Here is a 72,089-nt window from a genome sequence, read left to right as displayed (position 1 = left end):
AGAAACACTTGTGACTGAACACGCGAGTCATTTGTCAAACAGGAAGTTGGCACCATTAGCGATCTGCGTGTTAACAACTCTCGCAAATCTCATTTGTTAAATGCTCCCCCGGGTGGTATTCTAGCATTCGAGTGCTGGTTGACCTCCAGGAAAATATAATGCAGATGCCACGTGGGGTCTGCTGGCGTGCATGAATGAGCACTTGTGTAAAGCAATGCACAGAAAATGGGAAAAACAGTGAGTCAACAGCTGATTTTTTTGCTCCAGGGCCACTGATAGTCAGTTAATCAGACCATAATGAATGAATATGTACTTAGTAGGAAGCTGGAGGGGGGCGTTATGACGACAAACTTCATGTTTTACAGTTATCAGTCATCATGGTTTTTTTTCCAGTTGATTCAGGGCAGCTCTGATGAATGAACACTGTATGACTGCAGCCGGCTGGAACGTGTCCAAAAAACCCTGCCTGTGACCTACAGCCGTCCTGCACGCCGACGCTGTACGTCTGAATGAAGTGTTTGTGTTCATGCTGATAACAGAGCGCAGCGGATCCGAGGGTGAATCCAGAGGAAGCTCAGACTGTGATCACTATCACTGCGAGTTTTTCCCCTTCTGCTAACACAAAACAAAACTGCAGCGATGCCAATAATGTCCTTTATCTGGTGACATGATGATGACTGAAGAGTTATTCTCAAACACAGGCGATGTGGAGATGTGGAGATTTTTGCAGGCCAAAGGTGGAGTTTTCAATGAATCTCGGAAAACAAGTAAAGCTGCGTTATAAAAATGATGATTACACTGCGTATGAGTGTTACTGTTTTACATAAATCATGACGAATTGTTCCTGTCTTGTACTGCAACATCAGCAGACTCATCAGCGAAGGTTAAAGAAAGTTCAGCATTATATTTGTAAATTCATTGGAGAAAGGGTGAGACATGTCATCTGGAGGTCAGTTGAGCAGGATGGTTCCTGGACGGGAGAACTGAAAACAAACATGACGTTATTGATAAGTCTGTATTTGAAGAAAAGAACTGTTAACGCCCACTTAAAGTGTATAAAACCCTGTTATAAGCACTTTTTCTTTGTAACCTCACCCTGTGTGTTGCATTGTGAAACGCTCCTTCTTGTACAAGAAAATAAATTCTGTTCAATTTTGATACTTTGGCTCTGGTCTCTATTGTTTAATGGTCATTACGAAGAAATTCTTTTAACAAGCTGTTTAGTTTTACTGTTTTACAGTGTTATTTGTATGTTTCAAAATCCTACTTTACAGTTTCAGTTTGTTAAACTTAAATCTCTCTGAGTGGACTCATCTGACTGTCTAGCTGTCTTTCTATTATCAGGACTTAACAACTCATAACCTGAACATTTGAGAACTTTTAGTGTAAAGCCGGTCAGTTCTACGGTGGCCCCTAAGGACAAAGCATGCACAGGATTGAAGCACAAACATTAAGAGAAACATGGTCCAAATCCTGAAACACTTCAAATACCAAAACACATGCTTTCACTTTTGTATGTGTTTTAGTATTTAGTATCTGTTGGACCAATCCCAAGCGACAGCCCTTCAAGCTCTTCCCGCTCCCCTTCAAATACCTGGAACTTGATTTATTCCCACCTACTGCAGGCTGCCAAAATTCAGCTGCAGAGCACGTGAAGGACAGTTGATACAGAAATAGAAAGCAGGACTTTCCCAGAGTGGATAAGACCTCTCTGATATGACAAAAATGTAGACACAGTTATCTTCAATCGCTGTAGAATTAAAAAAAGCTTCAGCAGCTGAGTCGTGATGGAGTTTGTTCGCTACACAGCAGCTGCCTTAACCTTCTAATTAGTTTAAGAAGTTAATTCACTCAAATCACAAAATGTTTCTTCTCTCCTCCCTCCAGCAGCATCTATCCAGGCATATGGTTTTAGCTTTTTATTGTCCAGGTTTTGAGATTTCATGTGTCTTTTCAGGCACAGTGTCCAGTTTTTTCAGGATAATCCACAGACCTCGATGTGAAATGTTTTTATTGGAGCAATTTTCTACCAAAACAGCTTCTTCTTCTTCTTCTCCTGCATGCAGATAAAACTAATGGAGAGAAAGATTTTTGTGTGTGTGATTTGGATGACTCTGTGTTTTGGGGAAGTACATTTGTTTATCTCCAACATGAATAGTGTCTTTGTGTGAGGAACAGAAATGGGGCCGCGGCTGCAGCCAGCTGGACTGAGTTCATCTGTTAAATAATCTGATGATTCACCAGGTCGACCTGCGTTTCTATTCCAAGCGAACGCCTCAGCGTATCTGTACACCGTTAATCAACTTCTTCTGTTATTGTTAAAGTCCATGTCGGCCTCATCCCTCTTTCTCCTGCTCACTGCCAGTTTTTTTTTCAATCAATCAATTAATTATTTGGCGTAAAATGTTAGGAATTAGTGTCATAATATCCCAGAGTCAAAGACAACAGTGTTATAAAACAGAGAAGAGAAGCAAATCTTCACACTGAAGAACCTGCAAACAGAGAATGATTGATTTTTTTTTTTTTTTGCTTGATAAATGACAATTAATTAAGGTCAGTTAATTTTCTCCACTAATCAATAAATCAACCAATTGTTTTGGCACGACTCATAAAGAAATTAAATCTGTAGACTCGAGTGGATCGTTTTAAATGTCATTTTCACTGCTAAAACTCATCATTTTCAAAATAAAAGCTAAAGATCTTTAGTTGCGCAGTTAAAAAGCTGACAGATGCAAATATATTCAGGAGGAAAACTGGTTGTGTGATCTGGTTGATTTGCATGAAGTGGAGAGTGAGTCCCATTTTCTTCTGTTACTGTACAAACTACGATGAGTTAAGAGAGATAATTTTCCGTGAAAAGGCTCCAAAAAAACATCCTGGTGTACAGATGTTCAAAGATTTAAATGTCTGTTTGATTTTAAAATGTTTAAGCTTGTCTCAAAAGCCTGGAAAAGAAGATAATTAGTATTTACTCCAGATCTGTAAAGTAAATGTTTGAGTCAATGATTTATGAATTTTGTTCACAATCTAACAACTTTAAAATAGAATCTTTTGACCTTCCTTGTCTACAACAAAATTCATTCATTAAAATCAAACAGCCATTGCAAATTTTGAACATCTGGAACATTTGAGGGTTTTTTTTTTTTTTTGAGTCATTTCATGGCAGATCATCTCTCTATACTCATCATTGCTCGTACAGTAATGAAGACATAAGACTCACTTTCCACTTTTCACACATCTGTTTTTCTCCTGAATATATTTGAATCTGGCAGCCGCAACACTCAGAGGAAGAACAGCAGCTCCCATCTTAATATCTTTAGCTTCTGGATAAGGTGCTGACCGAGTTTATAAAAGTTCAACATGTCACACAACTCTTCTCCGACATAACATGTTTCATTTCACAAAAATATGTCTATTGCTCATCATAAGAAATCGGAAACAACCTCAGACACAACGCTGATGAAGCCAAATGAGCAATTTTAGTGCAGTAAGAAGAAGAATTCCTGCTGCAGTCTGTCTGTGGAGGATGTGAGTGTGTTATGTGCGTGATCGGAGTGACTGGTAATAGACTATTAGCAGAGCGTCAGGAGGAGGCTGGATGAGAAGATGAGGAGGAGGAGGAGGAGGAAACTGATGATAAAAGGGGCGCCCGATGACGTTGGTGTTTACGGTCTGTGGGGGTCGGAGCTGCTCTCGCTGCCAGATTTGGGAAAGTTTACATGTGTGAGTCAGAGATGTAAATGTTTGGACGGTGAGATGAAGCCACTCTGGTTTCTGCTGGTTTCTGATGTTTGAGATCTATTATTAGACTTTCTCTTCTCTCTGTGGATGAGTTCTTCTCTCTTGGACTGATCTGTCATTGTGTCTGTGTTATATATCTCAACAACTACTGGATGGATTGTTATGAAATTTGGTTCACAGATTCCTGGTTCCCAGAGGACAACTACCTACTGACTGTTCTCATTTAGCACCACCATCTTTTCTCTTTTGTCCGATACTTTAAGAGTACTTTATGACCAAATACTACCTGCTAAACTGATGACATTCCCATCCGCCTCAGCTGTACTTGGCTACTGATGTGTTCAAACCAAATGCAAAGTGAATCTTTTGTGCAGTGCGATTACGTACAAAGTCAACGTAAAGACACGAGCGGACACGAATTTGCGCCAGGTGATGCGAATAGATGCGAATCCACATCCAGTGCATCCAGTTGAAAAGGTTTGAACTTGAAATGTCAAATTATGAATGTACTTCATGAACATACAGAGAGGAGAGGAGGACTGGAGGGAGATAACAGAAAGAACAAGAGAAAGAACTGAACACAAACACACAGAAACAACTCCTGTTGCTAGCTAGCTTACAGCTAATGTACAGCTAATGTGTTCTGGCTGTTTGGAGCGAATAATGTGACGGCCCCAGAGCCTGTTTGTTGCCTTTGCTGCCTTTGGTCCTGTGGTTTGTGTCTGTGTGTTTGCAGGTCCTTGGATGGGTGGAGCCGATGCCATTCGAGTTCTAACTGGGAACACCTGGCCAGTGCCCCAGAAAGCATTTAAACCCGCCTGCCCTGATTCCAGTCCCTCTCTGATCCCTTCTCCACTCACCACACTGTGGTTGTCCTTTGCGTTGCCTTTTTGGTTTTGTTCTGCACTGACAACACGCACCTCACATTATATAATACATCCACACACTTCCAAACACCACTGATACTGACTTCCACAACCCCTTACTTTAATAAATTTCAGTTTATTATTGCTGAGTTTGGGCGTGTGTCTCCCTCCTTTCTTGTGGCCTGCGAGCCGGTCGTAACAATAAACAGAAAACATCCAGCAGTCAAACTCACACGAGTAACACAAGGTGAAACATTTGCCTCCTCTCTGTACGTTTATGAAGTACATTCATAAAGTCCTGTGATACGCACAAAATTTTCACTCAAGTTGAAACATTTTCAACACGGATGCGTATTCGTGTCAGTTCACGTCGCCTGGGGCAAATTTGCATCTTCTCGAGTCTTTGCATTATTGACTTTGTATGTAATTGCACCGTGTGAACACACTGGGGGTCAACATAGAACACAAGACGTAAACACTGTTGAAGCCATTCAATCCACTCCGACTCTGACCTGCAGCGTCCTCAGAAGCAGCCGTCTGTCTTCACCAGACTGATAAACCAAATTAGTTTTCATGTCGGCTCCAGGAGAAGAAATCGACAGTATTTGTATTTATTGATTCATTGATTTTATTTGGCCGCCCACTGTAGCGAGTAAGGGGAATCTGCCTGTGTTGAAACAGGCAAATTCACAGGCTGCCGTTAATACGTTTAGAAGCATGAACAGTGATTTAAACAGCTGTCTGTGCAGGTTACAGTTCACTAAACACAACAGAGGGAAAAAAAATAGACTCAGAGCATGAAAAAAACCATGTTGAGTGTTTTTTTTTTTTGTGGGTTTTTTGTGTTTTTTTGTGACACATTTCTCGGATTCAGTGTAGATTGATGCATTTGATAAAATGGAAGCGTATCTGTTCTGTGAGACACTTGAGTGACGTCTTGTTTTTATAACATGATGACATAAAATGAGTTATTGGACTAACTTTGTAAACTAATTATCAGACAGCCACCCCCCTTTATTTACATTTATTTTCCAAATCTTCTGACCGTCTGAGCCTAATTTCTTTAAACTTACTTGAAGGAATAACACGCTCTTCATTTGCAAAAAAAAAAAAATGTTTTGAATAATAAACTTTTTTTCTGATAAAAAATCAAACATGAAATACTTCCATGAAAGCATAAATCATGACATGTGTAAAGCTTGTCTAAGAATGCTAATAATAATTCCTGCACTGTGTTCAGTCACACACTGACTTGACTCCTGTCAAGTTCCTGGAGGAGCTTCAAATATTTCTCCATTCTGGCTGTTTATAAACAGAACAGAAACCATTTTCCACTTGTCAGGAAGGTGTTTCCCCCCTCGTGATGCAGCGACAGGATTGTGTTTCCTCTTTGTTGAGTTTATTTGACATTGTGTCATTTCAAAGTAGCAGGTTGATTGATATCTCACTTCCTGTTCGTGTAAAACAGCGAGTAAAGTGTTGTGTTATTTACAGTCTGCAATAACTGTCACTCATCACTACGAGCCGCACACATCACATAACACGCTGACAGCTCCGACTGCGTTATTATTAAAAAAATATATCGATTAAAGCTGCTTTAATTATTCTGTAGTCCAAGAAAAGTTTGCTGAAGAATAAAAACCTAGATAGCAGCAGTGACATCACTTCCTCAGTTTAGTTTGATTAAATCAGTTAAATTAGTTTTGGGCAGAATTTGTAAAGATGATGATGATGATAAAAATGAAATATTTAACAAAACAGAAATGTATTTGACTTTTATACGTGTGTTTAGTTCAGTTTTCTTTTAATGATTTCAATAACGATAAAACGTCATTTATTCATTAAGTGATTTTCAGACATTTACAGGGAAAAAAAGCTGCGTTTTAAAAGAATCATTTTAAACATATTGACACATAAAGTTCTCAGTGATAATTAAAAAATAAAATTTGTGATGGTCAGTCATCACATAAACCACCACGACAGTCATTATTATGAACTTCTGTATTTGTTGTGTTTTCAGGATGTATTTTATAATGTTTATTTTCTTGTCATCCTTTATTTGTTTAATAAAACGTCGTTTTGTTGTAGTATTTGTGCCTTTACACTAAATTTAAATTTACTACACTTTTATACTTCACACTGTGACACATAGTGTGGCCTGGGGGAACTATTCTGAATTGTTATCTGCTGTTATTTTCCAGCAACTTTACACTCATGTTATGACGTTGGAGGAACTGTTTGTGTGTGTGTGTGTGTGTGTGTGTGTGTGGTGAATTGCCATCTTTGTTTTAGTGTACACAGCCTCTTACGTCATCACACACAGGGTGAAAGACGGGGACACTCCGGTCAACACAGGAGGAATGAGAGGAACTGCAGACAGGAAGTGATGTCGAGTGTGAAATGACGAAACGACTGTTTTGAGGGCGAAAGAACGAAAAGAAGAGAAACAGCTTCACCTGCTGGATGTTTAAAGGAGAGGATGGAGAGAGAGGTCGAGAAAATACAATAAAACACATTTAAAAGTCAAAAGACTGTTTTCTGAAAATGTTTTTTATCAGGATAAACCCCTTGAAATGTATCAGCTGGTTTTCAAAGGGTCCCGAACAAACACTCACAAAACAGATGGTACAAGACACAATAATACATAACACAACAATGTTAATAATGTAAGTAACAAAAACAGAAGAGTTACAACCTTAGACGAGACACAGTCGACAGAGATAGCATCACTGAAAACAGGAGATTTTTGTTTTAAGATTTTAAGATGAGAAAACAAACCAGAGCGGATGTTTACGGGTAATTTATTCCAACCAGATGGAGCCTGAAACAGAAAAGCTCAGTTTTACCAACTTCCTTCCTTAGATAGACAGAGTTTTGTCTGTGAGATGATGGACGAAGAGATAAAAACCAAACAAAAAGAAAGTAAAATATATAACTTTCATTATTTCACCGGTAGGAAAGACGCGTTGATGGATTTAGTGTCACACACTTGACAAACAGAGAAAAGGAAAAAGAGAAAAAGTCTCACTTAACTGCTGGAATATTTGATAGTTTAAAACATGTCGGTCTGTCTGACATTCATCAGATATACAGCGAATCTAAAAGGAACGAAGTCTAAACTCAGGATTTTTATTTATTTATTTATTTTAAACACATTTTATTAAATGTTTGGTCCATAACAGCAAAAGAAGGAGGCACAGCACTTATATAATAAGAGAAACAATATAGTGAAATAAAATCAGAATTATTGGTAGGTGGATTCATTTCACGCCCAGTGTTCCCAATTCAGTCAGAATTCCTCAGAAGTCCAAATTATATTTGACTCTCAGAGATTCCAACAGTTTCTTCCATTTCTGCAGAAAAAGGTGAGTCCTGCCATCGATACGGTGTCCTGTATTTTAGATAGAAGGAGGTCGGGATGTGCTGAAAGCCCAGTATTTGTATTTGTTGAGGCAGCAAAATTACTTGTATTTGTATTTGTATTCGAATAAAAGTGGAAAGGGGCTTAAAAATCCTGTTTTTGTATTTATACAAAAGTTACAATAAGTGTTCATGAATAAACTACCTTACGAAGGAGGTCCCCACACCGGGTCTCGAACTCGAGTCTCCCAGATCATAGACGACTGCGCTAACTACTGAGCTAAAACTTTACTCATCGACTCACTGCAGACAGACCTCTACCTATTTATACACCCATAACACACAGACAGCACAGTGTGTAAGATGTAGAAGAACTTCAAAGGTGATTCTTGCTTTGCACGTTTCATTTATTGCCTATTTTTTACAACCTAACTTTGTGGAAAGGAGAAGAGGAACAACAGGTTATGGAGAGTCCGTTGGGACTATCTTACCCCTGATAGACGTAACAGCGGAGCAGAGGAGAGACACTGAGATAACGATGTAATCAACCTACAAACTGATATTTCACGTTTTTTTTTCTTCCCTAAAACAAATAATTTTTAAAATATTCATATAAAACCCACTATTTGTGCTTTGCCGAATAACGTATTTGTATTCGCGCACACCCCTTGACGGAGGGTCATCCTCGACCCGCTTCACCCCGATGACTTTCCTCAACGACATTAAAAATGATTGAACAACTTGTTTGTATTGTTTGAGAGAATCGGGGACATTTCAGCAGATATAGAAGCAGATTTGCTGACACCTGTCACCTGTTGGTGCATGTTGCCCTCCAGAAGAACTGAACTTTGTTGCATTTCCACAAGCGATGCAGTCTATAGTACTTACATGAGTTTTACATTTGGGTCAATTTGGTGAAATTCCTGTTTTATACTTACTATTGATATACAGTGATAAATAGATATTATGTAGGAAAGTATATTGTAACTCTTGATATTTATTACAGATTGAAATTCTGGAAGGAAATTTACAAAGAATGCTCATCTAATCAATAGCCTCCATGTAGACTTACCTTAAAAATATTAGATCAGAGTAAATAGATTATAAAATTACATTAAATAAAAGTTCATCATTCGGTCCCCAAAAGGCCAAAAGGCATCTCTTCTTTTTAATGGAAGATCTCCTGATCTAAATGAATAACAGAGAAAATGTTTTTAATGTGAAACTCTGCTGCCACCTGCTGTCTAAAACACACACACACACACACACACACACACACACACACACACACACACACACACACATACACAGCTCTCTGTGTGTAGTTTCATAAAACACAACTTTACAAAAAAAAAAGAGCTCATAAAAACTAAAACTGTTAAAGTCTTCAAACTAGTTTTTGAGTCCCTCTTCAAGACCAGGACCACAAGATGGAGGATGGAGGACTTCATGCTGGACTTCACTGCTGCACATTTACGACTCATTTGCAATTTATCAGATCATGTAGACCCAAATGAGGTGGAGTTAATCTTTGTTATAACAAGAATGTTTTCTCAATAAAACAAGGTATTTTTGCATTATGACAATAAAAATGAAAGAAGTTCTGTGCTGCTGAAAGATGATACTCTTTTTATGTTGGATTTGAAACTTGAGCAAAAACTAAGTTAATGGACGTGAAGAATTTCAGTTTTGAGGTACTTGTACTTTACTTGAGTATTTCCATGTGATGCTACTTTCTACATCTCAGAGGGAAATATTGTACTTTCTACTCCACTACATTTATTTGACAGTTTTAGTTACTTTTCAGATGAAGATTTGACACAATGGATAATATAACAAGCTTTTAAAATACAACACATTGTTAAAGATGAAACCAGTGGTTTCCAACCTTTTTGGCTTTTGACGTCTTACAAAAAGCAGTGTGTAGTCGGGGTCACATTTCACATGTCTATGAGTTGTTAACAGCTCCACCAAATAGTGATTTTTCCCTCTAAACTTCTCACATGCTTTCATTTCAATAAATGTTCAAATGATCCAATATTTCAGCAAAAATCAAAGATTAGAGAAAAAGTCCAAAAGCTGAAAACAGATTTGTGTATCAGAACTTTGTTTTTTCTTCTTTCCTCTCCTGTTAATCATCTCACGACCCCTCAGATTTATCTGCTGACCCTTTGGAGGGGCCCGACCCCTAGGTTGGGAACCACTGGACTAAACTAGCTAACTGTATATAAAGTAGTGTAAACTAGCTCCACCTCCAGCAGCTACAACAGTAACATGCTGCTCTAACACTGATGCTTCACTATTAATAATCTAATGATGTCATATTGTGGTGTATTTTCATTAAAAGTCATTGGTGTGCTTGAAGACAATATTAAGCTATGCAGATTGATTTTATAAGTTTATAAGTAATAAGGGCTAGTGTGATACAATTTGTATTGGTGTAGTTATAATCTCATGAACCATATTTAATCACACTGTACGTATAGAGGCACGGTAGAAGAATCATAATCATACACTGGAGAAATTTGAGTGTGTTTGTATTACATGTCACTTTGCTGGGGTCTGCATTAAAGTCTTCACCTTTTAAAAAAAAAATACCCTCTGAAGGAGATCAAGAAATAAGGGTGTAAAATGACTAGAATAACTTATAAAAAATAAAAGGCCAGAAGACAACTTGGCAATAATGGTGTAAAATGATTCCCAATACTTATATATAAAAATTGGATATAATCAGGTAGAATTGAATATGCCAGTACATATCCTCAAACAGCTCAAAACCTGTTTTGAAGAGTTTTGACCAACAACGAGTGACGGAGATAAAAGATACATAATAATTGGTCAAAAATTAGGGAGGGTGGATGATAAGGTGTGACCTAAGCCGACCCAAGGGCATAAAAACAATGCCCCAAAGAAAAACCTTTGGAGTGATTTGGTTCTTTGTAAAAGTGCTGATTGCTCCCCTTTCATGCCGACATTAAAGAACACTTTGCTGCTTGGACCTCTGACTCCCTTTTTATTATCAAGAGAGAGTTTTTTGCTCTGGTACATTTTTCTGTAACAATTCGATACAACAATATATAATAATATATCAGTCAGAAGGACCAAACCACTACTTTTACTGCAATACTTTAACTACATCAAGCTCATAATACTTATGTACTTTTACTGCAATACTTTAACTACATCAAGCTCATAATACTTATGTACTTTTACTGCAATACTTTAACTACATCAAGCTCATAATACTTATGTACTTTTACTGTGGTAGGATTTTTCATGCAGGACTTTTACTTGTAATGGAGTATTTGTACGTTGCTGTATTGGTACTTTTACTGCATTAAAGTATCTGAATACTTCTTCAACCACTCTTGTACAGTCATCAAAAGACAGATAGGCTGACCTGAAAGAACAATTGTGTAGTCAAACTTATTATTAAGTACCACAGACAACCAATTTAAGTCCTTAAAGTTATACTTTAGAGATATTATCGAAATAAAACCACAGAAATCTTGTGTAAATGGTGTAAATGGAAGAAATCTCCATCTGTCCTCCGTAGTTCCCTTCGTAGGGCTCTTCTGCACATTTCCTACAACTTCCCACTTCTCAGATGTCAGACGGTCCGGGGGCTCATGTTGCCGTCCTCCTCCTCCTCCTCCTCCTCCTCCTCCTCCTCTGAAACGGGATGTGATGTAAATACACAGCAACTTCTCTTTTTTTCTCGTTCCTCTCTCTTTGGAGTGTGCGGATCTTCTTCTTCTTCCAAGACATTTGTTGAAGCAAAAGTAGGAGACGCAAAAGAAGACAGACGGCAGACAGGAAACCTTCAGGGAGTTAAAGTCACCGTTAGTTTTCTCCACCATGATCCTGTGAGATCCTCCGTCTCTCCCCCCTCCCTCCCTCCCCGCCACCGACAACACTCACACGAGCTGCCGCACCGGACTCAGAGAAAAACGGAGAAACCCGGAGAGAAGCTCGCAGCCGGACAGGTAACCAGCAGCTCATTAAACAGCGTATGTGTCTGTGTTATAACAGTGTGAAGGAGGGAAGAGAAGCCGGGTGAAGTGTTCAGACTGCTGGAAACTTTGACTGCATGACAACAGAGCTGAGATCAGTGTCGGTGCTGCAGATGAGGCCTAAATGTGACATCTGAGATCTCAGCTTTGTTATCTGGAGGAGAAGATTTTTACAAACTTTAGTGTCAGCTCATACAGATGGTTTTAAAATTACAAAGGTGCAGAAAATCATATAAAACAGCAGACAAAAGCACCAGAGAAAAGTCAGGAGCTGCTGCTGCTGTGACCCTGTTATTTTAGGAATGATATAGAAATATATATATAGAAGCGTTCATGAAGGGTTTAAGAAGCCTGCAGGTCACAATTATAACTATATTATAGGATAAACGTTCATAAACACTCAGATTATAAATGTTGGTGTGATAAAAATTAGAGCTGCAACAATTAGTCAATAATCAATTAATGGATGAACAGAAAATTAATCTACTTTTTTAATAATCAAATAATCGTTTTAGTCATTTATTAAGCAGAAATGTTGATATTTGGATGGTTGAAGATTGTGAAGCTCCTCTGTGTCGTACACGACAAACTGAACATTTCTGAGTGTTGATTGATCAGACAAAACAAGGCATCACTATGAGCTAGTTAAGACGAGTATTTTTCACTATTTTCTGACATTTTATAGACAAATCAATTTGATCGATCATTAGCTGCAGCCCTAAATAAAATAGATATAACAGTTTTTAAGTAGACCATGGTTAGTATAAATTAAACATGTAGGTGAAATAATATCAAGCACAATACAGCTGATATAAACTGAGCTGCAGCTAACATTTCATTTCATTATTGATTAATCTGCCAGTTGTTTTCTGAATTAATCGATTCATCTTTTAGTTTGTTTATTTCAGTCACAGTAGGGACTCTTCCTGGAGCCCACAACTAAAAAAAACACATCCCTTACATTTCAGGCTGCAACTGATGATAATTTTCATAATTTAATCTGTCAATTATATCCTTAATTAATCTATAAAATTAGAGAAAATGGTGAAAACTTGTCCACAAAGATATTCAGTTTACTGTCATAGAGGACCAAAGAAACCAGAAAATATTCACATTTAAGAAGCAGGAATCAGAGAATTTGAGCATTTTTTCTTAAAAAATGTCTCAAAACAATTAATCAATTATCAAAATCAAATTTCTGTCAATCAATTTATCGATTAATCCACCAATCCTTGCAGATTTAGTAACATTCATACTCACAGTCAGACTCAACAATACATAACACAAACAAAACAACAAACAACATGTTTAGTTTATAAAATGTTAAACTGAAAAAATGCCGTTCACCATTTCTCAGAGCGCTCAGTGATGTCTGCGGTTAGCGTGTTTTGTCCAACCAACAGTCCAAAACCTGAAGATATTCAATTTATTGTTAAGAAACGCATCAAACTGTCACATTTGAGAAGCTGGATTCTGTAAATTTTGGGCATTTTTGTTTGAAAAAGGACTGAAACAATGAATCCATTATCAAAATAGGTGCAGATTTATTTTCTTTCAATCAACTAATCGATTAATCGACTAATCATTGCGTCTCTAATGCTGATGTTAGCATTTAGTCAGCTGCTAGCGTGGCTGTAGACTCTTAGTCTGCAGTGTTTTCATAAGGTGTGTGTGTGTGTGTGTGTGTGTGTGTGTGTGTGTGTGTGTGTGTGTGTGTGTGTGTGTTTTCGACTTTATGAACTGTGCTGTGTATTAGGTGTCATGTTTGGGTTATTTTGATGCTCAGAGCTCAGTCAGCTCAGTTTACCGGGAGGAACTGATGACTGGAGCAGAGTTTCAAACCTTTAAACACTCCTCTTCACTTTGTATCACTCCCTCTCAGCACTCAGCTCATAAAGTCCAACGGAAATCACATTTAATCTGTCAAAAATGATGTCAACATCTTTTTTTAAAAATACATTGTTAATATTTTTTATTATGAAGAAAAAGGGTCTTTGGGAAAATATCAGAAATGCTCCTTTTTGTCTCAGCTGACTGGAGGGGTGTGTCTGTGTTTGATTGACATCAGCTGGGGGGGGGGGGGGGGGCATGTCAGTGTTAGAGCAAAGACCAAACCAGCATCTAATGCGTCCAAAGTGACATTTGCAGGTATGTTTACATGCTGTTTAATGTGCTGCCGCTGAGCAGCTAATTGGCTACCTAGCATACTAATTGACATTAGCGGTGTGCTTTTCCCTGGTGAATGTTTGTTTGGTGGCTTGTTCAACAAACTAAGCTGCAGGACAAGACGTGTGTTCATGTTTGTAAGTTAGATAAGAAGGAGACTTTAGCAGGAAAGCTAATGTGGGTTGTTGTTCAGTCTGTGTCTCTTGTGTTGTGTAGCAGGATGCAATCAGGCTCAGTGTGACCGTCTGCTCTGACTTTGATAGAACGCCACGTTATAGCTTTATGCAGAGATTTGATTTGCTGTATCAAAATAAGGACTCCAGCTACATAAATAGATGATTGGACACTGTTGAATCATCAAATGAAAGCAAAACAAGGGGATGACATAATGAAACCAAAGAATTTTAAATATAAATTTCAAGTGTTTGTTCATAGAAAGTCTCTTGACTTCCTGGACTGATCGTTATTGTAAACGTGGCCCTGGTTGTTTTGGTCCCAAACAAAGAAGAAGTGAGTTCTGACAGCTGGTCATCAAGTCATTGATGAGTGATCATATCAGTCCCCTGGAGGTATATCTTAACAGCTTCACGTTTGTGATATGAGGCAGTAAAAATCTGATTTGGTGTCTTAAGAACAGACCGTGAGAGCTGCGTGGAGATGCAGAGAGTCCCAGTGTGATTTCACAACAACAGCAGCAGCTCAGTGTTTGGCTCAGACTGTGAGAGCTGACAACTCTGATCGCTTACAAAACAAACCCAAAACTACACAATGGAAGACATGTTGTTTCACACTCCTGCCAGTCAGCAAGATGGGATTCATTCAGGTGGATAGTAACACTTTTGTCTGTTCATGACTGGGATTGTATCTGTGTTGTGTTGTGACTGAGACTGAAAGAACATCCAGAATGAAACCAGGTCCAGGACTGTCCCGCTGCTGCCGGTTTATATTTCTTCACATGATGTTTTGTTCTGTTTAAAAAACAAGAAAAAAAAGTCAGTTTCACCTCTTTGTTTCAGTCTGTTTGTCTTTGACCATCAAACCTCCTCTGAGGTGAGCCACAGCAGGTTTGTCGTCATGTTTTCTCCCTCAGGGTAAAAAAGTCTCTGAAGTGAATTGATTTTCGAAACTTTCAAAATAATTTGTAATTTAAAACACAGATTTGCACTTAAGAGTTCCCAAACATTACCATTAGGAACAGAGTTTTATATCTTCAATATCTAAAACTCATTTTTATTCCTCTCATATGGTCAGTGTGTATGGACCAGAAGCAAGAAAGAGCTCCACAAAATTAACCAGATTGTAGTAGTTTTCAGGGCTGTCCTTCGCCTTCCTTCATTGTGATACAATTTAATCTACAATCTAGTATTATAATCTAGTGCTGCCATTAAACCACTGCAGAAGAAGAGGACACAAGATGACGTCATTAAAAGAGCGGCAGCCAAAGCTCAAACGATGGAAAACCATGTGGAAAACGTGATGGAAATATGACATTTCTGTTAGTTTCATGTATTCATTTGAGGAAGGTTACAGTCTCCTCATCGCTGCACACAGATCTGAAGTTTTCAGCTCTTCAGCGACGTTTAAGTCACATCAGAATCACAAACAGGTTTATTGCCAAGTTAGTTTTCACATACAAGGATTTAGCCTTGGTGTTGTGATGCATAACGGTCAAAATACAAGTACAGCAAAAGTCAAGCAATTATAAATATAAAATGAGAATTTAAAATAAAAAGATGAAAACATCTCTGCAATATTTAAAATGAAGATACAAAACATTGTCCTAGGAATGTGCCAGTGTTCATAGTATAAAGAATATACAGTACAAGTCAAAAGTTTGGACACACCTTCCCAATTCCTTGAATGAAATGGTCTTTCCAAACTTTTCACTGGTACTGTATGCGGTGTTCAAATAATAATAATAATACAAAATTTGCATTATAAAAAAGACACATGCTTAATATAGATCATGATTTATTCACTTAGTCTGTTTCCAATTCACTTTGTTGCATTTTTTTTTATCGATACGCACACTTTTCCATCTCAGCCAAGAGAAAAAACAATTTTGTGATATTTTCACGTCTTTATTTTTTGCATTTTCTTTAATGCACAAATTGAAAATGGCATAAAAACAAAAGATTGAAACACACTAAAACACACATACATATGTTGAAAGAAAGGAGGTCACAGTTGCATCTTTTCGGGGCGTCGGAAGCTGTGAGTCAGACTTAAACAACCGAAATTTAACAAGATGCTGTCTGTATTAGCATTATGTGTTAATGTGAGATATGTCTTTCTCATCAATGATCACAGGACCCACTGGATATTGAGATCACCAAAATTGAATCAACTCAACCTGAAGCCAACAAAGTGAGACCAGAAAACACAATCTCTTTCCAGCTAATTCCTTTGGCAGTTTAGATAAACTTTTCCAAAGACATGTAACAGGACATTATGTAACCATATAAAGTCTTTGACCCCCTTATCGGTCTCTGATGTGAGTGATGATGCGCTCATGATGCCGTTTCATACACACACCACACCAGCCACACTATGAAACACAAACACTTACAGGAATCAGTCAAAATGGCTTCTGGAGAAGTGGCAGCGGTTCCAGTGGATGCAGCAGATTACAGATGAGTGTAAATGAGCGTGTGAGTCGAGTTTCCATCTGCGAGTGGCTCATTAAACTATTAAGAAACCACACAGAGGATCTGAACATAGCTGCTGCTGCTGCTGAGGCGAGATGATGCAGACGGAAATCATTTGGTTTTAACAGGCAGGACTTTTAATGAGGCGATATAACATCCCATAGAAGCAAGATTATTTCCAGGATAAACTCACTGCAGGGACAATACGCTCTGATAGGTTATTTATCATCATAGCTCAGCCTTTTAGGTCAAGGGCATAACACTAAAGGCAGGGTCCAGAGTTGAAAGGGACATATTCTGATTTTTCTGGGTTTATATTATTTATATCCTGTTCTGATGTTAGATGTTCAGTAGTTCCAAAAACTTAGGGTGAACATATGTAGAAATGCTCCCTGCAAGTCAAAAGCCTGTTCTGAACGCTTTGTTTGCGACGCTTTTTTCCACTTTGCAGACAAGCTGACGTCAGCTCGTCAGACATGCCAATAAACGGCCATCTGTTCTGTAGCCTTGGTTGCTAAGGTTGTTGCTAAGGTTTTTTCCATGTGTTGTTCACGTTGTCCACACTCATATTTCAGATCAGATTCAGCTCCAACGTGTACAGATGGATTTGAGAAGTTGACATTTCGAGTAAAAAAACAAGAAAAAGTAGTGAAATCCTGCAACTATAGTTTGTTGCCACAACCTCCCGAATCACGAGAAGTCTCCTGAGAGGAAGCTTCCTGAAGCTGACCAATCAGAACAGAGTGGGTTCATCAGGAGGGGGGGGGGCAGGAGCTAAAACGTTTCAGACAGAGGCTGAACTGATGTTTTTAACTAGAAATCATGCAAAGATATTCCAGTAGAGCCCCGGAATATAAATATAGACCTGGAAATGGAGAATATGTCCCCTTAAGTTCTTGAATGCCAGTTCTTATCAGATCCTGGTTCTGGTTCTAGTCCTATTATTTACTTTGGAGAAAAAAAAAACATGTTAAAAACAAATGGCAGTTTTATTTTCCGCAGTTTTAGGCTGCCACAAACAGTCATTGGTCATAAAAAACAAGATCTTGTTTTGATTTTTATTGTAAATGTAAGCTGATTGCGGGACATTATGATTTTGACATTAATAGCAGGGTTGGTTCCTGTCTTTGAGTCAGACACTGAACGTAAAAAAAAAAAAGAAATTTGGCATCCGCACAGCAAAATACCCGGATTCAGGAAGCTCCAGCGCTAATGAATCACTTATCAAACATTCTATCTCTCAAACCCCGTCCTACTAATGTTAGACAAACACTCTGGCTATAAACCATGAGCTGGGTCGGCTTCTTTCTGCTCTGGATGTGTGGAGTTTATACATTCTGCCTGTTTCTCTGGGATTCCTGCAGGTGCTCCGTTTCCTCCCACAGTCCAGACATGCAGGTTCAAATAGTCCAGAGGTGTGAATGTGGTCGTCTGTTTATATTAGAGTTCTTCTACTTGACATGACTTTGGCAGTTTTGTTGTGTAACGTTTCAGGATGTAACGCTCACTATTTAATTAATTAAGAAATGTCTCTCTTTCTCTCTCAGACTGAAGTCATCTGTTCATCATGAAACAGATACAGCAGAGCTAATGCGCTCATTAATCTGGTGAATTTATGGTCATTAACTTTTTTTTTTTTTAGGTTTTGGGTCTCAAATTTGTCACGTCACAGTGATCTCATCTGGCTTTCTACTATGTTCAGTTTGTGCAAACAGTGAACTTGTTTTGAGGACATTTTTAAAGTCACAGAAGTCATTAATCTGAAGTAGAGCTGGAGCGATTTGTCAATTACTCATTAAGTTGCCAACTATTAAATTAATCACAAACTATTTTGATAATTAATTAATCATTTCTGAATATGTGAATATTTTCTGGTGTCTTTAGTCCTCTGTGACAGTAAACTGAATATCTTTAGATGGTCGACTGTTGGTCGGGACAAAACAAGACGTTTGGGGGTTGCATCTTTGGTTTTAGGAAACAGTGATCGACATTTTTCACCATTTTCTGACATTTTATAAACCAAACCACAAATCAAATAATAGACAGCAGCTTTAATCTAAAGCTTTTAATGCTGTTTGATGCCATAAATAAATGTTTATGGTCCTGCAGCTTCAGTTTGTCTCATCACTGATAATTCACAGAGTCTCCACAGAGACATGAGCTGCTGTTCTGTTCCCTCGACCTGCTGCTGACAGGATTATACCTGTGTGTGTGTGTGTGTGTGTGTGTGTGTGTGTGTGTGTGTGTGTGTGTGTACCATAAGCATGTAGGTGCATGTGCATCTGGAGTGCAGTATGGCTATACATGTGTGTTTTAAATGCCTCCAGGTGCATGCAGGTGTGTGTGTGTGTGTACATTCCTGTCTTCAGGGATTTCTAAGCAGCAGAGTCTCGAGTGACATGTTCACTATCAGAGTCATTACTGGAAAAATTCAAGGGCGTTGTCAAACCTGTGGTTGGTCTGAATCAGTGGATCAGTTGGTAAACTTGGTTTGGTTTCTTTTCACACAGAAAAAATCCAAGCGAACCAAATGCATCACTAAAAGACAGGTGAGAACGTTCTCTCCTCTCATTGGTCAGATGTGTCTGGGGCGGGAGCGAGAACGTAAACACAGGAAGAAGGTCCTGAAGAAGCTTCTATCTGCCCAAATATCAAGAAGACAACTTACTTGGTTGTTAGTTCAGGTCAGACCTCGACTCATTCTCCGGCTAGCTGCTAGCAACTGTTGATTTCACTCATCAACATCCCAGCGTGCAAAGCGCTCCTGGCTACAGCAGCCATTTAGCTCAAACTTGCAGCCTTGTAGTCGGTCTGATGGAGGTTGGATCACATTCCCACCACAAACGGACCAAGACCACTTCCTCTAAAGGGTCTTTGTGCGGTTGTTTTGGTACTAGTACAATTGTCACGTTGAAATCTGCCCAAACGAATCGTACCAACAAGGAAAATCAACTAGAGTCTCATTCAATACACTGAATATAGTCCATACAATCTGTACATCCTCTATAAGTCATAAAATTGGATGAAAAAAGACCCCACATTCAGGTGTGTTTGATTGTGTTCACCTTGGCTGCAGTGTTTTCTGACAGTTCAAAGCTCTGCATGTTAAATCAAGCGCTCCTCACATTCCTCAGATGCCAGCAGCTCTGTTTGAACCATCTGCTGCTCTGCTCCTCTTCAGACCTTGTAACCGTCACCTGCTCTAATGTTTCGTTTGCATTTTAGGCATTTTGCTGATGCACTTGTTTAATTTTACACAGAGTGCAAGAGCAGTGAAAGCTGAACCTGACAACCTGACTGAAACAAACACACACAGACTGCAGCCTGAAAGGAGGTTTAAAACCAACTCTGCAGATGTTTCTTAATGAATGACTGACCTGCGATGCATTCAGTGCAGTGGTGGATGTGTTTAGATGAAATTTAGTGAGTTTGTAGTAAAAACTAAAATATCATTAATATCTGAAATATATCACAAGTTGGAAACACTCAACTAAAGTACATGTACCTCAAAATGGTACTTGAAAGGGACATATTCTGCTTTTTGTGGTTTTCTGTTATTTATATTGTGTTCTGATGTCTGACGTTAAACATGGTCAAAGGTCCAAAACTGGAGGTCAACATATGCAGAAATGCTGCCTGCAAGTCAAAAGTCAGGGCTTCAATCTGCCTTGAACGCTTCGTTTACAGTGTTTTATTCTACCTTGCTGACGAGCTGACGCACATGCCCATAAACATCCATCCGGTCCATAGCCTTGGTTGCTAAGGTTGTTGCTAAGGATTTTCCGTGTGTTATTTATGTTGTCCACTCTCATATTTCAGATCTGACTCAGCTCCAATATGTGCTGTTGTATTTGGGAAGTTGACATTTGGAGTAAAGAAGAAGAAAAAGAAGTGAAATCCCACTAATATAGTTTGTCTACGTAGCCTCCGGAGTCGGAGGAAGCTTCCTGAAGCTGACCAATCAGAACAGAGTGGGCTCATCGGGAGGCGGGCCTTAAAGAGACAGGAGCTAAAACCGCCTGTTTCAGACAGAGGCTGAACTGAGGCTGTTATAATTTCTTAGAGCACAATGTGACGTCTTCAAATGTCTTGTTTTGTTTGACCAACAGTCCAAAATTTTCACTTTTCTATCATGTATGACATATAAAAACTCAAAATCCTCACATTTGAGAAGCCACGACCACAAAATATTTAGCGTTTTTCCTATGATTGAAATGATTATTTAATTATTAAAATAGTTGCTGATTAATTTTCTTTTGTTGCAGTTCCAGTTGGTTCACACATTTTGTGGTTGATTGGACATCATGTTGTAGAGAGTTGGTCTGAGTTTGTCCCGTTTCTACATCAGAGGCCGAAAGTGAAGATTTAAGTGGACGTTTAATGCGGCACGTTGTGTTTCACGGTGCTCTGGTGGTTGTTGTTGATTCACTGGTGTTTTATTCACCTTGAAAACATGTCTGAATGTAGCTTCTGGTAATCATGTGTTTGAAAAAAAATGTAAGTGGTACATGTCGGTTTTCATAAGAAACCTATTAGTGTGCACAAATCTTATGAATACACTATGAAGTAAAATTTCTGGTACAGTTTCCCGTTGATAATCATCAGGGAGTCTTTACTGTCTAACTGTGTGTCATTACAGACATCTGGACCTCATCTGGGCTGTGTGTACGTGTGTGAGTGTGTGTATGTTATATTGTTTTGTTGTGTTGCATAATCAGACAGACAGGCTGCAGCTACAGAAAAGCTGCATTCAGACTGAAAACAGCACCAAGTTTGTTTCAGGCAGAAGTGAAACTACAGCCAGAGGCGTCGTGTCCACTCAAATATATGAGATCGGATGGCTTCAGAAATTGTTAAATTCTATTTTCACAATAAGTGTTTTTAATTAGCTTTTATAATTTAGTGTATAAACAAAAGTCTCTATTCTGTATGTTTTTATTGGTATTTAACTGCCGGCTACACAAAGACGCCCCCTTCTCTGTTTAAGCTACTTGGTTCCCTCCAGCTAGAAAGCTCGTAGCATCAGTAGAGCTCGTAGAGACACTCAGATTTTTTTTTTTACCATGTGTCCCCTGAGGGTCTCTGTAATTTCACCATCATCAACAGTTAGTTGTTTTTTTCAGCAGTTCATTGCTTCTCCTTTTCTGTGTGCACTGTGTGAAAATTAAAAAAACTATATATTTCCTAAAAACATCTAAAAATCTAGCGGTTTGTAAGTATGCATGCTGATGTTTTTGAGTATACTTTTGTCACTTTTCCTGGAAGTGTTTTAAGTAATACATGTATCAGTCTGAAGGTTTATCAGACACCAGATCACTGCACAGAGGTTTATTATACTACCAAGTAATCACAGTCACCAGGTAACAGAATTAGAAGTCTTCCACCTGGAAGTTGTGCTTGCACCTATTTTATTGGCCATTATTGCATTGCTGGATGTTGCTATATTTCCCTAAATTTAGCCCGGCATGTTCGGTATCTGTTTAGGATCTGTCTCCACTGTTTGGTAAAGCCAAATAGAGTCACCAAAGAGTTTTGGATTTTGGTATTTCAGCTCTATTCTGTTGTCCTCTATTGTCTGTTCTGCTTTGCTCTCAGTGAACTCTGTCTCATTCACCCCTAAACCAGAGAGCGAGAGAGAGAGAGAGAGACATGCAGATTCCTGTGTGTAGCTGTAAGAGAGAGAGAGAGAGAGACTTGGAGAAAGGCATGTGGATTCCTGTGTGTTTGTGTGAGCGAGAGACGCAGAAACACACGGAGGAAGAGGGATAGAGAGAGAGCGCTGGGTTGCGTTGAATGTTTGGAATGTTGAGGCTTTTGGCTGCAGTATGTTCTGACAGAGGGAGGAGGGAGGAGATACAGAGGGAGGAGATAAACAGGGAGGAGGGAGAGGAAAAGGAGGATAGAGGGAGGGACGAGGGAGGAGATAAATAAGGAGAAGACAAAAGAGAGGAAGCAAAGATGGAGGAAAAGCAAAGCAGAGAAAGTGATGAAAAAAATGAAACAGTAATAACCATCAGGCTGCAAGTCCTTCTGTTGTTTATAGTTTTTATTCAGTGATTATTCAGGTATCAAATTAAAATAATTCATTACAAATACTCTTCATAAGTTATAATTATAAACGTGGTTTATCTAATGTGTAAATGCTACAAACAGCAGCTTCAGTGTTTGTCTTCACCAGAGAAGAAAGAGGAAAAGTGACCTTCTGGTTACGCGAGCAATGACCTCTCTCTCTGCAAAGGAGAAACTCAGATGAGATTGGCTTCCAAACCAGTTGTGATGTCACAAATCATGCTCGTAGATACACTTCTTGAGGTCAAAAACATGTTTTTCTTCTTGTTGAATGTATGATATGTATGTGCAGAGTTTGTTTTTACATTCATCTGCTGGAGGAGGAAAGTTTCTCTGAGCTTGAATCTCAGTCAAACATTTGTGACATCACAACTAGTTTGGAGCCAATGGTGGTCCAGTATGCGACTTATACAATTGTGAAGTGGAAACTTGAAGCCTCCAGTGCACAAACACTGAGGATGGACTTTACAGTGAAGGAGGAGACATCTGGTGTCCAGCAGGAAAACTTTAGAAATCAACAATATTTACATATTCAGAGATTCTGGATAAGGAGGAAATGATGTTTTAACTCCGTAGTTGCACTTTTTTATGGAAAAAACCAACAGCAGACACAAATTATTAATCATACCACAATGTTTCATTTTAAAACATGTCTTGAGGGGGTCTTTAGACTCGTATTTGAGGTGAGCACAGAAAAACACAAGGCAAGTATATTTATGTAGCACATTTCATACGCGAGGAAATTCAAAGTGGTTTATGTAATGCAAAAAGAACATAAGGTATTTTATAAGAACAGGAATACGAAGGAAAAAAATACAAACAAGACTTAAATAAGTAAGTAAAAGCAATTCAACAGTGAAATACATAAAATTTGATAAAAAGTAAAGAAGCATTAAAAAGCCAGCGTAAAGGATAAAAATGATAAGGTGCAGCTGTAAAATTTAATTAAAAGCCATGGTGACTGGATATGTCTCCAGTTTAGATTTAATAGTCAGCATTGTCTCTAGTCTGAGATCTTTGAGTAGTTTGTTCCAGATGTGAGCAGTGTAGAAGCTAAAAGCAGCTTCACCATGTTTAGTGCCTCTTTAAAGCAGCTATAATCGATATTTTTCACTTTCACTATTATTTATCACTGAATGAGCTGTCAGGGTGTAACGTGTGGCAACTTTACTGTTTTGATTCACTCTCAGCGCTGCCTCAGCAGGCAGCTGTTTTCAGAAAAAAAACTCTAAAAAGCCACTGTACACTACCTGCTCAGCACCAAACAGCAAACAGATACAGTTAGCTGTAGACTAGCTGGTGAACATAGTGGAGCATTTAGCAGCTAAAGAGCCAGATATTTCCCTCAGGAGTTGGTAGAGAGCAAAAACAGAAGTAAAAGAGAGTGAATATTGGACTTACATTCACCAGGTGGACATAAACACGACTCCAAATGAAGTCGATAATGTTAATGTTGCTCCATAACTGCTGGATGTGGAAATAAGCAACTGTTTGCTAACAAGTTCAACATGTCAGTCAGTGTTGTGTTCACTACTTGTTTCTGCTGAAAACTAGTGGACAAAACATCAGTTAACGCAGGTTTAAGGAGCCACAAGTAGACCAGAACCAGCTGAGCTAAGATGATCTGAGATTTATGAACAAATAGTAACACTTCTTTTGTTCCTCCTTCAGCAGATGAATGTGAAAAAAACAGATTTCTAGTGTCAGTCTGTGCACATACATCATTCTGCACAGTGACGCTCAAACATCACACTCAAGGAGTAATAAGCAAAACATGTTTTTGAGTGAAGGGGACTTTTAACCAAGTAGCTGCCTAAATGTAACCAAACCATAGACGTGGTAGAGGAGAAAACCCTCATATAAATAGCTTTTGTACAGTCAGTCGAGACACTGAAAAACAACCTGTTGTGTAGCTTAGTAACGAGGAAACTGTTTTTGTGTCTCATCAGGGTCAAAAAATCCCTGAAATACTCCAACAGGGAGCAGTTTATAGTGGAGCTGAATTTCCTTCTTGTAAAAACAGTTTGTTGGAGTTGATCTTCAGTAGGTCGTGTTCTCAGACTGGAACAGACGAGATGTCACACTGAATAAAAGAAGGACTTCAGCTGCCTTTTTCTTTCTCTATCTATGTCTTTCTCTCTCTTTCTCTGGTCATGTGATTTTGCTGTAGAGATGAGCAACAGTGCAGGAATCTGAGCTACAGCCAACACATTACATAAAGCTCTGTCTTTCTCTCTCTCTCTCTCGCTCTCTCTCTCTCTCTCTCTCTCTGTCTCTCTGTCTCCCTCGCTCTCTCTTTGCCAGAAAATAAAAAAGTGAGCCGCTGAGTTCTCGTCCAGCTCGGCTGCAGTGAATGAACTCACTTCCTGAAGGCAGAACAGAAACCTACGTCAGGACAAAAGGACACATCCAACAGAAAAGAAAAAAAAAACTGTGTTTCGAGAACTCTTCAGTATTTGAAAGTTTTTACAGTTCTGTTCTCAGCTGTGAGGATCAGTGTCGAACAATCTGTTAAAGCATCATGTGGAAATGTGCCGGCTGTAATCAGAGAACTGCTGCAGGTTGTTGTGTCTGTAAACTAATTCAGTAACGTTCAGTCACAGAGAACAGTCTGATTAGATCAATTTGTTTCCAAAGATAAGTTGCTGTGGCTCTGTAAACTGGCTTCTGCCCACAATATTCTGAGCTTGACAGAAGTCAGCTAGGTTTGGTTGAATCAACCTCTAACCAGCAGAGTTTACCTCAGGAGACAGTAGGCGTGTTTCCATCTACCTGGTTTTATTTGCGTTTTGATTTTGTGCTTAAAAAAAACCTGAGTGGAAACACAGAAAATTCAACAAAATCTCAGCATACCACAAAAAAGTGTTTCCAAAAAAGTAGTTTGGTGGATAAATATCAAATGTAAACAGACTTAGTGAATAAATGATGACATACATAAAGCATGTGACTTAAATGTCACTGAAGAGCTGAAAACATCAGATTTGTGTGGAGCGATGAGGAGATTGTAACCTTCCTCGCATTAATACGTGAAACAAATATAAATGTCATATTTCCATCACGTTTCAACATGGTTTTCCATCGTTTGAGCTTTGACTGTTGCTCTTTTAATGGCATCATCTCTTCTTGTGTCCTCTTGCTCTGCAATGGTTTAATGGCACCAACTGGAGAATTAGTGCCAACAACTGTTTATCTCCAAATATTCACACAACAGCAGTGGATGGAAACAAACATTAATATACATTTTCTTTTGCTGATTTTTGGAAATTCGGTTAAAATTTGAACAACATTTAGATGGAAACCCGCTAAGGCTCCACTTCACTCAGCTGCTTGACAGACCCGCTGCTTCTTCCCACTTTAACCTGGATAACAAATCGTTAGGATCCACACGGAGAGCCTGGGCTAGCTTGGAGATTAGCCGAGCGTTAGCCGCTGCATTACCAGAGGGAAGCACAACCAGCTAGCCTCCACTAGCCTCGCAGATAACCCTGGCTCTCCATCTGGATCCAACTGGAGCACCAATCCTCAGTTTGTTATTCAGGTTAAAGTGGGAAGAAGCAGCGGGTCTGTCGGGCAGCTGAGTGAAGTGGAGCTTGCAGAGGAAGCACCAGAAACGTCAGGGTGAAACAGTCCATGAAGGGAAGCACAGGCAGGCGGTGGAGGAGAAGGTGATGAATCGGCTTGTCATATCAGCAGAAATGTTCATTTCGGGCCAATGCCAATATTTCACTTTAAAGTCTTTATCAGCCGATACCGATGACGTGCTGATATTATTGTGCATTCCTAGTAAATTTCTCAAAGAACTTCAATACAAAGTCAAGAGGTTGTAATATGTAGCACACCAAGCTAGTGAAACTGTGAACAGAACTGTGTTCCTGCACATGTTCAGTAACGCCTGCATTACACAGAACTACTCTCCAGAGACTGAAAATTTGATCGCTGTTATTAGTCTTTGGAGCCGTTTCTAAACAAACTAACATGACCAAACTCTTCATAATGAAGGAACATGTCACCCAGTGCAGCGGTGTGACTCACTGACATGTTTTTGATTTAGTTTTTGGACAATAACGGAGCACAGAGGAATACGATAAATCAGGGTTTGATACACACACAATACTTGTTAGTAGATCAGTTCATTGTTGGTTTGGATCCAAACATGAGATTTGTTGACAAGAAGAAAAATACAGAAAATCACCAGAATTGTCCTTTAACTGAAGTTGCTGTACAAAAATGTTGCCAAAAGTATATTAGTTATAAGTTATAAGTTTCCTAAATTAGAAAGGGAAATATATCTATTTATTCTGATCAAATATTTTTGATCTAAATTGTGAAATCACTAAGAGATTGACTGTAACAACTTTGTCTTTTGGTCAGCAGGTGTTGATGTGGACACATTTCAGCTGGTGTTCAGAAAGTGTTGAGGTTTGATAGTTAGTAGATCAGTTCGTTGTTGGTTTGGATTTGTTGACAATAAGAAAATTACAGAAAATCACCAGACTTATTCGGCACATATTTTCAGACAGTCCCTTCTGCAATTCATTCATAGAGTTGCACTTTGTTGTCCATGCGGAAGGTGACAATAAAACAGAAGCATAAAAAAGTAACCTTAAAAAAATAGAATCATTAATATCCCTAATATTGTAGCTATAAGTCCATTTAGGACATAATTTAATGTAATAATATGATATTAATTTGGCTTCTTCTTCCATCCATTCATCTTTAAATTGACTAAAATAACTCGTCTCTTGAAATAAACTTTTGTTGATAGGAAGGAGAATTGCAGACATCTTTGGTAAAATGTTCATTCTCAAGCTGTTCCACTTTACATCAGGAAATATGATTCACTCGACTCTCTCTGGTCTCTCTGCTTCCGTCCATTGTTCACATCTCCTCTTTTTCCTCTCCCGCCTCAACTTTATCTGCCTCCTCCTCTTCCTCTCTCTTCTGTTTTCTCTCCTTTATTTCTTTATTTTTGTTTTTATCAGTCCTCAGCCTCTCCCTCGTCTCTCTCTCTCTCTCCCTCGTCTCTCTCTCTCTCTCTCTCTCTCTCTCTCTCTCTTGTCTGTGTTCAGCTGCTGTCTGCCTCCTCTTTGTCTCTCTCCTGTCCAGCTGTTTTCTCCAGTGAGTCAATCTTCGTCACGTTGACACAGAAACGACAGCAGAGAAAAGAAAATGTCCAGAGGAAGAGAGGATGAGCAAAAGAGCAAAACTCTGCTTTTAGTTTTAACATGAAATAAAAATGTGTGTGTGTGTTTGTGTGTGTGATTTCACAATGTTATTGCTGTTGGAGCAGTTTATAAATACCGGACACAAACAGCAGCCCACTCACAAAGGTTATGCAACACTGAAACATCAACACACACACATACACTCTCTCTTCTCTTTTAGTTGTCCGTCGTGTCCAATGATGACGCTTGCTCCAAGGGACACGGGGGAAGGAGGGTGGGTTCAGCGCCATTGACGTTGGTGCTATTTCATGTGGCTGTGGAGGCTTATACGTCAGCCACACACTTGTCCACAGGTGGAGCAAAGTGGCCCAGATGTTTGGGTAATGCTGGTAGCCCTCTGGTGTTGTTTGGCACGTCTTTCTGTCTTCCTCTCTTGGTTGGTGTAATGTATTTGTTTGGTCACCCTGGTGCAAGTGACCTGCCAGGCCGATCTATCGAGTGCCAGAGGTTGAAGATGGATGGGGTTTATGTTGCAGTGCTTCAGGAGGTCTTTGGTATAGTCCTTACAGTGCCTCTTGGTCCACTGGCAGCCTGTTTTACATCACTGAGTTGCCCATAGAGGGCTTGGTGGGGTAAGCGGTGGTCATGCATGTGGATAGTAAGCCCTATCCAGCTAAGATGTTTTTTAGCCACTGCTGCTTCCATGTAGATGGAGCTGGTCATGGAAAGAATCTTAGTATGGGGGATTTGATCTTCCCAAGACAGGCTTCTTCAGGATCTTTTGAAGGCATAGTGGAGACCCATACTGCATCTTATACAGCAACCTTGATGCGGCTGTTTATTTCAGTGTCAAGGTAGCAGTCTGAGGAATGTGTGGACCCAACATAGGTGAACTGGTCCACTACTTTGTGAATCATTGATTTGGAAGCTAGGAGTGAAGGAAGTTGGATAGTGCGTTGTGCCATGACTTCAGTTTTTTGAATGTTGACCTGGAGACCAAAGGACTGGTATAGGCCAGAAATTGTTTAGGGCATGTTGTATGGACTCTGGGCTTTGTTCCAGACAGCGCAGTCATCTGCATATTGAAACTCACAGATTTGGCAGGTCTTTGTCCTTGTATGGGCCTGGAGTTGTCAGATGCTGAATAGACCTCCATCTAGGCAGTACTCTAGGTGAACTCAGTCTCTTTGTCCCAGGGCATGGTGGAAGAGGTGGGTGATGGCTGAGAGGAGAAGACTGAACAAGATCGGTGCAAGGACACAGCCTCACTTCACCTTGAAGGACTCTGACTGGAGTCTTCCCGTGAGGGAAGAGCTATTGCTTCAGGACGGAGAGAAACTTAGGTGGTACCTCATTTTTGTAGAGCTGTTTGCAGAGCATCTCAGGATTTATAGTGTCAAAGGCTTTGCTGAGGTCGATGAAGGCTATGTAAGGGTCTTTGCGCTGCTCTGTGCTCTTCTCCAGCAGCTGCCATAAGACAAAGATCTTTTCAGTAGTGGATCTAGACTTCAGGAAACCACATTGTGTTTCTGGGAGAGCACTTTCCAAAATGTGCACAGGTCTATTGAGCATGATTTTTGCCAGCGCTTTCCCTGCAACGGAGAGGAGAGGATTCCACGGTTGTTCCCACAAACTGCTCTGTGCCCCTTCTGTTTGTAAATGACCACATTGTTGGTATCCTTCTAGTCCTGCGGGAGGATCTCAGATTTTCAGATGTTTGTGATCAGGAGGTGTAGGAGGCCTGTGAGGAGGTACCCCCCCCCCCCCATGCCGGGATGCCATCAAGTCCTACAGTTTTGTTGCTCTTCAAGCCCTTGATGGCATGGGTAGTGGGTTTCAAAGAACTGTGGCAGAGTATTGAGATGCGAGGATCTGGAAGTTTATTGAAGATATAAAGATCAACGGGGTTGGTATGGTCTCAAAGTGATCCGCCCAGCAGCCAAGGATTTTATGAAGGTCCTTGAGAAGAGTGTCTTATCTGCTGATCAGACAGGGGCAATAGTTTGCTTCCTGGAGCCGTATAGGGTTTTGATGGCATCATGGAAGCCCCCGCTGTAACTGCAGTCTGCAAGGTTTTGGATCTCTTGTGCCTTATGCTCCCACCAGGTGTCTTGTAAATGAAGTCAGGAGTGATTCATACTGAGTCTCATCCCTCCTGCTGTGGTTACAAAACAGCAGTGTCAGTTGGAGACAGTAGAAACACTTTCAGTCTGTGTATGAGAGGTGTATCTACATTTATGTTGGTTTGGTGTGTTCACAATTTGAAAGCAGATAATCAGTGAAATTTCTCAATATATGCAATGAAATGCAGTCTCAAAATTTGGCATAAACTCCTTGTAAAGAGGAACCCATTTTCCACCTCGATGTGTGTTTCCAGGGGCCAGATGCATAAAATTGTAGATTTATGACTAAAACTGTGTATGCACAAAGCCAGTAATATGCATAGACATTATTTTCATCAGATTTATAAAGTCGTGCGTATGCATGTTTCTGTTTTATACATCTCAGTCATTGTGAAACCAAGCGCATGTGCACAAGCCTCATTTCCACTCTCACAATTAACCATAAATGGATGAAGACGCCCTGAACCAGCTGTTTCCATATCAATACCCTCCCTGCTCCTCCAGTCTGTACACCTGACAATGAAACAAACAGGAAATAAGAAGTGCAGTTTCACAGATTGTGTTGCACCAGTGAGGTTCTCCAACAGCCAGAACAGCAAAATAAAATGTTGATGTTATGTAAATTTAAAGACTGATAAAAATGAATCACACAAAAGTAATCAATCAGTGTTACATTTATAAATGCACCTTTGATTGGCATTTTACAGATCGCTGTGTAAATGCAGAAAAAATCACACAATCAGTGCAGCTGGTTGTCAACCTAAACAAACAATGTTTTGCTAAAAGATTCTATCTCTCACCTTATATTTCATCTCATCACATCAACCTCAGATCGCTTTAGAAAAACGTGTGTAAACTGGTCTGAAGCGGTCAGCGTGAGGTGTTCACATTCTCTCTGCACATTCTGTGTTTATGATACCAGTTTATGTGCGAGAAATGGCTTATACATGGTTTATATGTGTATGCATCATTTATGCATCTGGCGTCAGGTGTTCTCTGTGTAAAAAGTAGTGTAAAGCCTTTTGTGTCTCCAGAGGGAGGTGAAGATGTCAACAGTGATGTCATTTGAGTGTCAGTTGGGGCTGAAGACTACAAGTTTGAAAAGTAAAACGATCTGGGGGTGTGAAGTTAGAAAGAAGTGAGGTTAGCAGACCTCTGTAGCTCCTCATCTCTGCTGGAGGATAACAGTTCCAGGCTACATTAGCCGTTACTAGCATCGCACATTATGTGGGTAATGTAGGTGACAGTGTGTAATATAAAACTGACTGCAAACACTTTAAAACATGTGGGAGGGTTGAAACACAGCATATCTGCGTTATATGAGTGGGAGGGGAAGTGGGCATGATGTTACTGGATAATACACTCTAAGGTGTTCTGATATAGACGATAATGCACTCTGACAACCTCAAAGCCACCTTTATCTGTTGTGTTTCTGTTTCAGTTTGGTTCGCTTTTTATACTTTACTCTCTTTATGTTGCTCAATCATATTGTCTCGCTCTCACATCTAAATGGACAATATATTAAGTAAACAAGTTAAACTTTACTACAATCTGTCTCCAGATTAACATCGTCCTCTGTCGTTGTTTTGACCCCTCTGTTTCTCTGTTTCGCTGTTTCTCAGAGATGTAGCGTGTGTGTTGGTGAGATTGGCGGACCATCATGCACCTCTTCCTGCTGCTGATCCTTCAAGCCACAGCAGCCTTCGGACAGATCGACCCAGGTACACCTCCCCCCACACACACACACACACACACATACATTTGTTCTTATATACTTGTGAGGACTATGAAAGATATTATACATTCCTAAAGGTGATTTCAGACAGCGAGTTGTTGCCTTCACAGCTGCCGCCTGGCAACATCGATGTTTTGTCATTTCAACCAGCGGCAGCAGGGCACAACCACAACCACACCCAGCTACCTCTGCTCCTACCAGCCAGTACACTACAGGCTGCTGCGGTCCACCTAGTACAATCTCATTACACTGCTAGATAGAGCGGGTTGTGACTTAAAATAGAAGAAAAGGTGTTCAATACATAGTAAATTTTGCTAACTAGTATAATAAATGTTGCATTGACTGCATATAAATATGGATGACGCATCTTCACTACCTGCTGCTATGCAGAAGTGAAGCCAAAATATCTCTTTTCCTGGAGTTGCCATCTTGCTTGTGTGACGTCATTTGGAGTGTAAGTCTGTGCATAATCAGACTTTAAATACTGTTACTCTTCACTGATCTGTCTGTTTTCTGCTAGTAAATAGGTAGCCTACGTATATCATTCAGGAAAAAGCCTACAAGTTAAATCAGCTCCAGCAGCCGCCTGTCTGAAAACACCTTTAGCCCCTAACATAAACCTAAATCTAACATTAACATAAACCTAAATTTAACATTAACATGAACCTAAATCTAACATTAACATAAACCTAAATCTAACATTAATATAAACCTAAATCTAACATTAACCCTAAAATGAAGTCTCAACCCCCAAAGTCTAAAAATTGTGCTCACAAGGTTAGATGTACAGGTGCACACACACACACACACATATACACTGAGTAAATGGCTGTGTTTAAATGGTTGTGATTGTGTGTGTGTGTGTGTGTGTGTGTGTGTGTGTGTGTGTTAACAGCACACTGTCGCTATGCCTTGGGCATGGAGGATGGACGGATTAGAGACGCTGACATCACAGCATCCAGCCAATGGTACGAGACCACAGGACCACAGTACGCCAGGTCAGTGCAAGTCAACAAGCGACATGATTGATCAGACACATATAATATAAATAATATAAATAATAAATAGTAATAACAACTATTTTATGAATAAATCATAGTTTCATCATAAGTTTTGTCCTTCATTTTCTATTCATTTTTAAACTGTTAATGTTTATCTGTTTTATTCTGCTGTTTTCATGTTGTTGTTGTCTCAGTCTGGTTTCTTTTACAGACAGAATTTTAGTCTCATTGAGAAAAACTTAAAAATAAATGTTTTTAAATTATTGTTTCTATTTTAAATTATTATTATATTATTATATTTATATTGCTTTTTTTCATTTATGCTTTTACGTAGTTTTTGCAAATAATTATTGAATTTTAATTGTTTCCTTTTAAAGGCATTTTCACCCAAACATTTATTTATCAAATAGTTCTTTATTTAAGGGCTCACAGATTTACATCAGATGTTTGAAAAGCTTTTAGTAAGTGCACTGCAGACTGTTTGACAGTTTGAAGTGTGTGTGTGTGTGTGTGTGTTTGCAGGTTGAACCGTGAGGAGGGAGACGGCGCCTGGTGTCCTGAGGGACAGCTGGAGCCTTCAGACAGCCAATACCTGCAGGTTTGTGCTCTTCAGTGTTTAAAAAAAGAAAAGAAAAAAACAATCTGAAACATGTTGAATCACGTCCAGGTACCCGCATGAGTTTAACAGTCTCAAAGTCTGTCAGTGTTTGAGATTCTCAGTCATGCAGGTCAAAGGAAACTGGACCCAGATTTTTGATGAAGATGTTTTGCCCCTAATATGAAAGTCTTCCTCAGTCCTAAACTGAAGACTTCAGAACTTAGGCTGAAAGTGAAATCTGAAAGTGTTTGTTTTATTGATTATATAGGGAAATTGAGGTATTATTTAGGTTATTAATTAATAAAATACAAAAACAAAATACATTATTTGCACAAAGTAAATTTTGTGAGTTTTAAAGTCACAGTGAAACAGAAGTTAGAGCGTATTGAGCTTCGGTACTGTCACATATTTCCCAGTGAAAAGGAATATTTGAGCAAGAGGGACTTAAATCAAGTCCTCACGTTTGATTGGACTGCTTAAAACTTTACTGTAGAAAGACATTTTTTGACATCTAACTTCATGTCAAAGTGTTTCCTTTTCATCTCTGTCAGAGTGCAGCGCTGCTCTGATGGATTCATATTTTCTATTTGTTTCAGCTCCTTTAATACGACTGGTGACACTGATAAATGTGTCTGCTGGTTTCTGACAGCAGACACAAATTTGTCTTTTCACTCTTTGTTTGGGAACATTTTTGTGAATGAAACTCGCCCACAAATAGAGCAGAACAGGTCGCCTTATATGGACATTTTAGGGGCGTCAATGATGCTAATGATGAAATCTCAGAAACAGCTCCTCATGATCAGGTGACATTCATCAGTCTGAAACAAGAGATTTAATACAAGTGTGTGACATCAAGAGATTTTGTTGAATCCAACTCAAATGAACAAACCTCACAGAGAATTTTGAGATCATGAAAAGTGAAAAGAAAACTGTGTTTTGGCTGCACTACTGTACATATATAGACTTTTTGTGTTTGACAGAAACCTGTTGATGTGTTTCTCAGGTGAACCTGGGTAAGCTCACCTTCCTGACAGTGGTCGGGACTCAGGGACGATACGCCAGAAACTCCGGAAACGAGTTTGCCCGAGCTTACCGCCTCAACTACAGCAGGGATGGCGTGCTGTGGAGGTCGTGGAAAAACCGGCTGGGAAACACGGTGAGTGACTGAAATGTTTCACTTCAGATTTTAAACAAAGCAGTGTGGGTCACAACTGGCTGAGAGGGGGGTTGGAGGTGAAAAATGAGGCAGGAAAGCAGCAGCAGAAAGAATAGAACAAAATCTGAAGAGGAAACATGTGACAGAGTGATAGAAGGGAGCGATGGAGGAAAGAATGGAGAGACGGGAAGGAAAATAAAATAAAAAAGATGCTTTTTTCACTCTGAGCTGCTTCTGGTCATTCACACTCGTATCAGAGGAAATGACATTTACATACCAGCTTCCTGTTGGCACCGACGGCTTCGGCAACACCAGCAGGACACAATTTAAACAGCAGAATCACGTTTTCTCCTTCACATTCATTCAGGGAACTTCCCAGAACCCAAATCTCTCAGTCATTCCTCATTACTGATTATGATTACTATCATTATTATTAATCCAGAAACGTCCACTGAGAAACATATGACTTTTGAAGCTGGAAGGTTAGTAGACTCAGGTTAGACTAACTTTTTCTGAAAATGTATTTCCTTTTTATTTATTTATGGTATTACTCAACAGGGACTGTGCACATAAATAAACTTTCCTCTAAATGCGCCAGAGTTAGAAAAAAGGCCATTTTTCATCTTAAGTCCCTGGACAGATGTTAGATAAGAATATAAGGTGGGGTGGGGTTCATATTTTAGTATTTGATTAATACAGGGACATGGTTAAAATATTTTGTATATCTTTTTGGCAGCTAAAGTCATAGATACTGTATATGCATGGGTAAAGTATAATTAATTATGTATAATTATTAAAGCAGAGAATGAAGCAGATAGATTGGTATAGATGATTTTCACTTTTACAACTAAGGATGAGCACGCAGCAGTGGTCGCCGCAATGTCATTACTGTTTAGTGAATTTGTATGCAACACTCATCCTTGCATTTCCAAAACCTTTTCTTTTAGAACGCGCCATGTCTGACAGCTTGGCATCTGTCAACTCTGGCGAGCTAACACGACACATATCCCAGTAAGAAACAGCAGCTAGTAGCAGTGATAACGCTAACACAGGATCATGACGTGAGACTCTGATGACCTGATTATTTTCTCTTAAAAATTATAAACGGAACAACACAATGCCAGCCAAAGCCATCGGTTTACACAGAAACATTGAAAGTACACATCAAACCGATCACCAAAGTATTGATTCCAGAGTATGACAAGCATTCTCTCTCTTTACTTAACAGCCTTAAACACACAGTAACAGAGTGAGCTGTGTTACCTTGTTGATCTTCTCATAAACTCTCAGTCATTCTGGTTTGTTATCTGCCCCCACCCACACACATCACACTGATAATGTTGCTCGGAAACCCGACTGTAGATCAGAATAAAGATACAAATAGAGATATTTTTGAACTAACGGATACAGTAATCTGTGCTCAGGGGTTTCTTGCAAAAGAGATCTTGATCTCAGTGACATTTCCTGAATAAATAAAGCTTAACTAACTAACTGGTGTATATGTATGGATGTACATGGATATTTCTGTGTCTATAGGTGTATGTACTGTATGGATGCATCTGTGAAAACAGGGACAGTTAAGTTTATATATATGTCTGTCTTATCCAGTTTCATCTGTGTGTGTGTGCGGCATTGTTGTGTACAGAGCTGACTGTTTGAACATTATGTCTCTCTAATACTGTATTTGTGCCCAGGTGATAGAGGGCAACAAAAACGCCTATGCCTCAGTCATCAACGATCTTCATCCACCAATCATCACCCGCTACGTCCGTTTGATTCCGATCACCATACTGTCCACCACTGTCTGCATGAGAGTGGAGCTGTACGGCTGTCCCTGGGACGGTAAGACACATAGACACACAGTCACACCGTACATGTGTGTATGTGTTTGTTGTCATCAGAGGTTGTTTATTCAGCAGATTTAGACTTCTCAGAAATGTTACCCCTCCGCCGAGACCTGTAAACTTCTGAGAAACCTCGTCACTTTAAAATGTCAACAGCAAAACAAAGAGAGTAGGACTGTTTTTAATCAGTTGTGCAATAAAACCAAATCAGGCCAACAACTTGAATTTGCCGTAAACTATTAATTTGACATTTTATCACTCTTTGCAACAGAAATTTTATTTTATTTCATCAGACAAAAACGTTTTACTCGGCTTTCAAAGAGGATCAGGCTGCTGCACTGAAATAAAAACTTGATTGCTATGAGCTGTCAGTAGTTTGACTTTCATCAGGCAACAATGAACAGTGGTGGAAGAAGTATTCAGACCCTTTACTTATGTAAAAGTACCAATACAGCAATTTAAAAATACTCCATTACAGTACAAGTAAAAGTCTAGCATGATTTCCTACTACAGTAAAAGTACATAAGTATTATGAGCTTGATGTAGTTAAAGTATTGCAGTAAAAGTAGTGGTTTGGTCCCTCTGACTGATATATTATTATATATGACATCATTAGATTATTAATAGTGAAGCATCAGTGTTAGAGCAGCATGTTACTGTTGTAGCTGCTGGAGGTGGAGCAGCTACAGATCCAACATGGACCCATCCGCAGCAATATTACACACTCAGAGCAACTGGTGTGGTTAGGTTTAGGCACAAAAAACATTTGGTTAGGTTTAGGGAAAGATAGTTAAAATGATCACTTGAAACGTTGTCATGGCAACAGTAAACACCATGTGAAAAAACTGTCCCATGTCGCTGTTTGAAATGTGACACTCGTGGTTGGAAGCGAACAGTGGTCTCCTGCAGCAAAGACCTAGCTAGCTAGCCATCCACCCAACCCACCTCCTCCTAAAAAGGAAAATGTCACCTTGTGTAGACGTCATTGGTGTCATGGCGTCTAATTATGGCGCAGATGGGTTTACATTGGAGTTAGTTGAAAGCCCAGTGCGTCTAAAGGCTGCCTTGTGCGTCGGTATCAGACGCTGATGGGTGTGACAAAGCTTTGGTATATGATGCCCTCGGAATGACAACAGGCTGGAAATTCAGCAAAAAAAATTGTGCTGGATTTGAATGGAAAGTAATATCTAATGTGTTTTTTATGGATCTGCCATTGTTGTTGTGACATGGGGGGAAAATCGACCTTGTATCAGTGTTTCATTCATTCGTTTTTAAATTACATGCCAATAAATTGTGCTAAAAATCACGTTTATAGTTGAAACAGTCATGCTATATGACAGTAAAACTTGTTGTATTAACCCTTTAACCTGTGCTCCCCTCCTCCCTGCAGAAGGTCTGATCTCCTACAGCGCTCCAGAGGGTCAGCTCATGATGCCACCTGGTTCTCCCATCGCCAACCTCAACGACTCCACGTATGATGGAGCACATGAGAGGAGGCGGGTCACACACTCATCACATTTCAGTGTAACTCACTCTGTTTATTTTCTGTGACTGACAGTCCTCTTGTCCAATAGGAGGCTGTTTGGCGGGCTGGGACAGCTGACGGACGGTGTGATCGGCCAGGACAACTTCCTGCGGACGCGTCAGTACCACGTGTGGCCGGGCTACGACTACCTGGGTTGGAGAAACGACTCGCTGGGAACTCAGGGATATGTGGAGATGGAGTTTGTATTCGACCATCAGAGGAACTTCACTTCCATGAAGGTTTACAGTCATCTTTACTTTACATCATCAGAGAGGCTCAAAAGCTCATAAAATATTTGCAAAACTGACAAAATCATTTTAAAATGACAATAATTTAGCAGTGGAACAGTTGGTACGATACAGGGAGAGACCAAGAGTATCTTTCCAGAAAAGAAAGAAAGAAAAGTTCATTTTTTCAGTTTGTGAATGCACAAACAATAATTTGGTTTCCATCTTTCATGCTCAGTGATCTTTGCTGTAGTGTTTTGTGAAGATATGTCATGATGAACCATGGAAGTATGAAAGGGCTGGTATTGTAGAAAATAATAAAACTGATCTTTGGGATGAGTCAGGGTGATGGTGGGGCCTCCTGTGCTGTAAAATTACTCAATTTTGTCTCTTCAGTCTTTTTAGGTTATTTGAAAATTTGAAATTCACAGCTGCAGAGCAAGCAGTGTTGAGGCGGTACTTGTTACTACATCACACCAGAAAGTCAAATCAAGTCTGCAGGAAGCTTTAACATGAGCCCACCACCGCCCAGTGCTACACTGAGTGTGTACGTAACTTCTGTAGTCACAGTTTGCATCACAGCCAGATGACAAGCAAGGCAGGACACTGGAAGTGTTGCTGGTTGCTCAGCAGCTAAAAAGTCTTTACAGCCTTCCAGAGGATGGAAATTTACGTCAGGAATGTCTGAAATTCATTTTTGGAGACAATCTTCCCTCCATTATTGGCAACATTTGAAAAAAAGGCTTTTACTTTGTGAGGAAACTCAGACATGATCCTCCCGTTCTTCCCCTTCATTCAGGATCAGACTCTGCTTCATATTCCGCTATATACTGTCTTACAGCTACAGACGTTCTTCCAGATAAAGATGCAGCAAAAGGAACTTGCATTATTCACTAGGTAGTATTCCAGTTGGCTGGTGGTGAAGGTGGAGGCCACACTTCCAGTCAGTTGGAGTAGGTGCTCATTGATAATGCAGATTTTATGTAAATAGCTTTGGAAACAGCCTGCTGGAGGTCAGAAAGGAATCTTGGCTGTAAGGAAAGATGGATTTAGAGAAATCTAAACAACTTTTGGTGAATAAAATGTCACAGATATGTTTAAAACAGACTCAGTATGCATAAAAACGTGCAAAAAAAGGCCATAATACCAGATCTTTAAGAGAAATGGATATCATTTTCCAAGATGGTTCTCCATTCCAATGAAAGTTGCTCACTTGGCGCATACGGCACAAAAAATGTCAAGCTTCCTTAGGTTTCCTTGTTTCTGGGTCCATAGAACATGAACATAAAAGGAGGTTCATAATGAATGTGAAGCAAAGTTTAGATGGTCCTGTTTGTATATAAAGACTAAATAAAGATGTAAGTGGATGTGAATTAATTCTGGGTAGCATTAAAGTTAAAACTTATGCAAGAGTTGAAACTTGATGTTTCAAATTTAGTGAAAATTTTGGGCTTAAGGCTGATGTATACTCCATCAGAACTGCCTATTGGACAGTTAGCTTTACACTAACAAATCATCAGAACTACTTCTCTTCGAGCCCTTATCCCAAGCCTTGATCACTTCAATTCACAAAAATATGGAGACAAGAAAAAAAAGGAGGGTTGTCTAGAGGACAATAAAAGTTTATTTTAAAGTTAAAAGACAAATTATTTTGCTCGTAAAAAATAATTACATTTCCCATGAAGCTTTGACTGTGCTTCTGTGGTTAAGAGTCTTTGGATATATTGTTGTTAAATGCCAACAAAATGATTGATTTACTTTTGAGTGATGAGGTGCTTAAAATGCACAGTCCAGATCAGGAGTAATTTAATTTATCTTAAAATTTGCACAGTAAACCTCAGGAACATGTTTCAGCTTCCCAAACCTGCTATGAGGAAATATATTGTCTGGCTGAGTTTAGTTGACAAGAAGTGATTTCAAAACAGCAACTGAGTGTAGTTGGGAGTTATTTTTTGAAAAAACTGAAAACACATAAAATTAAGATTAACTTACATTATATTTTAAATATCAGTATCCTTCCTCTGTCCATCTGTCCAGGTTCACAGTAACAACATGTTCTCCAGCGGTGTGAAGATCTTCTCCTCCGTCTCCTGTTTGTTTAAACCCCACATCAATGCTGACTGGGAGGCGGAGCCTGTGGCATTCAAGACGGTGCTGGACGACAGAAACCCGAGTGCCCGGTACGTCACTGTACCGCTGAACCGCCGCACTGCCAGATCCCTCCGCTGCCACTTTTACTTCGCCGACGTCTGGATGATGTTCAGCGAGATCTCCTTTCAGTCAGGTAACAGTCACACACAAATACAGGCTCACGTTGCTTTTAAAATATCCATCCATCCATTTTCCGCAACTTATCTGGGGCCAAATCGCGATGGCATCAGACTGAGTAAGAAAACACAGACATACTTCACCCTGACAACACCCTCCAGCTCCTCCTGGAGGATTCCAAGGCGTTCCCAGGCCAAGAGAGATATGTAATCCCTCCAGCATGTTCTGGATCTGCCCTTGGGTCTCCAAAGAGTTGGTTGTGCCTGGAACACCTCCAGAGGGAGGCGTCCAGGAGGCATCCTAACCAGGTGCCCAAACCACCTCATCTGGTTCCTTTTGACACAAAGGAGCAGCAGCTCTACTCCGAGCTCCCCTCAGAGCTCCTCACCTTATCTCTAAGGCTGAGCTCAGACACCCTCTGGAGGAAACTAATTTTGGCTGCTTGTATCTGCAATCTCGCTCTGTCAGTCACTACCCAGACCTCCTGACCACAGGTGAGGGTGGGAATGTAGACCAACTGGCAAATTGAGAGCTTTGCCTTCTGGCTCAGCTCTTTCTTCACCACAATGGTCCAGTACAACGCCCGCATAACTGCTGATGCTGACCGATCTGTCAACCTGACGTTCCATCTTATCCTCACTCATGAACAAGACCCCAAGATACTTGAACACCTTCACTTGGGGCAGCAACTCACTCCCAACAGACAAATAAAATGCATTAATTAATATTATTTGTCTTTCAGAGGACACCATACTCCTGCCTCAGGAGACGTCATCTACAACCAGTGAGGACAGCACCACGACACCCACACCAAAGACAGGTATGAACTTTAACCTCACTTAATATGGGAAGGAAAAAGTTTGAATTTCTAAAATTAAAATACCGTAACGTTAACATAATGACCATAAATAAATCCATTGTCAGGCTTTCACTTGAAACTGAATAACTTGTAGGAAACAGTACGTAATCTAAATCTTAATTTTCAACTCCTCCACAGAAACCAGTCCATCAACCAGCTACCCACCAGACGACGGGAACACACCCATTCTGATCGGCTGCCTGGTGACCATCATCCTGCTGTTAGTCATTATCATCTTCCTCATCCTCTGGTGCCAGTATGTCTGCAAAGTGCTGGAGAAGGTGAGGAGATGAACCAGAGAGAGAAACAGAGCACTGAGCCGTGAAGAGATTCTGCATGAATAAAAAATGACTAGTTGTTTCTTGCAATGAAACAAAAATGCAGAAACTCACTGAGTGGAGTTTCATTCGATTAAGTTTTTGGTCTGAATTGAGTTCAGCTCATCATCAGTAATTGTTGAGTGTAGTCGGAGATAAAAAGGGAGGTATTTCTGTCGAGCCTTCTCTGTGTCGTGGGTCCAAGTCAACCAAACAGCAGTTATTGAGAGGGTGCCCAGCTGATAACTAATGTTAGAGACTATAGGCTTGTCTGCACTCTTACACTCACACAACTTCACACTGTACCATTTTCCTTCCTTTGATAAGACAAGTCAAGGAACATAATTCAAGAAAAGTTTTTAGTACCACAAGGGTTGCTAATTAGTGGCTATTTGTAAGACTAGTGGAACCAGATAAACAGTGATGATGGCTGGACTACTAGGTAGGCCTTGTCTCTCAGATGAAGCTGAAGCAAATACAATGAAGATATAAGGACGGTTAGAGCTGCTGGGTATCTGCTCGTGTCTTGGTTTAGAGTAGGATTCAAAGACACTTTAAAGGTACATTAGGTCAGAGAATGGTGTGGAATAGTTTTCTGAGATAACTAGTAGTTAATTGTTAGACAAGTGGAACCAGATATGCAGGAATGGTGGCTGGACTACCAAGCAGGCCATGGCAATCAGATGAAGTCGACTATCATGCCAGTGGTGCCAATGTAGGTTAGCTCGGGCAGATTAGCAGGTTAAACAGTTAAGTATCCTCTGACTAGGTTGGTGTCTTAGGTGAGATTTTAAACTGAAGCCCCAAAAGATTTAGATCAGAGCCCCCAAAAAGTGCAAACTCCAGTCCAAGAACTTCAGATATGAATTTGCATTAAAGTAAATTGCCACAATAGTACCTCCAGCCCAGACAAAGTCCTCCCAGTCCTCCAGACAAAAAGGCAAGTTGGGGTCTAGGTGCCATTCAATGAGTGTTTGGTGGCATTGCCTGAGGTAGCAGATGAAGTTTGGTGGCTGTCGTGCAAAAACTGAACAGTAAGGCTTTGGAAAATCAAATCAGAAGAAAATCCATGCAAGTTAATGGGGCAAAACGCAGAAAAAACATTAAGAAGGGAGAACTTTTAGACTACATATTTCCAAAAAACCCATTTCCCACTCATTTGGCGTCCTATGTGACCGCCTACGTGGCTTATGCCACGGGCCGGCCCTGCAAGTATCTGCTCTTTGCTTTGGTGAGAGTAGGATTCAAAGGTACTGTAGGTAAGTAAAGGGTAAGTTAGGTCAGGGCTAGAGGATGGTGTCGTCTGTCATGGGCCCCAGAAAATTTCTGATGGCACAGCCACTACAGGACCTGGTGGTAAGTCAAAACATTTAAGATAATCGCAGGGCATCCATAGGTATGCTTACCTAACTTTTAATACATTTCACTGTTTACTGATAAGAATAAGTTTCAGAAGTTTCAGTGATGGGTTCAACAAATAGGACAAATACAATGGCAATCAAGATTTTGTTGAATTCATTGGCAATTAATGTTTTTTTCTTTTTGTCTGTTAAAGTCTATTATTTTGGATGGTTTCAATTTCCTGCTCCCCTGGGTACTGAAGTCATCAAAATGTAATTATTCTTGGGAAGGCTTTAATTTAAATGTTGGAACACACTTGTTTGACGCACATCACATTTATTCTTCTCTCTGGAATCATTTTAAGGAGCTTCAAGCCACCTGTCAAATCTGAAAATGTTTATATATCTAAAAGCAGCAGATGTGAGCAGCTGTTCAGTATAAAACAGTCACAAACCAAAGAAAGAATAAGAAGCAGCCATTAATAATAAGGATAAAGAAGACGTTTTTTCATTAAAGTTAAAAGAAATGATTTCCTCTTCCTCTCTCCTCTCCCAGGCTCCTCGTCGGATCTTAGACGAGGAGGTGACGGTTCGACTGTCGTCCTGCAGTGACACCATTATCCTCCAGACCCCCCCTGTGCCCCCCCGGTCTGGACACGCCTCTGCAGGTAGACAGCAACAGATACTTTTTCTTATATTAGAAATATTAGCGCAGACTAGAAAAGGCTATGGCTAAGGAACTATGGCTTTGATTACCAATATTTGTGGATCGCTTGTTTATACATACAGTAAGTTTGTTGTGTTGACTTTATTCTGTTGCGTTTCCCGACAGACAGAAAACAGTAAAGAATGCCTATTACTATTACCTAAAGCCCAATGTAACATATTGAAATGTCTTGTTTTGTCCGACCAACAAACCAAAACCCAAAATTATCAATTTACTGCAATGCAAGAACAAGAAATGCAGCAAATCCCTATATTTGTGTACATGTGAGAAACGGGAGCAATCAAATATTTAGCATTTTTGCTTAAAAATGACTGAAACGATTACTCAGTTATCAAAGTAGATGTTCATTAATTTTCTGTCCATCAACCAATCAATTATTCTACTAATCGTTGCAACCCTAAAATGCTGCTCAGTGAAAGTGGAGATGAGAGACGACAATTTCTTGGATTCTTCAATCCGAAGTGAATGTTGTCTAGAGCTGCAACAATTAGACAATTAATTGATTGATTGATTCATCAGCATAAAATTAATAGCCAACTAATTTGATGATAGAGTCTTTGTTTTGAGTAATTTTTAAAGAACAAATGCAAATATTTTCTGTTTTCTGTTGCCTTCTATGATAGTAAACTGAATATCTTCAGGTGCAGGAACAGCTTGGACCCCTGGACATCAGATCAGATCAGGAAACTGTTTTTTTGATTCTCTCCTGTTGTATTTCCCTCAGGCCCTGCTCACACGGACCCTCACTACGAGAGAGTTTTCCTGTTGGACCCACAGTACCAGAACCCAGCGGTGCTGAGAAACAAGCTGCCAGAGCTGTCACAGAGCGCCGAGGCATCAGGTAAACACACAGGAACACACATGGAGGGACAGGTAGCGAGGAGGTAAAACATCATCATGACTGGTTGTCGCGTCAGTCAGTAGACAAAAGTGTAAGAATACTTTTCCAGTACATATTCATGTTTTATAAAAGAGATTTGGTGACCTGTCTCATTGTTGGAATCATAAACATATCAAAATGTTGATACAACTACCATGGATCACTCCTCACCTCACCAGTTTATGACAATTCTTTACCAGCATATGCCGCTGCTGATTCTGGTATGTTGCTGCTATGTGCCACATGGTGTCAGCGTTATTCCATCATGAGCAGATATGAACTGTGTAAAACTCGTAGCTAGTGCCATAACATTATACTGGAAGATAACCACTTACTGTAGGCAACAGTTACTGATGTGATGAGACTGTTCTGATGCCTAAGCTAGTGGAGCATTGAGCATTGAGCGACTTGCAAAGGGTTTGACCATTAACGCTAGCTATAACATTTGACTTATAAAGTGGGAGGAGCTATTTCAAGCACCACTGGGTATGGAAGTAAAAATCCCATTCATTTTTCTCATAGACAGCTTCAGTGGCACACAGTTCTCTGTCTTCGAATCAACATGAAACTCTCCTGGTTAAATCATTAGTACAATCAATTAACAACTGTGTTAGAAAATATCTGGTTCTTTGATAAAAAGCTGAAGATACAAGACTGTGTACATAAAAACTTAAGGGTAGAAGTTAACTACTACACCCAAGGTGCATTTCAGCAATAAATCTCCAGTCATTGAGCTTAAAACTCGGTTGTGTGCGCTGCTAACGGCGGGTGAAAAGTAAAGATTTCAGTGTTGAGAAAAATCTGTAAATCAGTTCACTGTTAATTTCTGAGTCACTTCTGAGTAAATTCGGCAACTAGGGTGCTGAGTTTTGTTTACAATGAAGAGTCTTGAATTCATTACTGCTCTGATTCACACCTATGACTGGCTTCTTTTCCATAGCAACAGTGGCAGAGGCTTATGTAATACTTGTAGCCATCCGCCAAAATGACGGACAAAACATGAAACACAGAAAACATCTGAAATCATTGAAATTGGTTGTGACAACATAAACCTGTATGATCGTTACATTATGGAGGAGAGTCTTGAGTCTCTATGTTCAGTCATATTGAGGAGATGGTTTAAAGAAAAAAATGATATGAGAATACAGAATACATCTGGAACCAGTAGCCCCTCACATGCAACTCTATCGGCTTGATATCTAAATGTCATTTTTATTTAATGTAAGAAGCGGAATATGTCAGTGAAACATAAAGTTGGTGAATAGTTGCATATCTGCATAATAATAGAACAACGAGTAGAAGAACAAAAATCTCTCTCTAAATGTAGCAGATTACATGAAAGACTGTAACATGTTTGCCTACAGACATATATCAGTGGTTATTTTTAGGTAGGTATACAGTAAATCTACCTGCCCATCCTTGTATACCTGCACTATTATACCTGTGTGTCAGAGAGAGCAGAGGTCTCCAGTAAAACATATTGAACTGCTGCAGTGTGCCCCCTGCTGGACTACTCAACAACTCCACACATCTACAGGAACCAGGAAATCACTTCCAACCTCCTGTCAATCATCTGGTCTCCTGTCACACATTAATAACTCTTGAATGAGTTTCTCTGCAGTTAATTTCCTGTCTTTCACTCTTACTTTCCTTTCTCTCTTTTTAATATTTTCATGATGATATTGTGAAACTGAATCTGCATGCTAATTTTTCTCATGCTCGAGTTTTTTCTCTTCCTAAGCTCTCAGCCCTCTCTGTCTCTGTCTGTTCTTCGTTTCCTTTCCCTCTTCCTCCTCCTCCTCCAGCTCTCCTCCTCGATAACCCTCTCTATGACCTCCTCCTGCTGACTTCCTGTCACATGACATCAGGCTGGCTGCGTGGTAAGAGCTGAAAGGTGTGACCTCAGACGTTTAAACATTTATCAGAAACAGAGACAGTTTGGGTTTTTGAATTATATTTTCATTCCATTTAACATTTTTTTTATACACAAACATGCCCCTCTTTCTCCCACAGCGTGTGGAGGAGGCTACGCCGAACCTGACATCACTCAGTGCACGCCACACCAGTGTTTCCATAGCAACGCGCCACACTATGCAGAGACGGATATCGTGCGGCTGCAGGGCGTCACCGGCAGCAACATGTACGCCGTCCCTGCCCTCACTGTGGACTCGCTCACCAGGAAGGACATCTCTGCTGCCGAGTTCCCACGACAACAGCTGATCTTCAGGGAGAAGCTGGGGGAGGGGCAGTTTGGAGAGGTGAGTGGGAGGAGGGTGGGGCGCCGGACAGTGAAAGATGAAAACTTAATCTGATCTCACGTTCACCTCCTGCAGACTTCATTGCAGGTTTCTGCTTCCATAGTTGTTTTTATACTTGCTCGTCTCCTACAGGTCCACCTGTGTGAGGCCGAGGGACTCCCAGAATTCCTTGGAGAGGGATCGCCCCTCCCCGATAGAGACGGCCGCTCAGTGCTGGTGGCTGTTAAACAGCTGAGAGCCGACGCTACCAGCCAAGCCAGGTACAGTTAGTGTGTGAAACAGTGTTTTATAGCAGTCTGTGACCCCGATTGTCTCTGTAAAACTCTCTGCTGCTGATGAATGAATGATGAATGAATAACTTACTGAAAGAAGGGTCATAAGATCATGAGAATCAAAAAGGTTCATCCTCTGGGAGCATGAATGTACTTAGTAAAAGTCATGGAAATTTGTTATATTTTGATATTTCATCTGTAGCTTTTAGGTTTAGTTGACTTAATATGACATTATGAGACATTTAATCACACACAACTATGAAAATGACAGTGATAACACAATAAAGTCCTATAGCATTTTTAGCGAGCAGTGTGTAGTCCGGATCACATTTCACATGTCTATGAGTTGTTAACAGCTCCACCAAGTAGTGATTTTTCCATCTAAACTTCTCACATGGCTTCATTTCAATAAATGTTCAAATGATCCAATATTTCACAAAAAATCAAACATTAGAGAAAAAGTCCAAAAACTGAAAACAGATTTGTGTATCAGAACTTTGTTTTTTCTTCTTTCCTCTCCCATTAATCATCTCACAACCCCTCAGATTTATCTGGTGACCCTCTGGAGGTTCCCGACCCCTAGGTTGGGAACCACTGGACTAAACTAGCTAGCTGTATATAAAGTAGTTCATATTAGGTGGTGGGTGATTCTGAAATCTTTTTGTTCATCTGGACTAAAATCTAAATGTGAGCATGCCTCCTCACCTCTGTCCATCAGGAACGACTTCCTGAAGGAAATAAAGATCATGTCTCGTCTGAACGACCCCAACATCATCCGGCTGCTGTGTGTGTGTGTATCATCCGACCCTCTGTGCATGGTGACCGAGTACATGGAGAATGGAGACCTCAACATGTTTCTGTCACAGCGGGAGATCGAGAGCACGCTGACACATGCCAACAACATACCTTCAGTCAGGTTAGTGTGGAATACATGCTGTTCGTACTGCTGATGAACCATATTTTATATTGTGTAACCTCCATCTTCTCTCCTTGTCATCTCTCTCCCCCTCCAGTCTGTCCGACCTCCTCCACATGTCGGTGCAGATCTCATCGGGGATGAAGTACCTGGCGTCTCTGAACTTCGTGCACCGCGACCTGGCCACCAGGAACTGCCTGCTGGACCGCCGCCTCACCATCAAGATCGCTGACTTTGGAATGAGCAGAAACCTGTACAGCAGCGACTACTACCGCATCCAGGGCCGGGCAGTGCTGCCCATACGATGGATGGCCTGGGAGAGCATCCTGCTGGTGAGGGAGGGAGGGAGGAAGACACTAACTAACTAAAAGTGACCCAAACCAGATCTCAAGTCCAGACTTTTTACTAAAATGACATTGTATTCCTAGACAAAGCAATGGCATGAAACATATAAAAGGCACTAGCAAACTAAAGTTTAACAACTTATATTTGACTCAGACATCTTTTGGAATCAGGTCCCAATTCTGCTGGGTCCATTTGAACCCCTTGCACGCGATGGACACAATTTGCATCGATAACAACTGAGTTATGACATAACTCATTTACTCACTCTATTTTTTGTGTCTATTTTTTTCATAAAAACTGTTCCAAACATGTAGTAGAACTCACAGGCAAAATGATGAATGTGTAGCCCAACTTATTCGGACAATAACAATGTATGGCAGCCCGGTTAAGGCATTCAGTGTCTCTGCCTTTAAATAAAGGGACTGAAAACAAAAAAAAAATTTGGTTCAAAGGGTTAACTTGCTCTCAGAAACATTCAGGTTCAGTTTTGTTTTAAATCAAACATGGATAAGTTTATCACAGTTTTAGATAAGATAGTCAAGACTTTCTCGTGTTGGATAAAACTTTCTGGAGTCTAATTTTGGAACAGCTCTATCAATTGTCTTCTGCCTCATCACGTTACTGTTATGTCGCCCGCTGTCTCCTCTCCAGGGTAAGTTCACCACAGCCAGCGATGTGTGGGCATTTGGTGTCACCCTGTGGGAGATCTTCACTCTGTGTAAGGAGCAGCCCTACAGCCTGCTGTCAGACGAACAGGTCATAGAGAACACTGGCGAGTTCTTCAGGAACCAGGGCAGACAGGTGAGACAAATCAAACACACTCAAAGTGGAAGATACAGTAGGTTAGTGGACAGTTATCCCTGTAAGAGCAACTGTACACAATAGCTCACCACCTCGGTCAACAAAGACACACTCAAGTAACTTTCCCAGCCAAAGTTTAGACTAGACAAGTGTACTTGGACCAATTCTGGTGTGTCATTAGGAGTCTGGCATCGTTCCTGTAACCAGATTTTCCCAAATTAGGCCATCATTGAGACAAACTGTTGTGGGAGCTTCAGTTCCTGTAAATCTTGGCAAATCTAGGGCTAGTCAGCTTTTTAGACATGATAAACATACTGGAACTAGCTTATTACTCAGTCTGTAACTCACACTATACCACTGAAAATTCTGGATTCTGACTGGTAGGAAGGTGTGAATTAACCTTTACATTAACCGGATACCTGACGATACATGACGTAGTGTTTGTTTGCCATTCTGAATGAATGTGACTTTATTAAAATATAGCTGGTAATGACAACAACAGTCATTACAAGCTAAAGAGCTTGGAGCTAGGTTATTTGTATAACCACCACCAACAACTGAAAAATAACTTCTCAGTGAGAGACATGCAAAATTTATTTTAAATGAATTTTATATTTAGGTGAATCTCAAAGTCTAAATCAACTAACAGTAGGAAAAGGACTTTAAGATAATGGCTGGCTGGATTTTTCTTATTGTCAACAAATCTCATGTTTGGATCCAAACCAAGAATGAACTGATCTACTAAGTATTGTGTGTGTATCTAAAGCCTGATATATCTCATTCCTCTGTGCCGTAGACCTCCGTTGTTGTCCAAAAACTATTAAAAACGTGTCAGTGAGCCACACCACTGCACTGGGTGACATGCTCCTTCATCATGAAGAGTTTGGTTTGATTAGATACAGCAAAAGACCAAAGACAAATAACAGTGATCATGTTTTCAGTCTCTGGAGAGTAGTTCTGTGTAAGGCAGACACCACTGAGCATGTGGGGTAACACAGTTTGTGCTACATATCCCAGCCTGAGAAATTTACCTGCACACATGTCAACCTGTGCAACCTACAGGACAGGAAAGTAATTGCAGCAGCAGTTTAGATCCTCAGCTGCTTTGCATTAATGACACCGCTGGTGGGAAGTCAGCCTTGCCCAACTTAATTATGTGATGAGATTATTTGCAGAAACATTTACATTCGCTTTCACTATATCTAGATCTCTAAAAGAGCTATCTTTCTTCTTCTTCATTAGATAATGTTTTTACTCCACTGTGTTACTCATTACTCATTAACTCTGCTGTATTTCCCTCCCAGATCTTCCTATATGCTCCCCCGCTCTGCCCTCCCTCTCTCTTCGAGCTGATGATGCGTTGTTGGAGACGCGACATCCCCGACCGACCCACGTTCGAGGGGCTTTACCAAGCTCTGAGGCCCCACGTCAACCAGTGAGCCAAGGCCGCTGGGATGTACCACTCGGGCTCTGCTCGGCAGCAGGTTTGTCCATCTCTGGACTCCTGTAAGACGAAAGACTGACATGAGAACACAGAAGGATTGAATTGCATTACGATAGCGAGTTGCTGTCAGAGGGAATGAGGTCTGTGGGCAGAAGGTTGGTAAGCTTCACAGAATTAGCAGCACGCTATTCTGAGAGACACGAAGGAGATGGATGGAAGAAAGGCTGGTCAACTTAGCGGAGAAACATTTTGCAAGATCCAAACCTTTGATTACTAAGCTTCTAAAGATTTCTGTTGTTGATGATTTCACAGTTTTATCCATCTGTTTTCATTTGAGCTGTTCAAAGACCAAAACTTCTTGTCGGACCTTTCGACTTATCTCATTTTCATGTTGTTATGGTACCAAAGGTGCCATAAACTTTATTTTCTTCCTCACTTTGGCCTTTAAAGATGCCAAAAACTGGACAGACTTCAGCTTCAGTCTTGGTAGTTTCTCCTGTCCCTGTGGTTTTTATTATTATTGTAAAGCACTGTGTCTGTGTCTCTCAGTTATTCGTGTTCATATATTAACCCACACTGGAGCTAGGGCTAGGGCCAAATTGTAGTGTAGGATTTTATTTTTAGATTTTTATTCTATTTTATTTTTCTTGGTTTACCATATTTCTGTTTTGTTGGTCTTTTTTGTGGATATGAATGTTTGAGGCTGCATTGAAACCTGTGTGGTTCACAGACTGAGGATCAGTCAGTGGGTAACTGTGGGCAAATATTGATTTGAGGCGCATTGAAACCAAATAAGAAAAAACTGAGTTGTGCTTTTTTGTTCCCAACGAGAAATAATGTGTTAGCGTTAAAACAATTACATGATTATGATGAAATTGTAAAACTCATCCTCCTACACATAACATCGACCAGTTGGTGGATGCTTTAACTCAAAGTGCCTTACATCTGTAGCATGAGTTGTACCAGTAGGAAAGAAGCCACCATTAGCGACACGGGTACTGCAAGTCAGAAGAGTAATCAACCAATTATCTTATGTCAAGGTATCACTTTACCTGTGTTTGTACTGAGGCCTCTAAAATGTATGTCAAGTGTGTATATGTCTGTGTTAGAGCCCATAAACCTGTAGGTCAATATAATATTCTCCATTAGCCCTGTTCCACTTTGATGAGGATGATCCCTCCAAAGACTAGCCAGATTAAAAGCGTCAACATTTCATAATTAGAAAGGCATTTTTCAATTGTCAAGTCAGAATAGTTTTAGGACTAGAATGAGAAAACAGTGAAACAATTGACAGACTTCAAATTAAGATTCATTGTCTTTCTCAAACAGAAACATGGCCTTTGCAACAACTCAGCGCTACTCTACCTTTCTGTTAAATAAAGAGCTATCATGTTGTTCAGTGTTGTAGATATACAGGTTTGGCTTAGTTCACAGTAAAGACACTGTAGCACCGCCGCAAGACTAGCACAAAAACTACAGGGCGAGCAACAGTTTGACCTCCTTTGGACATTTTCCCTGCAAAAACCTGATTAACCCCTCTCCTTTTGCCAAAATGAGACATGCTCAGGTTTGTCTGGGTTGTCTAAGTCAAAGAGGCTTGCTAAATCCTTTTCTACACATCTTAATTCCTCCTATCAGAAGCCAAATGCTGCAGTCTTGTCCTATAGTTACTGTTGTGGTAATCATACTAGTCTTGAAGCTCAGCAGTGGAGACACTAGCAAACTCTTGCAAACTAATTAGCTTGCTAGTTGTCAAGAACTAGATGAGGTTAACCTGGGTTTAAGATATGCTGCCTACCTTGCTTGATGATAAACCCCCAAGCTAACTAGTGCTACTACTAAAACTACTAGTAGTAGTATAATAATGTATTGATCAAATTTAGCTTGGTTCTGAACACTGTCATCACTGGTTAGCTACCTGTGTAGCTAGCTACATAACCACCTAGATGGTCAGTGGTACGGTTAGACCTGGTGCTTTTAAAAACAACCGCACATGTAGTCTACATTTGGGGCCATACATAGCAGAATTACTGTTAGAATGGGACCCTCTGAGCTCAGGGTCAATGAGCCAATAGAGACTGAGGAGAAGCTCATAGACCTGGACAGATGGAGACATTGGACAAGTGCCACCTCTTACTGCATTAACCAGCCAATCACTGCTGTACCTTTCCCAATGCCTTCAACAAGACTCATTAAAGAAAATAAAGATATAGGCACAAGTAAGGCCTGCAAACAAGATGTTTGGAAAAAGCAAGTTTCTTGAAATACATACTGATTCTTAACCATATGGCATTCAAAAGAGTTTAGTTTATAAAACCAATGTAGATAGATGCAGCACATAACAAAAGGAGCACAGGGCTGCACAGTATACTCTAGCAATCATAAGTAAATGTATGGAAAGGTGAAGTTGGAGGAAGCTCGCGATGATGATGTTGATTTCTACATACATTTACTGCAGCATTTCTAGCCATAATGTCAGGATGATAAGGAGAACTTTGAGCAAGTAAGCTGATTGGCAAATCTGTGTTGTTTTGCAACTGGAATACGGTCTGTTGGATCTCTAAAAGCCTGATCACACCAGCATTTAAACAGAAAATTTTCAGCTTGAAACCAGTTTTTTTCAATGGAATTGCTGTGATCAGTGGATACACTCAAATCTGTGGAAATCTTTCATGTCAAATTTAACTTTGGTGAACTTTGATATGCAAATTTGTACCACTGACCAATAACAAACCATCTTGTTAGTGCTGATCTTCAAGGGAACGGAGAGTCTGAATTAGGAATAGTAGTCATAGCTTGTTAGCTGTGACACACCATCCACTTTAACTCTACTTTGTAAAGTATAAAGTGCTTCTCAAAAGAGACATATGGTTTGTAGACGGTTGAGACAGGAGTGGATGGTACAAATACATCTTTTGAATAAACTGTGTGAACTTGTTATGCAGTAACTGACCAAACTAGTGTTATGCTGTGTTCATGTTATGTTGAATGAGAAGGAAGGCTTGGAGAGATTCCCTTGCACATCATCAGACAACTCAGGAAGGTTGTATGATAACTGATTTGGTGATATGAGGGTTCAAAACACTGTGCATTTACAATGTCACATCATATCCATTAAATTTACATTGAATGACATATTTTGGCTGGTGTTAGGCATTTCTGTATTATTAAATCAGATATATCAGAGCTTTCAGAAAAATCCCAGTTTCCCAGTCCTAATTACAGCTTGGAGGTTGACTTGAGCACTATTTACAAGTTGGAAACACTTAATTGGTAACTGATATCACACGAACAAGGCATTAGCCAGCTTGCTAAGTGACAGTTAGTAGGCTAGCTAACTTAGATAGTTATAAATGAATCCGGCGGCTGATTTATATGTTGCATTCTCAAGCATCACCGCCATTACTTCAGTAGCAGAGTGAAACTGAACACATTTAAACTGACAGTGAAAGCAGAGATGTTTGGGTTTATCATGGTCAGCAGTCGCCCCTTCCGACAGATGAAGATTGCCTGTGTAAATGTGGAGTTATTCAGTCTCTAAAAGTAGTCTGAAATTATGAATTATGAACAAAAACATGAACATGAACATAGCTTCTGTTCAATCAATACTACACAGTTGGGATGTTAAAGTGTTGTGTGGAGTAATTTATTAAACCCAGCAGGAATTACTTGCTAGCTCATGATTTAACTAATCAAACTCCATGATTTCTTGCATTTTAATCAGAATAATAGCATAATTAAGATAATAAAAAACTGGAAACACATGATACTGTAAAAGTAGAATTTCAGCAAGGTAACATAGTACCAATCTAACAGAGATCAGTGGGGTGGCAGCTCACCATCAGCCCCGTGTAGGCAGATCACTCGATCTTTAGCAGTACCTGGTCAGTCAGAATGCGACTGAAACATGAGGATTTAATGGAATTTTATGAAATTCGTGGAACAGAGGCTTGCGACTTAAATACTACCCATTTTTCCAAAGTCTCAGTTTCTTGTTAGAGCAGCTAATTGCATAACAGCTGCCAGTACAGTAAGGAGCAAAACTGGACTTCCGATTAAATTTCTCTGAAAAATTAAGTTATTAGTTTATAACCTGTATTTTAATGGCATATGATGACTATTTTTCATATATAACTGCTGTTACTGGATGACTTGGACATATTCATTGGCAAAAACATCTAAGCAGTGATATGTGGGTTTACAAGTGAGGTGCCACTGCAGTAATGATGACTGTGCTACTTCGCCTGCAGCCCAGATTCGTCTATATTGACTGACTGACTAGTCCCCGGCTGGCTAGCGTGTTAGCAGTTAGCTTGCCAGCTACAGTAGCTCACCAACTTGCCCTGCTAGTAGTCACTTTCTCACTAAGTTAGCACCACATATTTCACAATGATACGTGAACTTCACTGTATGTGCAACTTTCTGGCATGATCTAGGCTGAAGGATAAATTATCTTTATAGTCAACTTTAATATCTCATGCATAAGGGTGGTAAAGCATATTTTCATCATTTTATGTCCCATTCTTTTCATGTTAAAGTCAGTGTGCAGTATAAATACAAGCAGTATATGTGTTCAGTATTTTGAATCCTCCCTAAGAACAAAATGTAAAATGGTGTAAACCAACATTACCTTCACAGGAAAGAGGGAGAAAGACCAAATCTGTTTAGTTTGAGTGCATCTTTCAGTGTTTTTGGTGTTACAGTAGTGTTTTGTTATCTGTACTGTATCTTCTGTGAGTGTGTGTGCATGCGTGTGTGTTTAAGAGAAAATTAGTTTTGTGAATGAGTGTTTTCAACATTCCTTTGAGCACTGGGAGCTAGTTGGGATTAAAGTGGTTAACCGGAGTTGCTCAGTTGTGCCAAATGATGTGATTAAGGCAGGAGAGGGGGAGTTAAAGGACAGGAAGTAAGGAAACCACTAAACTCAATCTCCCAGAGTCCTTTGCTACAGTGAGCCTGTGTATTTTGTTCTGGTTCCATTAGAGAGACAGAGAGTCTTTTAGTTGGATAGTGTACAGTATACGTGATCTATAATATCTCAGTGTGTGAATGCAGATTAGGTGTGATAATTGTTATTGATAATTGATTATCTATCAGAATTTATAATAGCTATTTCTTTGGTTATTTCTATTCTGGGAAGGTGTTGGGTTTTTTTCTTTTTTTCCAACAGGAAATCAGCAGTTTTGAACATTTCTAGTTGAGATGTCATGTTTGTTTTCCTGTTGTGATATCTCTTAATTTCTCCTCCACACTGTTTGATCTTCAGTATTGTTTCAGACATTCAGTATATTGTACATAGGCTAGTAGCTGTGTATATTAATATATTGGGAGCTGGGAATTTTAGTGTTCTGTTGTCCCAAATCATTTTCACTCTGTACCCTCTCATGTCTTGGTTTGTTTTTCTTATAATAAACAGTAAAATTTGTTAAACAGAAAAGTTGAGATCGTGTCTGATTTTACAAAGGATGAACTTAATTTTCTATTTTTGTTTTCTGTTTGATTCGTATATTTAGGTGTTCTTTTAAAAATGTAATCATCAGCTCAGTGGATCATCACTGTTGGGCCGTGGCTACAAGTTTGGCTATCAGCAATAATTAATGATTATCAAAGATAATTGTTAATTATTAAAATCAATAAAATTATTAATAAGAATTAATAATAACGGGGCACCACCCTGGACTCAGGGAAAAAGATAGCCAATTCAGTCTCAAAGTGTACTAATCTATGAATTTGGGACTTTGATTAATAATTAATTTAATAACTATAAACAAAATCACCATATCAATAGCTAGTAAAGGTTGAAGGATTTGGAGTTCTTTACAGAGCAGAGGTTGGCAAAACTCATTCTTGTGCAACATTAAAACAGACAACAGGTATATCCAAAAGCATTTATTTAACAAAAGGGTAAAAGCAACACACAATACTAATCTAGCTAAGTGTACCTATATACAAGTGTGAATGTGTGAGTGTGTGTGTGTGTGTGTGTGTGTGTGTGTGTGTGTGTGTAGGGAAGACAATAGCAAGATGGCTGTAGTCACCTGGTGACTGAGCACATGGCATGCCGACACTTTGGCTGATAAAGGGAACTACAGAGACAAAAGGCCAGACCATGTGGTGTCTTGAACCACATGTGCTGCCTGAACCAAAGTTTGCCAAACTAGGTTTTAACCTCTTAACTGTGTGGTTCTCTATTCAAGGCCAATTGGTGTATGCTAAAGGTGCCAGGTTAAAACGAGGTTAGTTGCATGCAAGGCCTAGTTACTGGCTGTAACATGTGTTAAGCCTGCTAACATTAACCTAGCGGTGTGGCTATGCAATAACCTGACTATGAGCAACAAGGACATCACAACAACAGTTCAATGTCTAACCTTAACCAAATCAATACACGTACAGTACATTGTTTGAGTTAAAACATTCTTGCTTAGCCGTACTATGCTTCACTGTGTTGCTAGGCTATGCCCAGTTGTTACCAGTCCATGAAGGAAGAGATGCTTTGTGGTGTCCTGCTTTGTAGCCGGTGAATCTGTGGGTGAGTCAGGCTGAGAAGGCTTTGGCTCTGAAGCTGAAAGATGCAGGCGTTGCTGGGCAGACAGCACTCCAGTCGTGCAGAGGGCCCAGGTCACTCCTTGGTGTAGAGTTAGCGGCAAGCTAACTCCATTTCGCGGCTCCTGTACTTGTTAAACTGGCCAGCAGACTTGTGTATTAGCTGCTGGCACAAGGAAACTTAGTTTCTGAGTCTTAGGCAGGCTCTCGCGTCTTCTGCCGTAAAGAAGACTGTGTGTGTCTGCTGTGAGCAGGCCACACCAGAGAGCAGAGAGCTGCTCCAGCAGCCCTGGAGGTGTGAAAGAGCAAGGAGCTGCTCCTGCTGCAGCTCGTGGAGAAAAGAGAGGCAGCTGCTCCTGCAGCTGAAGGAGAAAAGAGAAAGATAAGAGGGGAATCTCTAGTTTTGATAACCTGGATCCATGGGTGGAGCTTCACACCTTGGGTGCGAACCCCCAGGGCTCAGGTTTCTTGGAGTCTTGAAACATGTGGTAAACTGTGGTCCACATGTGGTCCCAACATCCCCCCTTTGGTCCTAGGATTGCACCTGATGTGTGATCCTGGGAGCACAAACATACATGTACTGTATGGTCCACAGTTGAGTTCAAGAGTTCATTTGTCAGTTCATTCAAGTTTGTAACATCTGGGCACTGGTTAACACTATCTATCTTGGCTAAGCAAGAACAGTCAGAATTACAAAACAAAAGCATGATAGACAACAACAAAGGCATAGTCCTAAATAACATAACCTGGGTTTCTCATTACTCTTTGGGTTAGTGAGAACAGGAATGTTAGTGGTGTAACTTTGTTAAGGTGAGATGCAGAGAGAGTGGCACCTAAAATGATAAAGCCATTTCTGGAGTGTCCAAGAGTGTTTGTTGTTTCACTCATTGGATCTGATGACAATACTGACTACTCAATGTAGTACTCAGTCTGATCTTGGCAGACTTTACAATTTTGTCCTTCAGGCAAGTGTAGCTGCAGAAGGATGTCATCATATTTCCAAAAATCCCAAAGTCCTAATGGCTGTATCATTGTTTGTTTGGCACTATGTACTAAACTTGTGGTGGGTGAGGACATGTGTATGACTACTTCTGAAAGTACCTAATCAAGTGTCCTAAGCTAGTGTTTTGCAAAGTGATCCTATTGACAAAATACTACCAAGGAGTTGATCCAATTGTACTTGCAAAGTAGGTCGGTGGTGTCTGAGCTGAATCAGAATTTAGGCTTTCCTCAACTAATAGCAGGCTGTCTGGCTATTACTGAGTTTAGAATAACTGAGGTTGCTACTGTTGCTAACAAACCCAAGTGTATCTATGTAACTGCAGGAAAAGTAAGGCACTGGTATCTGTCTTACTGTCAGTACAGGGGTGGACTGTGTTGCTGTCTAGAATCGTGAGAAGCGAGCTCTAGAGCTCTTGTGCCTTAAGTTTCTAACTTGTGGCTCAGGGCTGTAACGCTCCGTGTAGCCAGAGGGAGAGAGACATTCAGAGGCACTGTCACTGTCTGATAGATGGTGACCAAGTACTGAACTGTGGTCAGAGATGCTGTGGTCATCATCTGATCTGTCCATTGTCTGGTCACACTTCTGGGCCAGAATCTCTGCGTATGGCCTTCTAAAGCTTCTACTGTGTGAATGCCTATCTCGACGCAGTTGGTGGACATGGCGCTTACGCTCAGTGTCCCTATGCTGCCTTTTGTCACCCCCCTTTGGACTGTTAAGAGGGTCTTTTGAGGCAGCAGACCTGTATGATGCTTCAGTGTTTGAGCTGGCAGGCTCAATTGTTTTCCCTCCTGCTTTGGAAGTGACAGCAGTTTCCCAAGCCACCTGTGTCATCTTTCTTATCTCACGCAGTGAGGGGTTACCTTGGTGCGTCATAAGTACAACGTGAGTGCGTACGCATGGATGAAGGTTCTGCAAGAATATGGACTTGAAGGTGGGGTTTTCTTCTAAGCCTGGTGCATTCTTGCCCTGGAAGTACGCATGCCTCAAACGTTGGTAATAATCCCTGGGATGTTCACGACGGGAATGTTTAACTTGGAGGGCTGCAACCATTGATGTGGTCTCGTCAGCAGTAAAAGAGAATTCTTCTACTAGTGCTTGACGGAGCTCTTGGTAGTCATTTCTGACTCTGGAAGGTTGTGATTGTATAAACTTGTGTACAGCTTTAGAGCTGGTTTTCCACACAAGTTTAACTTTCTCACTTTGGGTTGCATGGGGCAGGTCAACTAGATTGTATTCTAGTTCTCTAAAGTAATCTTCAATGTGGTGATTACAGCTGTCTGGGTCAAAATGATCAATGTCCTTAGCTATGAGCTCAAGCACTTTAAGGCGGGGACACTGTGAAGTCATTTCTGGTGAAGACAAGACTAAACTAGCACTATCATGGACATGTGCATCACGTACTACAGTTCTCTCTGGTTGAAGGGCAGGGGCTGAACAACTGTTATCACTTTCCTGATAGTGCTGAGGAGAGGCCGAACAGTTCTGGGATGATCTAGTCCCCCCTTCGGAAGGATGAGCACGGATGAATGTGTCATGTATCGGTGGCTGAGAAAAACACTGGGCAGAATATCTTCTAGAGGATAAACTACATGTCTCTTCAGTGTCTGTTTCAGAGAGATGGGAACTCAGGTAGCTGTTAGTTCTGTCTCTCAGTGGAGGTTGAGAAGCTGACTTCATTCCCAAGAACTTAGGGTCAGTTGGGAATTGTTCCAATCTTCTGAGTGGAGAGGGAGTTAACCTTTCATTATGGGAGGAGTGTGAATCGGAATAACCGGAATCACATTGGCTGAATGACTGTAGTGGGGCAGGACATTCTGACCTAAGCCTTAACAATTCCTCCCTGTGTGAGCAGAGATTTAACTCTGCTGAGTACAGGTCTTCTAAATAGCGCATGGTTTCTTATTGGCCATCTGAACCTCATGGAGGAGGCAAGCATTTTGCGCTCTAAGGAAATCTACCTCCTTTTCTAGGGCTGCTCTGCTCTGACAGGCAAGGCTGGTTTGCCTGTGGAAGTTCAGAAGCAAGCATAACAATGGATCTTTGGATGCGGTCTGTGCATCATTCCTGTCCTTGAGTAGTGAGTCTATCTCTTTCCTGCACTCACTGAAATTCAACCTGCTGATGAATTCTGGGTAGCCAGGTTCTAGGCTCTGTGCTAGGGAAGAAATAAACTGTTCTACACAAGGGTTCTCCATTGTTGTATCCGGAACGGAGGATTAGATTAACAGTTGACTAGTACAACAAAACAATGTGGTTGGCTATGGTGTTGCGTGGCAGACACTTTGTAGTGTAGTTTGGGCAGTACACTAGCCTAACCAAACAATGATGTGGCTTACACTATGGGGAGTAGCTTCCTGTGGAGGAGGGGTAGCTACGACACCGTCTAGTGGCTCTAGTGGGCACAACAGATTTCAACATGCACTAACTGAGATGCAGCGCAGTAACAGCTAGAGGATTGTTTCTTAAAGTTGACTCAGGCTGGGATGCATGGCAGTAACAGCTAGAGGATAACTTCTAAGTTTCACAGGGCTGGTAGCACACTGTGGCTCTATCTCACAGGCTCTATTTCTTACTCAGGCTGGAATGCATGGCAGTAACAGCCAGGTACAAACTCTCTATGTGTCACAGGGCCGGTGGCACACTGTGGTTTAATTAACAAGGGGAGCACTTGAATTAACAACTAATTCTGACAGCTTGACTGGATGGCATTGAATGTGTACTATTCGAATGCTGAACCAAAATTCTTACACTTCCTACAGAGTAGGTTTAACCTGAGTGGCTAGCAGCAACAGCAATCTCTTAGTTTAACACTACGAGGGCTTAAAGTGGTAGTTATCAACAACTCAAGATTTGGGTTACCAATTGCTTTAGCTAAAATTGATTTGAAAAAAAATCAATTCTCCCAACACTTCACTTGTTTGTAAGTACAGCTAGATATCTTCTCCTGTGGCAGACTGGTCGTGTTAAATATAAAGACTTTTGGATAGTCTAAAGGTTTTAGATTCCAGAATTTTGGTACTGGCCAAAATTATGCTGAAATTAATATTGCACAATTATGAATAATTGCCAACAATACTCTGCCTCACACGGGGCACCATTTTGTTGGGCCGTGGCTACAAGTTTGGCTATCAGCAATAATTAATGATTATCAAAGATAATTGTTAATTATTAAAATCAATAAAATTATTAATAAGAATTAATAATAACGGGGCACCACCCTGGACTCAGGGAAAAAGATAGCCAATTCAGTCTCAAAGTGTACTAATCTATGAATTTGGGACTTTGATTAATAATTAATTTAATAACTATAAACAAAATCACCATATCAATAGCTAGTAAAGGTTGAAGGATTTGGAGTTCTTTACAGAGCAGAGGTTGGCAAAACTCATTCTTGTGCAACATTAAAACAGACAACAGGTATATCCAAAAGCATTTATTTAACAAAAGGGTAAAAGCAACACACAATACTAATCTAGCTAAGTGTACCTATATACAAGTGTGAATGTGTGAGTGTGTGTGTGTGTGTGTGTGTGTGTGTGTGTGTGTGTGTAGGGAAGACAATAGCAAGATGGCTGTAGTCACCTGGTGACTGAGCACATGGCATGCCGACACTTTGGCTGATAAAGGGAACTACAGAGACAAAAGGCCAGACCATGTGGTGTCTTGAACCACATGTGCTGCCTGAACCAAAGTTTGCCAAACTAGGTTTTAACCTCTTAACTGTGTGGTTCTCTATTCAAGGCCAATTGGTGTATGCTAAAGGTGCCAGGTTAAAACGAGGTTAGTTGCATGCAAGGCCTAGTTACTGGCTGTAACATGTGTTAAGCCTGCTAACATTAACCTAGCGGTGTGGCTATGCAATAACCTGACTATGAGCAACAAGGACATCACAACAACAGTTCAATGTCTAACCTTAACCAAATCAATACACGTACAGTACATTGTTTGAGTTAAAACATTCTTGCTTAGCCGTACTATGCTTCACTGTGTTGCTAGGCTATGCCCAGTTGTTACCAGTCCATGAAGGAAGAGATGCTTTGTGGTGTCCTGCTTTGTAGCCGGTGAATCTGTGGGTGAGTCAGGCTGAGAAGGCTTTGGCTCTGAAGCTGAAAGATGCAGGCGTTGCTGGGCAGACAGCACTCCAGTCGTGCAGAGGGCCCAGGTCACTCCTTGGTGTAGAGTTAGCGGCAAGCTAACTCCATTTCGCGGCTCCTGTACTTGTTAAACTGGCCAGCAGACTTGTGTATTAGCTGCTGGCACAAGGAAACTTAGTTTCTGAGTCTTAGGCAGGCTCTCGCGTCTTCTGCCGTAAAGAAGACTGTGTGTGTCTGCTGTGAGCAGGCCACACCAGAGAGCAGAGAGCTGCTCCAGCAGCCCTGGAGGTGTGAAAGAGCAAGGAGCTGCTCCTGCTGCAGCTCGTGGAGAAAAGAGAGGCAGCTGCTCCTGCAGCTGAAGGAGAAAAGAGAAAGATAAGAGGGGAATCTCTAGTTTTGATAACCTGGATCCATGGGTGGAGCTTCACACCTTGGGTGCGAACCCCCAGGGCTCAGGTTTCTTGGAGTCTTGAAACATGTGGTAAACTGTGGTCCACATGTGGTCCCAACAATCACATACTCATGTTGTGAGGTCAGTCATTGCTTAAATCTACAAACTTTTTGTTTTAAACTCCCCAAGAGTTCTCAGAGAGATCCCAAGGTTTCTGGAGATACCAATTACTGTAAAATAATAATAATAACAATAATAATAATAATAATAATAATAATAATAATAATAATAATAATAATAATAATAAACTTTAGTGTATAGCACCATTCAGGTATGAAATGCAACTCAAGACACTTCACATAAATTACATAAAAAACACTTAAGGCACATAAGAAGTCAAAGGTTGCCAACAAGTAATAAAATCACGACTTCAACTAACGATTATTTTCATTATTAATTCATCTGTGGATTTTTTTTTTGGTTAATGGATTTATTATAAAATGTCAGAAAATGGTTACAAATGTCGATCATTGTTTCCAAAAGCCCAAGATGACGTCCTCAAATGTCTTGTTTTCTTCTGACCAACAGTCCACAACTCAAAGATATTCAGTTTACTGTCACAGAGGACTAAAGAAACAAGAAAATATTCACATTTAAGAAGTTATAGTCAAAAAAACATTTAGTTTCATCCATGGTAGCTTAACATCATTCATGGAAAAAGGCAAAGTGGACAACAAGTCAACATGGAGGAAGTGTTGAGTTTGAATTAACTGGGGAAGAGTTGACATTAGAAATAGAATTCAAACTAATGATTATTTTCATTACCTATTGATTATCTGTCGGTTAGTTCCTTAGTTGTTTGGTCCATAAAATGTCAGAAAATGGTTAAAAATATTGATCACTGATTCCCAAAGCTCAATATGCAGATTCAAATGTCCTGGCCAACAGTCCACAACTCAAAGATATTCAGTTTACTGTCACAGAAGACTAAAGAAACCAGAAAATATTCACCTTTGAGAAGCTGGAATAAGAAACTTTGGACATTTTTTTCTGAGAGAATGACTCCAAACAATGAATCGATAATCAAAATAGTTAATTTAATAGAAGGCAATTAATCGACTAATTGTTGCAGCTATAATTAGAAATGAAAAGCTGTCTCTACTGCAATATAAGCCTGTCCCAAATAAAGGCCCCGGACACTATTTGAGAATAAACAGTATGTTTTTATTGTGATTCATTACTTGTAGATCACTAAGCAATCAGAGGGAACGCTGGTCTGAATGTGAACTGTGTCAAAATGTAACACAAAAATGAGAACATCATGAGTAACTTCCTTCCACTCCAGCTGTTTTCTCTATCATAACTCACTACAATTCAGTCTAGATGAGAGAATAAGTGCAATGTCCTGAATACACCCTGTGTGCTTGGTATCAGAGGGGGGCAGCAGAGAGACATAAACCTTGCCACAAACTCTGGATCATGATGAGAACTTCTACCCTTCACAGTAGTTGACTGTGTGTGAGGTTATGAAATAAAAAAACACTGTCAACAGTTATTTTTTGGCATTCTGTATCTGCCAAACATCTGGGCAACCACACATTGGATTACAAGACATTGCAATTTTACAAAACATCTTCTAGTAATTTATATACAAAAACAAAAGTACAAAAAGGAACATTAATTATAACATTATAAGAACTTAAACATGCTCTCAAAAATCATCCTAAAATTCAAATGACCTGATAATGATGATCTCCCAGGTGTTTTCCAAGTAAGCGGCTAATTGAAATGTTTCATATGTGAACAGCCAAGTGCATCATCCATATTTACAAAATCAATTTCTGTGCAAATAGCTAAAAACCAACAGTACCACTGATATACTTGATATCTGTCTTGGGTTTTGCAGGGATATTGAACCCATTCTTCTATTACCAAATACATGATAATCTCTATTTTATAGAGTGATCGTTCTTTTAGGGCTAAAACTGAAGCAGCAGTTCCATGAACTTCAGGTCTCAGGAAACAAAACAGGGTGGATTTTTTCCTTTTTTTCCAGGATAAACAATGGTGTATTATGTGTTCAAGTTTAACAACAGGGATCATGGTGAGCAGGAATGTTTTTGTTCTCCATGACACTGGTAATAAAACTTTACAGCTAATAAAGAGGGACAAGATTCATAATTTGCATTAATTAAACCTGCATTAACCTTTTTTTTTTGGAGGGGGGGGGGCAGCTAGGGGGCAAAAGAACTCAACAACAAGCTGACAGACACACAAGTGTTAGCAAACAGCTGCCTACTTCCATATCCAGCAGACACAGAGCAACATGATCACCAACACCTGAGGGAAATATCTGCTCTTTAGCTACACTATCTCCACCAGATAGTCTCAAACTTTGTCTGTCTGCTGTTTACTGCTGGGCAGGTGCTCGTTGTCAGAGCTGTCATACAAGTCGAGAACAGACAGTCTGACTATCTCCATGGGGGAGAAACACTTTAATTTGAAGTATAACTATGATACTGAAATTAACTTAAATAAATTTAAAGCAAATTTAATATTCTGTTTATCATATCATCATCATCATGGCTGCCAGTGTCCTGATGCGCTGATGTTTATGTCAGTAGTAGTGAACATCTAGCTCAGGGTGTTTCTGCAGCTCTCTGTCCAGTATAATATTGTGTTGCAGCTGACAGTGTAACATCACCTACTGTGGGCTGTAAAATCCTCTCCTCTCATATTAGTCATGGTGCATTTTTTGTCCCAAATTACAAACATTTCAGGGCATCATTTTCAAAACTTTATCTGACATTTTAAAATTGGATCTGCAGCCATGTCCCTTGGTTGCCATTTTCGGGGCCCCTGTAGACATGCCAAACGTATATACCAGACAGGCAGATGTTATTGCATTTTCTTCCCTCCTGGCATGAACGAGGAGTCTATTCTCATGGAAATCAGCAACAACCTCAAATTTTTTCACTCTTTTTTTGGGAACTTTTTTGTGAAGGGAAACTCGCCCACAAATGGAACGGAACAGGTCACTTTATATGGATGTTTTAGGGACATTAATGATGCTGATGATAAAATCTCAGGAACAATTATCTCCTCATGAACAGGTAACATCATCAAGGTAACACCAGAGATTTACTACAAGTTTGTGATGTTAAGAGAGTTTGTTGAATCTACGAGCAGTTTTTTAGAAGAGAATGTTCTTGCAAGAAGTTTATATTTTTAGAAAAGATCAGAAACTTAGATGCCTTTTTAAAATACATTTTCAGGCAGTGATGATTTCCTTGGTTTGGTCTCTGGATCATCCAGAGAGAAGCTTTCAGTTGGCACTCGACGATAATGACGTTTCAGAGTTATGAAAATTTTTCATCTCTTTGACTTTGTGTGAACCTCACTTGCTGTAATTGTCTTTGGTGGAAGCGAGAATAAAATTGACAAACAAACAAAACCAAAAGCAGAGGTTTGTTTGCAGACGTGGGCTCAGTGACTGCAGTTTTCATAAGGGTGGTTCAACAGTGGTTCAGGGTCAAAAGGCAAGCCATTGGGAGATAAACAACAGTCCAGGGTTCATTTTGATAAGAGTAGAAGTGAAATACTGTTTAATTCTGCTAAAGCCCTCTGCAGGTTCAGGTATGAAGAATAAATGCTTCCTGGCTGGTTGGATGGAAACTCTAAAAATAAACTGCACAATACTTTTTGGGCAGCAACAAAAACTCCAAACGTGTGAAGGTTTATACAACACTGGATAGGCAAGGTGACAACAGCTTTTATGAGAGTGGTTTTTAGACTCAGCCAACCCACCCTTGCTGTAATTGTTGGTTTGTTCTGCTCTCTGTTGTCTTCTTGAATTTGAGAGGACATTTGGCCATGATGGATTATTTTTATCTCATTGATGTGAGCTCTGTCACGTCTACAGACACACTGAGGAACTGAGCAGAGACTACGTCAAAACATAATTTTCCTACCATTTTATTGAAGTCAATGAGTGACAAAACTACAGAGAGAGCACAAAATAAATATGAGCAGCAATCAGTCAGCGAGGCAAGGTCATGTTCATTGCTACAATTGAAATTGACAGGAAAAAGGGTTCATGTTTAAAGAGCTGTAGTTGCACCCCACTTTACTGAGGAATAAGGATGGAGAAAGGTGGTTGTGCAAAACTCTGTGGCTAGCTTTCCGACAAAAATGTCTGTGACATTAATTCTGCCTGGTAAACCGAGGTGAGCCTTTGCTAAGCCTAAACTACACCATCACTTCCCTGTATTATAGAGCACTATGTAGCTACAATGAAGCAGTAAGTACCACAGCTTGAGGCTGAAGCCCATTCAAAACTCTTATTCAAAAAGCCTCAATCTCTCTCTAGAAATATTACGATACTACTTCTAATAAATAAATAAAAATAAGTGTGCTGGTGGTCATTTTGGAAATTTTTACTCTGTTAAGATTTGAACACTTATAGTAGCTTTGATGCCATGTGGGTGTTGATTGACAGCTGTGATTGATGGTTGGCTCTTCCTGGCTGTGGGACTCACACTGACCACAGTCGCAATAGTTTGCTAAGTTTAATGTTACTTGATTACGATACCTGCCCTGTTAGCACACATAAACTAGCATTAGCTTGGGTCTGAGGTAGTGGGGTGTGTTCCCAGCATGTGAAAGGTATGGGTTTAAAACAGTCTCCCTAACCCCTGTTAGTATTCACAAACAGACATCAAGTTACGTAACTCATGAAACACAATGCACAAATAAATTCAGTTATTTGTATTTGTAAATCTGTATCTGTGCCTCTAATTTACCACTCATATATCATCATTTGTAAATAAACACAAACATTTGTGAATCATCAACTTAGTATTTGTGAATGGAAATGTATTTGTGAATCTCAATGTATGGACGTGTAAAACCCTTTTGAGACTGTTGTACTGTGCCGTGTGTGCAGTACAACAGAAACAAAATACACAAATATACAAAATACACAAATGCAGAGAAGACCAAGCGCTTTCAGGTAGACGGCGGTAATTCAACATTTATGGATGCCAACTGCTTTTAAACTTAACAGAAGAAGAAGAAGAAGACTAAGCCTTGTCATTGGTTGCCTGCCTGTGAAGTGAAGGGGCGGCAGCAGCAACTGGGAAGCTTTAGGAAGGCAGTAAATAGTAGGAACAGAGTCACAAACCAAACATGTTTTAATCTACTCCACAACATACAGGCAAAGGGTTACCTACTTCCAAGAATTTGGGTGGGAACACATGGCTCCATTCATGCAATAAGAATGCTATTGTACTTGGCTGCTGGTGCAGTTTGTGCCATTTTAAGACTCAAATTTTTATTCTTATTTTGCCAAAAAGAAAATTCTCTTGATAAATTATGACTGTGGAAAATGCTAATTGCTCTGGAACTGAAAGGTCAGGAGGAAATGGGGTGAATGTGAGGCCCAACAGGTCTGAATGAAGCTTAATTAGATTATGTAGATTAAACTTTTAATGGTCCGTGTTGGGAATTTGTGCCTCTTTGGCAGTTAATAGGGAAGAATACCAAATAAAAAGAGTATAAAGGGTTCAAATAACAAACCAACATTTAGCTCAGTTTTTTTTTATAAAGATCAGCTTCTCTATTACAAAACAATTTAGTTTAACTTGTTGTATAATATTTTCAAACCAAAAAATCAGCTTGTATTTAGTAGCTTGGGTGCTCATGTAACCATTGTAACTCATTGTAACTTTAGCCTGCATGTTGTTGTATGAGACAAGGACCTACACTCTCCTCAATTTCTGTGTGGACTTTTATTGCCTGTTCATCAAACATGGAAACCCACTGATCAGTGATGTAGGCACAGCAGTCTCTAAGTACAGCTCATGGGCACAGTCTTCTCATACTGGCACAGTGCATTAATAAATAATAATAAATGTATTGTATATATGAACAAAATTATGTACCTGTTCAACAAACATGGAAACCCAGTGGTCAGTGAGTAGAGAGGAAACAGTTGTCTCTAAGCACAGCTCTACAGAAAAAAATAGCAAATTTTAGCTTGGCCAACTGAAGCTAACTATAAACACTTTGACAAAACCAATTTAGCACATTCAGGTAAGTACAATGGGGTTGCCGATTTCTGCCCAATCCGACATAATACCATGATATGTCATTACATTATGTTTTTTGACAGATTTAATATAATGCTATGCTCCATGCAACCTACCTTGGGCATAATCCTCTCATACTGACACAATCGGAATTTATGCTGCAAGCCATTGTACGTAGAACTTTGGAAAAAATACCTCCGACATGGAAAAGTGCAATGGAACGGTCACACAGTGAACAGTAAGCAGAATTACCTTTTCATCAATTTTTACTTTATGTAGTGTTTGTGTTGTGACACGTGCTGTAACAACTTTGTAGTTGCCATCTCCATTTCCATTCAGTATATTTGTGCTTGATAGAAGTCTTTGTGGGCATGCGGTACTCGCCTACTCCTCCTGTCTCTTTTAAAGTGTGTTAAGCTGTTAAATCAGCTGCTGTAGTGTTGGGTTGGAATGAAACTCTGCATGTACCATGGACCTCCAAATATCAGTTTGCTGCAGGCATCCATGTATTCCTGGGCAGATGCACTGGGATGCATATAGATTGGAAGTATCACAGCATAAGTGAAAACTTTGACATGCTGGTGGTGCACACTAGCCAATAGACCAACATCACCATCCCTAGAGCCATGCCTCTAGCAGGTCTAAAAATACAAAGAAACTGAATAGTAAATTCTTCCTCGAGCTATGTACCATGAGTGGAGAAACACCATCAACAGAGGCTTAAAACTAACCGCTCCACCCAAACTGTTTGATTGACAGGTGATCTCTGGAAGCACAGCACAGAAATATCAGCAGCTTCTCTCTGATGTTTAATAGAAGGTGTCTGGATCTGTCCTCTAGCTGTGTGACCTCAGGGTTGAAGGTCATGGGTCAGTTGTTCTGGTTTACGGCTGTTTTATTGAGGCTGGCTTCCATAAGATCCAAGTAACTGCTTCACAGGTTACAAGGAATGAGGCGCTGTTCTCACTGACTGACTGATGGAGTGACTACTGTAGTTATGTGTCCGTTTAATGTTGTGTAAGTAAATTGGCATTAGAAAAGGGGATGATGAGGGCCCGCTTTCTGGACATCACTTTTCTGGAGATGTTTAAGTTATGTACACCCCAAAAGCCACAACGTTTTTGTTCATCATTGTTCTGGTGGAGTGGAGACCTTTAATGGTAAGAGGCATGGACATAACATGAATGTCTACATTACTGAGACATCAAGGTGTATTTGATTAATCTGATTGATTAATCACAAAAGTTGTAATCCACGTTGTAAGCCAACATGCAACATGTTGGCTTATTGATTTGAATTTTGGGTGTTTCCACTCAGGGTTTTTTATACACTAATTAAAACATACTTACAGTCTAACTGAATAAATGGCTGAAATTATTCCTGATGGACTGATTTACTGACTGGCCAACATGTTGGCTGGTTTGATTGATTCACTATTCACCATTAAAAAAATAATATTTTTTGTTTGTAAAGCACTTTAACACAAATCAGTGTTACAAAACAAATAATAAATATAAGATACAGGAATAAAATCAATGAGACAGAAATCATTGAAAAAGAAATAATATAAAAATGTGCAGCAACTAAAATGTCAAGCATCAAAGACATCAAAAGTATTACCCACCACTGACTAACATTGCTTTTAACCTCTTTAACAGTGCATACTGTAGTTTAACACATGGTTGGATTTAGGATTTAAGTTCAGTCACGTGCGTCACGTGTCTAATTTGCTGAACGCAGGTGTGACATTCACCAACATCACTGCATTAAGTCTTAAACACCTTTTTAAGGGTAAAAGTGGGGGGGGGGGGGGGGTATGTTCTGTATGCACACACTCACATGTATACATTTACTCACACTGTCTCATTGTCACTCCGAACTTCCCTCCATTGTCTTACATACATACACACACACACACACACACACACACACACACACAGTGATGGAAGTATTCAGATCCTTTATTTTGGTAAAAGTAGCAATACAGCAATTTAAAAATACTCCATTACATTACAAGTAAAAGTCTTGCATGATTTCCTACTACAGTAAAAGTACATAAGTATTATGAGCTTGATGTAGTTAAAGTATTGCAGTAAAAGTAGTGGTTTGGTCCCTCTGACTGATATATTATTATATATGACATCATTAGATTATTAATAGTGAAGCATCAGTGTTAGAGCAGCATGTTACTGTTGTAGCTGCTGGAGGTGGAGCTAGTTTCAACTACTTTATATACAGTTAGCTAGTTTAGTCCAGTGGTTCCCAACCTAGGGGTTGGGCCCCTCCAAAGGGTCAGCAGATAAATCTGAGGGGTTGTGAGATGATTAATGGGAGAGGAAAGAAGAAAAAACAAAGTTCTGATACACAAATCTGGACTTTTTCTCTAATCTTTGATTTTTGCTGAAATATTGGATCATTTGAACATTTATTGAAATGAAAGCATGTGAGAAGTTTAGAAGGAAAAATCACTATTTGGTGGAGCTGTTTACAACTAATAGACATGTGAAATGTGACCCCGACTACACACTGCTTTTTGTAAGACGTCAAAAGCCAAAAAGGTTGGAAACCACTGGTTTCATCTTTAACAATGTGTTGTATTTTAAAAGCTTGTTATATTATCCATTGTGTCAAATCTTCATCTGAAAAGTGACTAAAGCTGTCAAATAAATGTAAAATATTTCCCTCTGAAATGTAGTGGCGTGGAAGTATAAAGTAGTATCACATGGAAATACTCAAGTAAAGTACAAATACCTCAGAATTGTACTAAAGTACAGTACTTGAGTAAACGTACTTAGTTACTTTCCACCACTGCACACACACACAGTAAAGGTAATGATGATGATGATGCTGGAGGTGATGAAGGCAGTGCTATTGTGTTGGGTGTTTCCATGGCTCTTTATGTGTCCTGTGTACAGGAGGCCCCTCCAGGCGGCCAGCCCTCATTATGAAGCAGTTTAAAGCGCTCAGATCAGGCCGACACCTGCTTCTCATTGGAAACAGCAGCCGCTGCTGCCTTGTATTCCTGACAGGGAGGTGCAGAGCGCTGCGATAAAGTTGGCCTGCCTTTGATCTTTACGCAAATGTCATAAAAAAGGAACTCTTGTTCAGCTTGATCACTTTTTCCTTTAATGGTGAAGGCATCGGTTATGGAGTGTTGGAGTAGCATTTCCGTTAGCGTTAGCATTTCTCTTGCAAAATAACACTTTACTTTAACTCCCCTTATTTAGCATTTATAAGCAGTGTAACATTTAATAAATGGTTTATAACACACTATAATGTAGTTATATGCAGATATGTTTAAGTGT

The 72,089-nt window shown here is 40.0% G+C and overlaps 1 protein-coding gene across 2 annotated transcripts; it reads left to right on the top strand.

The window, feature by feature from the left end:
* Positions 1–11,634: 11,634 nt before the first annotated feature.
* On the top strand, positions 11,635–56,101 carry ddr2l (discoidin domain receptor family, member 2, like). Of its 2 annotated transcripts, XM_044333523.1 has the most exons (20): positions 11,635–11,953; positions 31,774–31,872; positions 32,782–32,884; positions 33,410–33,485; positions 34,489–34,641; positions 36,336–36,483; positions 37,876–37,981; positions 38,060–38,249; positions 40,275–40,521; positions 41,248–41,325; positions 41,503–41,645; positions 43,578–43,689; positions 44,473–44,589; positions 46,434–46,508; positions 46,642–46,886; positions 47,019–47,146; positions 47,877–48,074; positions 48,172–48,406; positions 49,071–49,220; positions 50,525–56,101. In XM_044333523.1, the coding sequence occupies exons 2-20, from the start codon at positions 31,812–31,814 to the stop codon at positions 50,657–50,659; spliced, it is 2,700 nt and encodes an 899-aa protein (XP_044189458.1). In that variant the 5' UTR covers positions 11,635–11,953; positions 31,774–31,811; the 3' UTR covers positions 50,660–56,101. The 2 variants fall into 2 exon arrangements, with proteins under 2 accessions (XP_044189458.1, XP_044189466.1); XM_044333531.1 differs by lacking the exon at positions 46,434–46,508 and having other exon boundaries at positions 11,636–11,953.
* The last annotated feature ends 15,988 nt before the right edge of the window (positions 56,102–72,089 follow it).

The sequence above is a fragment of the Thunnus albacares genome, chromosome 2 (genome assembly GCF_914725855.1).
Source record: "Thunnus albacares chromosome 2, fThuAlb1.1, whole genome shotgun sequence".
Classification (NCBI taxonomy): domain Eukaryota; kingdom Metazoa; phylum Chordata; class Actinopteri; order Scombriformes; family Scombridae; genus Thunnus; species Thunnus albacares.
Note: the sequence above shows the minus strand (reverse complement) of the source record. Positions and strands in the feature narration are given on the sequence as shown.

Bases quoted from the DNA above. Each gene is read 5' to 3' on its own strand.
- ddr2l (XM_044333523.1), top strand. From the start codon at position 31,812: ATGCACCTCTTCCTGCTGCTGATCCTTCAAGCCACAGCAGCCTTCGGA. The intron at 40,522-41,247 runs GTAACAGTCACA...TTTGTCTTTCAG, and splicing joins CGAGATCTCCTTTCAGTCAG to AGGACACCATACTCCTGCCT. The intron at 48,075-48,171 runs GTTAGTGTGGAA...CTCCCCCTCCAG, and splicing joins AACAACATACCTTCAGTCAG to TCTGTCCGACCTCCTCCACA.